This window comes from Abrus precatorius, unplaced genomic scaffold (genome assembly GCF_003935025.1).
Source record: "Abrus precatorius isolate BTA unplaced genomic scaffold, Abrus_2018 Scaffold9, whole genome shotgun sequence".
In the NCBI taxonomy this organism is placed as follows: Eukaryota; Viridiplantae; Streptophyta; class Magnoliopsida; order Fabales; family Fabaceae; genus Abrus; species Abrus precatorius.
This window is the reverse complement of record NW_020874439.1, coordinates 7,306,666-7,378,754: the sequence shown is the minus strand read 5'-3', so window position 1 is coordinate 7,378,754 and position 72,089 is coordinate 7,306,666. Positions and strand designations below refer to the sequence as shown.

The window sequence follows — 72,089 nt, the reverse complement described above, 5'->3', positions numbered from 1 at the left end:
CCAAGCTAAAGAGTGATTCCAAATACTACATTTGGGATGATCCATACTTATGAAAGATGTGCAATGATAAGATTATCTGACGATATGTGCCCAAACCTGAGTTACAGTCTGTGCTTAGATTTGCCATTCCTTGGCTTGTGGTGGACACTTTGGACCTCAACGTACAACCCAAAAGATCTTAGATTCTGGACTATATTGGCCTACCATGTTCCGGGATGCACACAACTTCTGTAAGACATGCGAGTGATGTCAAAGGATTAGGAACATCTCATGCCAGAATAACATGCCCCAACTACCTCTCATTTTCTGTGAGGTGTTTGATGTATGGGGCATAGATTTTATGGGTTCCTTTCCTATTTCATTTGGCTATACCTATATTTTGTTAGCAGTGGACTATGTCTCTAAGTGGGTGGAGGCAAAGGCCACTCGTACTGATGATGCTCGCGTTCTTGTAGATTTTGTGAAGTCACATGTTTTTTGGAGGTTTGGATTTCCCAGAGCATTAATCAGTGACCTAGGATCACACTTTTGCAATCGCACAATGACTATCTTACTTTAGAAGTTTGGGGTTATGAATAAAGTTTCCACACCATACTGCCCCTAGACTAATGGACAAGTGGAGATCTCCAATCAAAAAATAAAGTAAATTCTAGAGAAGACTATCTAACCCAACAGAAAGGATTAGAGTCTACGTTTAGAGGAGGTTACAGAATCGCCTACAAAACACCTATAGGAATGTCTCTTTATCAGGTTATTTTCGGCAAGACATGTCATCTACCAGTAAAAATGAAGCAAAGGGATTTTGGGCGATCAAATAATGTAATTTGGATATAGGGGCAGTTGGCTCACATAGAAAGTTTCAATTACAAGAGTTGGAGGAGATTCGTAGAGAAATATATAAGAACTCCAACATCTACAAGGAGCACACCAAGGCTTTTCATGATAAGCTAATAGGGAGTAAAAAGTTCCACATTGGTGACAAAGTCCTTTTATATAATTCTAGACTTAAGTTAATCCCTAGTAAATTGAGATCTAGGTGGGATGGTCCCTTTCTTGTTATTAATGTTTTTCCTATTTCTTGTGATCTTAGCTCATTTCAAGCTAAAGGTGTAAAACAATAAAATGACCTAACCTTAGAGGATACAAGAACTTTGAAATTATTTTAGGAATGATCATAGAAATAAGTGTGCGGGAGATTACCTTAGAAAATGCAAGAGAAAAGAAAAATCAGCTCCTTACAAAAAAAATGGAAGAAAAAAAAAAGAGAAACAAAGAAAAAGAAAAAGTAAGCAATAAAAAGGTAAATGAGCATTAGATGGCTAGCAACAGTAAAAGAGGATTGTGTTTGGATTGTATTACATTATATGTTTGTTTAGGGGATTTACTTTCGTGCTTACTTTCTTTGGGTTCATTCCCCATTGTTCTTTTATCCTCTTTGGTTTTAAATTAATTCTTGTAAATTTTCCACCTTTACCATGCCCCTTTATAACCTAGCAAAGTCCTCTTGATTTTTGTGTATATGTGTGAATTCTAGTGGAGAAGTAGGCAATGGACAAGCTTATGGATGATCATGCTTTATGTTATGCATTTTGAGTGACACATTTTACCTTATACACTTGAGTGATTGAGAGTATATCATATGAGGATTCTATCTCTTATGGTTCATTCACTTGATTTGATAAGTTCTTGAAGTGTGAGGATTGATTTCCATTCTAGCCATGATATTTGAGCTTGATGGGCTTTGTACATAGCCTAATTTGTTTTAGGTCCCCTACGGTTTGATTTTGTGATTCGCCCCGAAAGGCAAAATCTTAAGTGCAGGGGAATTTAATGTGACATATTTTAGGTTTCCATTTATAGTTTTATTTTGATTAATAAACACTTTTTATATGCTTTATTTCTATAATTTTTACCATTTTCTACTTATTTGAATAAATTGGACCTATTACAAATAAATGTTTTAATTTCGTATTTTCAGTTATTCTGATCTCTGATTATTTTTTTGGCCATAACTTTTTCTACAGATATCTTTTTTTTGCTGATTCCAGTTGCATTGGATTTTACATCCATGGCTTCAAAATGCATATATGGATCGCTGGATTTGGAGTTTTTTTTTTATATTATTATGATTTTTAGAAGTTAGGGCAGATTTGCTAAATATTTTTGCGAGATTGCATTTGGACCTTTGTTATGTAATAATTGTATTTGAGCTTTTAGATATTATTAAGGCCCAAATTTTGACCACTTAATTTATGCTAATCAGAATCTATTAATAGACTAACAAGGTTTTAAATTAAAAGAGGACGGAATTAGACACTTTGAGATTTTGAGACTTGGCTGAAATAAGAATATTTATTTTTACTTTCTCTCAAACTCTCTTGTTCTTTTTTCATTCTTACATGGGATAAGTGTTTCGATGGAAGGCTAAACCTTTCGTTCAATCCATGGAACCCAAACACCGTAATTCTGACTTAAGTTATGTGCTAAATTGCTCCAAGTTTGTTCTCTTTTCTCTCTAATCCAGAATTGTGTATTGTGATCGTAATTGACTTTTCTATTATTAGAATTCAAATTAGGACTCGATTGATATTTTGATTTGATAATTAATGCAGATTAGGTTAAATGATTATTTGATTTAATTCGTAACTCTATACTCTGATTTGATAATTAATACAGATTAAGTTAAATGATTATTTAATTTAATTCGTAACTCTATTCAATTAAGATATTCGATTGAATTAATAATTGAATTGGGTGATTGTTCAAACGCGGATTTAAATCTTTAGATACGGTGATAATCGGGAGTTACACGCAATTGGTATTTTATGGATTGATATTTCTTAATTCATTTTTACTCACTTTAATTCTATCCTTAATTTAATTTAATTAATTTGTAATTTTTAAAACTCCAAAAAACTTTATTTGCATTCTTTAAAATAAAACTTAAAATTAAATTTGACTGAAAATGTATGTTAGTGAATTAACTTAGGTTTGATCCTATACTACAAAACCTTTAGAAAACTTCGTTATTTTGATAGTGATCGTCTATCAATAAGAATTCAAATCATGTAAGTTGATCAAAATCAAACTTAGAAACTAAATAATAATAAATAAAAAAAACATATACACGCGCTTTTTGTTGACCTATTGATACTTTAATTGAATAAACTACGTGCGTCACTTTTGAAATTCATCTTGATAAATTATCTATTTTTCTTGAATATAAATGTCACCGTTTTTAATAATAAATTTAATTTTTAGTATATATTTTGAAGTTAGTAAAATAAAAATATAATCATTTATAATTAAAATAACATCATATAATGCTAACACTTAATAATACTTTCGATGAATAGGAAGATTGATCATAACCATTTTTTTCCCTTGTAACTTTGTAAAATTTCTAGGTACATTTTTCTTAATTGATAAAAGGATTTCAAATTTTTGAAAGAATGCTGACTGTTCACTTGTTCTTCATAATATATACGAAAATGTTTTCTAACTTACGATGCCAACGAAAAATTTATCATATTAATATCTTTAGTTATGAAACGAAACAAAAAGTATGTGTCAGATACTTTACTTAACACAATTTAACCCAAACAAGAAGATAATTTCTAACTATTTTAATAAAAGTTTTTTTTTTTCTTTATCATTTCAGATACATTTTTTAATTAGTTTCACTTATGTTGTGGTTAGTCATTGATGTCTCTAAAATATCTATGATTTTGGTAGTTCTTTTCACTTACTAACTGTAATACTAAATATTGCTATATAAACAATGCAAGCAATATAGAAATTTAAGCGTGGAAACAAAGATGGAATTAGTAGTGAATTCTAACACTCTTATGTATACATAGCTGAGTATGGACATCATTTGGAAGTGATTAAAATATGGAAGATTATGCTTTTTCCTTGGAAGTTTAAAATAATATTATATGCCACTAAGAAAGAAGCTACTCTTTAAGATAACAATAAAAATGACATTTGTATATGTTAATTGTTATGATTCCATATCTTGCAGCAGCATTAAACGTACTAGTAGACTGCATATGAATATAAAGTTGTTCAAATTCAAATTCAAAGACATGCAACCTATTGATTAACAACTGAGAAAACATAACTTCACAATCATCTTACCATGGAGCAGCACTAAAATGTCCAGAAGGATGAGTGCGACAATTACACCGTGTACTTTCTCTCTTCTTGTTCTTTACAATGCTTGAACTCAAAAGTTGCGCAAATAATCATGCACTTGTAATAGAAAACAACACTATAAATCGGTCATTGAGATACTATCGAATCATAAAAATAACATTTTATAAATTATAACTCCACCTTTCATAATTTATATTATTATCACATGAATAATGCTTGTCCTCTAACATACTTTATTCAAATTACAACTAAAACAAGCACAAACATATACAAATCAAGAGATTTGGTAGCTTACCTAATTGATATATTAAATAAAACGTTTTCTCCAACCACGAAATGCAGAAATAATCAATATGATTATTCAGTTAGTGTCTTCAATGATCGAATGTCCCACCAATTTTGTTGTTCATCATTTCTTCTTTCCTTTTGTTGCCGCTTCGCACTTGTTATCCTTTCTTCTGGAAACAAATTTTTTGTCATTGTCTTCAATGATTGAATGCCACACCTAGTTTTGCTGTTCACCATTTATTCTTTCCTCTCGCTGCTGCTTGCACGGGTTACTCTTTCTTTTTGAAACAGATTAGAGCTTTTAACTTAGGAGCAGCAGGTTGGTAAAAAAGGAAATTAAATAGGTTTAGGAGTAGTCCTTAACAACCCTTAAAATTGGAATGTAGTCCTTAAAAAGTTGGAGGGACACCCAAACCCCCTAAAAAGCAAGGGCACTAGAGATTTCAGCATAATTAATTTGTTTATAAAATTAAACAATACAAAACCAGGTGACAGAAAAGGGCATCAGTACCTTTATAATAATATCTCATCACGAAGGATAATCTGTGGGATGTGTGCGATCTGGCGACTAACAACACTTGTCTTTGTTCGGCATTCTTTAATTAAGAGGGAACAAAAGTTGACCTCAAAGATCTTTAAGTTGGAAAGACGTCTCATTCCATTGGGCAGCGATGCCAATTTTGGGCAATCGCTGATCTCGATATGCTGAAGCGATGGGAGTTTGCAAATCCAGTTTGGCAAAGCCTTTAGGTTTACACATACTGTTATGGATACTTTTTGCAGAGAGGGAAGGCAGTTGGTGTCGTCCTTAAACCCAGTTTCAAATTCCTCTAGTGTTTCACTCTGACTGCTTGCAATTAGAAGAGAATCGAGAGAAGTCAGATTTTGCATCCAACCCTTTGGCAACGCTTTTACGTTTACATCAGATGTGATCAATTTTTTGAGCGTGGAAAGAGGAGTAAAGGAGGAAGATGAGTCAGCTGAAAATGTTGATTGTGTGTTTAGTGTTGCTGTTAGTGGCTCCACACTGCATCGACAACATTCTAAAACTTTAACTTTTGGGAAAGTAGGCATGCAAGTCAATTCTGGACAGAAAGAGACATATAGTTCAGAAAGACGAGGAAACGAAAGAGAGGAGAGATGATGTGAATTCTTATAATCATTAATATCATCTCCCCGCCTCCGCCATCCCGTAAACTTGTCACAACTATTTAACGTGAGGCTCTCCAAAGAGGGGAAGAAGGTTGCTGCAAAACCATCTTCATGATGATGTATGTACTTCAATTCATGAAAAGAGTCCATCAGAAGTGACTTAAGGTACGGTAGACGTTCCATCGGTGGGAGACAGGGGCAATTATAAAGGCCACGAAGAGAGATGTGAACAACATTTGTGAGGCGAGAAAGCCAATCTGGGAAAAGCACCCCTGGATAACCAATCACTTCCAATCGCTTAAGATTATGGTGGGGTTGAAGGTTTTCTAACAATTGTAAGCTGTCACTTTTGAACGATTGTAAGTTGTCACTTCTGTGGATGTCTTCAAGCCACCAAGTTAGAGTCAAGGATTGAAGGAATTTTTTTTCTTTTAAATTTACGTCTTGTGATTCCAGAGCCACATCTCTCACACGATCGAGATAAGCAATTGTTAAGTCTCCCCTTAAGTTTAAGTCTTTCAATTCACTTAGTGTGCCATATTTTGTTTCTTGGCTATCCCCCACAATATAGGTTGGTAAGAACTGCAAAAAGCACAATTTTCCCAACCCAACTGTCATCCTGGAGTAATCATCAACATCAAGATATCTTAAATGCTTCAATTTTACAGAATCAAACAGTTTGCAAGAAGAAGAAGAAGATGACATCTTCAAGACTCGCAAGTATTTGAAATTTGCAACAGACAACTCCTCCTTGTCGTAAGACCACAGGATCAAAGTTCGCAGCCTGTTTGCATCCAATGAATCCAATAAATGAATGGCCCCAGATTCCAATGATACGTGCATGGGTCTACCTTCAACTTTTTCTGCCTTGCTATCCAAGTGACAATAATCACTGCCAGCTACCAGCATTGCAAGATCATGCATTAAATCATGCATTTTGAAACTATAGATCTCACCATATTCATCACTTTCTGCATCTTGAAAAAATGAGTTCATCAAAAACATCTTTACAAATTGATTACCCACATCCTCCATGTGTTGTTTTTCAGTTGAACATTTAAGGTAACCCTGTGCCATCCATAACTGAATCAACTCATCTTTTGGAATATCTGAATCCTTAGGATATAAAGAGCAATAAGCAAAACATTGTCTCATTTCAGGAAACAATTTTCGGTAGCTGAGTTTTAGAATTGGCATGATACTATCTTGCTCTTCACATAATTTCCACAGGTCACCACATAAAACATTCTCCCATTCACTTTCTTCATTCTGTCCTCGTAACAGGCCTCCCAGCGTTTTAACTGCTAGCGGAACCCCTTTACATTTTTTGGCTATTTTTTTCCCCATTGATTCTAGATTTTGATTCACTCTTTTGGAATCATCCTCAAATGCAATTTTCTTCAATAAACTCCAAGATTCTTCGTCAGTCAAACCTTTCAAAGGATAGGAAGTGCTAGCAGACATGGCTTTTGCTACATTTTCAGTTCGAGTTGTAACTAAAATCTTGCTATCTTGAGCGCCAAACATCAAGTACTTTCTCACTTCAACCCATTTGTCATGTTTCTCATTCCAAATGTCATCCAGGACCAACAAAATTTTTTTACCAATTATTTGTTCGTGAAGTTTTCTTTGCAAGTTGCCTAATGATAACTTGTCTTCAACTTGGTCACCTGTAATTGATTCTAATATTTTCTTCAGAATAGTTTTGACATCAAAGTTATCAGAGACACAAACCCACATTTGCATTTCAAAAAAAGTCTGCACTTCGAAGTCGTTATACACCAATTGTGCAAGAGTCGTCTTCCCCAAACCACCAAGGCCAACAATGGCAATCACAGAAATTTTTTGGTTTTCATTAGGGTGTTTCAACAGATTAATAATCTCCTTTTTACTCTCATCTCTTCCAATGATATCTGATTCTAACACAAAAGAACATGTTTCCCTCCATCCATTATCAGTTTGCTTAACCACCATCGATCTTGGGCATAAATTCAATTTATACATGTCTTCTACTACAGCATCAAAACTTTCTCGTGTTCTTTTAATTTCTTCAGCCATTTGAATGGGAAAATCAATTCGATTTGAAGATGAGAAAGGATAAAGTACCTTTGTCACTTCTGTTCCTCGTTCCTCGTCCAATTTGTTTCTCATAAATTCGATAGCAAGGTCATCTAAGAAGTCATCTGCAACATGAAGTACTTCCTTGAACCTTCTAATCCAAACTCGCACACGAGCCTGCTCTTGTTTATCGTCAGCATCAAGGAGCACATCATTGATGGATTCAATTGTGTTCTTGAGCTCTTCCAACTCTTCTATCACATCATACTTCTTTCCAAATTCAATAAAATCTGCGGAAGCCAACCTGTGAATGACATTTGAAGTAGATTTCTGTCAGCCATCATTAGAACCAGGCTTAAGTATGTTTGCGTTCTTAAAACACATAGCATTAATTTATACACATAACATTTTTATTGAGAAAAATAAATATCTTTGATTAAATAAAATTCCCGGTATAAAAAACACCATATGAAATTTAAATAAAAAATTTACTTTCTTATTTTTATATTTAAACAAAAAATTTGAGATAATAAAATTACAAGAAGGTATAAAATAAATTGAACATTATTTTTTTAATTTAATAAGCATAAATTGGTTTAATAAAATTTATCTTTTAAACCGCTTGTTTTGTCTCAGATGTTTAAAAATGTAAACACTGAAAAACAAAACCATCAAACAAACTTTATCATGTGCAAAAAAAGAAAAAGAAAATATAAACTTTTGTTAAAGAAAGAAGAAAAAATGAAGAATTTTTTTTATAAAAATTATTGACAGCAATAAAAGAGGAGGAAAAGAAAACAAGCAGACAAACTAAGAAAATAGGAAAATATGTGAAAATTAAAAAAAAAAAAGTAAAAGATGTGAAATTCTAAAACAAACAGACGAACTAAGTAAATAAGAAAAGAAAACCTAAACTATAAGCTAACATATTATGCAAGAATAAAAAAAATCCATAATTATTGTATAAATTCAAGAAAGGCTGCAACAACAAACCTGTGAATGAGATTAGACGCAACAGCAAATGGAATGTGTTCCGCCATCCTTAGAATGATTGATAACGACTAAAGATCTGATGAGGAGCAAAATAGATCTGCACTGCACTGTGTTATGTTTGAGATTGGCAATGGATGCAGGAAAACATTATTGCTCATATATCTGCCCAGGACAGGGACACATTTGTAATTAGCTATGTCACTCAAACCATCGTTTCTTAAGTCTTATTGGTTCAATGCTTTGATCTTATCTTTAATCTAGTATTATAAATATAAAGGGTAGCCTCTAACACGAGGTACCCAATAATTAGTGTAGCATGGGTGAGATTGTTTCTCCAGTTAGATATAATAATAATTTAATCAAAGGTTGAGATTAATTACTTTCACTTGTTGCTTCTGCTTATCTTTTGTGTGGAGTCGTCGAGTTAAACAATGGAAAATTTGAAAACTGGGAAGTAATTTGTTATCCATCAGGGAATGCAATTTGCAAACAGAGCAACAAGGTGCATGTCTACGTAGTAGGTGACTCATCTGTTAGTGATCATTTTATAACCATTAAATCTAGTTAAAATTTAAATAACGTTTATAATTTGTTACTAAAAATTAAATTTAAAATTATACATTAAGCTGAAATAACTTTTGTAAGGTGATTAACATGATTGATTTTATTTTATTAATTTTTTATTATTTATATAATTCTTATTTTATTTCCACTACTCTGATTTGTCTGCGTAGGATGCAAGCGGTCACATGAAATTGATTCGGAGTTAACTGCGTCACTCTTGAGCTATGTTGGAAAACTGATCTTGTAGTTTACGCAGAAACTACAGCATGCATTTTTCTGTTTGTTTAAGAAAATTTGAATTCGTTTAAGAGAAAATAAGCTGTCCCTCTCCCCTCTTTACCAATAGTTATATGGGTTTAAAAATTGAAGTAGCAATAGTTATATGGGTGTAACAACACACATTCCTTTGAGAAACAAAATTAGGATGAAGTTGGTGATTGTGTTTTGCATGATAGAACACAAGCTTTATCTAAGTATATGCATGTGTATGTCGTAAGTAATAACTTTCTCTTAATTACACATGTATGTGTACGAGATCTTGATATGCCCGTATTCAGCAACTCAAAAATTCTTGTACATAACAATAACTTCTGATATAGTCATTACTTTCACAATTTTGTATCTACTTTTACCAAAACTATTATTCACTGGATTCAAAGCTAGTGATTATTTTTACCGTTTCATTTTTACAGCATGTTATTAAGTACACTTCTGGCATGTGATTGTATGCTGTTTAATACGAGAACTAGACAAAACGCGTGTGTTGTACTTTTCGAAAAATTAAGAATGATGGTAAATTAAATTTTTGCTTTCTTAATTTTACTCATATTTGTCTTTCTTAGTATTTTCTTTTACTCAAAAGCAATGGAATGTAATGATTAACAGATGCATCTAATATAAAGATATTACTTTTGTGTTTTACTTTTTTGGTATTTCTCTAATTTATTGAAATTAATTGATGATCTTGAGTTCATGTGCTTTTAATTGATGTTTATTCTTAATTGAAATTAATTAGTTAATAATATGAAAAAGTTTACATTAACAATGCATTAAAATTAAAGCGGCCTTGAGAATCGAACTTACCATATAATCAACTCATAACTTCACAGACACCTATAGGACCCGTAGTCTGAAATGGGTCCAAGCTTGCCCTTCATGTTTTTGGTTGGTGCGGAAACATTCAGCATTTTCAATGATAGTGAGGATGGTTAGATTTACGTATTAGTTTTGATTTATTAGATTTTAATTTGTTCAAATTAATAATAATAAAAAAGTTGCTTGCAAGGAAATAAAATTTCAAAACCAAAAAGTGATTAAGAAAAAAAAAACTGTAATTTTTTAACGAACCTATTATTTCATGTCAAAGATGAAGAAATGCATGTCAAAAAGTTAAAAACAATGATTTCAAACCACTTCTCACATATGCAGGTGTGATTTTTTTTCATAATCATCGTTATGGATCCTTTGTCTTTTGTTATAAAAGCATTATTCCTGATTGCACAAGACAAACAAATAGATTATGTGAGAATGCCAATATATTCCAATAAAGGAAGAGCGTACGTGAATGTCAACTGGAGGGTAAAACACCTCTTTTGTCTTCCACCAGAGGCGGACAAACAAGCGTGTAGGCTGAGTCTTTCTCAGCATGGTTTGAAAATTGTTGTGGACTTAAAGATAGAGCATTTCATTGTTGAAAATGATTTTAAATATTTCTTTTCTTTGATTATTTGATGTTGTCTATTATCTCATTAGTGTTACAATCTGATCAACAGTATTCTTAGGGATAATAAGGGTTTCATCTTAAATCACATAATTTTAAGGAAGCTAATAGAACCATTGACCTCCTTTCCAATGATAATCATAATATTCTCATAGGATTGCATGTTTGGCAAGAGATTCCTCTTAAAGTTTCTAGGATCATTAGGGAAGATTTGGAGTGAATGTATTTCCTGTGTTTATTGAGGTTTTTCTTGTTGTATGACATGTTAAGCCTTACTTATGATCAATCAATACTTTACTTACTACAAAAGAAGACTATAGATGGTGGAAATGTACATGTGTCACATTCTCGTGCACTCTTTTTCTTCCAAAATTGTTTCATTAGTATTTTCTAAAAAAATTTGAATAGATTAATTTGAATTTGAAAAGAGGTAGGTAATTGTCATTTAAGTTATCGAGTTCTCTTCTTTTCCTTCCATCTAAGAAGACATAATTACACACCATGAAGTAGATGTAACAAGGCACTTGCACACATGAGCGAAGAGAGACCATGAATATTGATAAGCCCACATTTTGGTATATTTTTTGAGTAGGCATATGTACCTTTATTATTGATTTGAAGAGGTTTTTACACTGAAAACTTTGTTAATTGTTATAGACAAGCATGTATGGAGACTTATAAGAATTTTGGAGATTCTAGGCACAAATTGAAGGAAATTTAGTAATTAAGAAGCAAGCACGCCCAGTTCTTTCTCATCAGCATGCCCATGCCTTGTTATGATGCACAACTGTGCTAGTATAAAACACGGCCATGTCTACAATTTAAGCACACCCGTGCATCCAGACAGGACGGTCATGTTGACATGCGTAGCCCACTAATTTCACATGAGTTTAGAACTGATAAAGCTTACAAAAAAAGAGGGAAAAAGACCATTGGGGGACACTATTTTGGACGTTGGAGACTTGAGATTGGAGTTCAACAAAATTCTCTTGCATCTTCAGCACAAGATCACTAGCACATTCCTAAAGGGTTTAGATCTTCAAGTGACCGGATTTGGAGAACGAGATCCTTCTTCTAGTTTGTTTTCCATCTCACTTTATCATTGTGTTTATGGCTTTAATTATGAATGCCTAAATTCTCCTTTTGAGAATGAGTAACTAAACCCATAGCTAGCACTATGGGAACTCTTGTTCCTGACTTTATGAGAGTTTGATAATTAAATTTATATTTGATTCTCATTGTGATTAGTGCTTTTCCTACCGCTTTTAATTGTGTGCTGTGAATTGGCCACTCATAACATAATTCTAATTAATTACATCTTTAGGCGGCCGTACCTAGATTAATTAATAGATTTGTAGGATAAACGAGACAAAGGATTAGGTAGACCAAATCACTATTTTTTTTCCAATCATTATTCAATTAACAAGTTTGTAGGCTCTTTATGCTTCCTTTAATTAATATCTTGCATAACCATTGGAGATGTAAATTTTGAGGAAAGAATATTAATACTGCATGACCATTGGGTATTAGTAACCATTGCATGAATGATTGGTAATCACACATACATCAGATCTAGAATTAATTAGAAAACAAGTGTAAAGGATTGGATGAGTGAACCCATATGTCCTAGGTCTCATTCCTATAATTTTCCTTAAGGTGTGTGTTGTGGTTTCTATTAAGATCGAGAGATAAATATTTTGATGCTTTAATGACAATTTTGCAATTACGTATCCCTTACGTTCAAACAATTTAAGAAAAAAATTCTTAGTAATTGAAGGATAATCCTTGTGGGACGATAACTACATATATCATATTCCAAAGTACACTTGTCAACTGAACAAATATCATATTCCAAAGTAGGAAAAAAAAATATTTTAATATGAAAAAACAATTTTTCTTCTTCTCTTTCTCTTTCTCTTTATCTTATCCTTCAAACACTATACATTCTAAAGTTACGTACAATCTTTACTTCCATTCCTTTTTACTTCCATTCCTTGCTACTATTGTTGTGTTTAATTGTTTTTTCTTCTATAAAATTTTAAAAATATCTCTTTTTAAAATTAGTCTTTATAATTTTTTTATTTGATTTAGTTCTCAAATTTTTTTAAAATAGTCCCTAAACAAGCAGTGCTCCACATAATAACTATCATGTGACAATGCTAGCTTTACATGTGATACTTAAATAAGTAATTATTTCTTAACAAATACACCTTTCTGGAATTAGTCCAATTAATTTCTTTTGATGTTAGTTCTATAAAATTTTAAATAAAACAACTTTTTATCATTACATTCAATACAAAAGTATTTCACTATTAAAAATCTACTGACATGTAGTGTTTCAAAATTTTCTATTTTTGTTTTTACTTTTATTCCTATGAGGAATAAAGTCCATAGTCCTATTCTTCAATATGAATTTGGATACAATAAGAATAAGTCTTACTACATCACATACAATGGAGAACCTACCTATAATTTTAATTGGTGAAAAATAATGAAATAGGTTAAAGGGAACATACACTATGCCAGAACGGAGATTTGAGAGCAGTTTTGTTTTGAATTAGAGAACGTTTAGAACTGCTCTAAAATCTTGTGTCATCTGATGTGTTATATTTAAGAGAGCAGTTAAACAACTGCTCTGAAATGTTAAGATTGGAGAGCAGTTACACGTGGAACTGCTCTCCAAAGTATAGGTGTAAGATTAGAACCACTCTTCAAAGTATAAGTATAAGATTAGAGCATGGTTCTACGTGGAACTGCTCTCCAAAATATAGATGTAGACCACGACTCTAAAATTTGAAATTGATTTCTTTTTTAGTTTTCTGTTGCAAAGTAAAATTAATTTATTATTATTTAAATCAAAATTTGGAATTGATTTCTTTATGAGTTTTCTTCATTTTTATCACAAATCAAAATTGAATCTTGAGTTTATACATTTGGTGTTAACTAAACAGTTCACATCTGCATGAACTAAACATAAATAAGTAGAGAAAAAAGAGAACAAATTAGTAGGATGATTTTTAACGTTAATAGAGAGAAAAAGAAAGAAAGAGAGAATCAATGATTCATTATTAACAAAGAGAAGAAGAAAGAAAGAGAGAATGAAAAAGTACATACAAATATGAAAGAAAACCAATTTGTCAGCGTAGAAAAGATGAAGAGAGCAAGCTAACAGAGAATGAATGAAGAGGTACCTATAGATGTAAAAAAAAAAAAATCAAATAGTGCAGAGAAGATGAAGAGAGCAAGCTAACAAAGAATGAAGAGGTACCTACAAATGTAAAAAAAAAATAATTTGTTAGCAAGAGAAGACAAAGAGAGCACGCTAACAAAGAAGATGAAGAGTACATAAGAGAGCAGAGAAGACGAACAGAACTTACAATAAAAGAGACCAACTTTGTTAGCTAAGAAGAAGAAATGCTCTAAGCATATTTCATTTATAAACGACTCTAATGACTTTAGAGAGCAGTTCTTTATTAACTGCTTTTTAAGAATAAGCTTAGAGAGCATTCTTTATTAATCACTCTCCAATGTGTGACTTTAGAGAGCAGTTAATAGAGAACTATTCTCAGAAGTACATATCTGAGAATGGTTAATAGAGAATCACTCTCTAAGTATATAGTTACAAAGCAATTTTTATTAAACACTATCTAAGTTAGCGCTCTAAAAGATCATTTCTGGCATAGTCATAATGAAGTAAATATATTTTTCTTAATAACTAATTACTTATTTAAGTCATGTCACATTTGAAGCTAACATTATATGCAACGGGTATTATGTGGAACATTATTTGTTTAATCGTTACCTAATGACTATGAGTTAACGGTAAGGATTATTTAAAAAAAAATTATAACTAATTCCTAAAAAAGCATATTCTCAAGGATTATTTATTTATTTAAGTATTTATTTAAGTGTATATATATATATTTATTTATTTAAGTGTATATATATATATATATATAAACAAATTATTGTACAGGTTAAAATAGCTATTTGAATATAAAATATGTAACACTCTCAATTTTGCTGCCCTTGTATGAAAAATAAGAATTTTGATACAAGGTTTCTCGCTTAAGCGAGATGTGTCTCACTCAAGCGAGACAGAGTTTTCTAGGTTAACCATTCTGGAACATTCTTCCTCAAGTGAGACTGCTTTTCACTTAGGCAAGAATGTGTCTCGCTTAAGTGAAAATATAAGAAAATTGAATAAAATCATTTTGTGGATTTCTCGCCTAAGCAAGGAGGATCTCGCCCAAGTGAGAATCAAGCTCGCTTAAGCAAGAATTTTCATTTTAAAACCAAAAAACCTTCCCTCCTAGCTCCTAGCTTTTCTCTGTTCTCTCATTTTCCCTTCTTAGAGAAAAACTCTCTCGAATCTCGAACCTCTTCTAGATCCAAGCGCGAACGTTTATTCTATTCAAATCTAAATAAGTTTCTCAAAACATAGATCTCCACCTTTATCCCTTTTCTTCAATTTTCTCTTTCTCAATAGGTGTTGTCACGACCCCCTTCTTATAAAGGAGTGGTGAACATGTATTACTGCTCCTACAACTGATTTATTTATAAATAAAGTAATTATAAGGAAGAAAGTAAATTTTCGGAGATTTAATTTCAACATTCAACATAATGAACAAATCACGAGACTTTTTCCATACAATTCAAAAATTGTGTAAGCATATATATATATATATATATATATATATATATATATATATATATATATATATATTACAATAGTTGTTCTCCGTAGAGCTCAAAATACAAATCCATAAATTGTAATTACATTTCTGAAGATTGTAGCCAAATATTCTAGACCTATCACTAAGACCTAACTAACAAAATGACTAAATTTACAATCTTTCCTAAAAGAGATGCATGGTAACTTCAAAATTCCTTAGCCAGACCCTTTAGAATAAGAAGTGGATGTATTTCCTGTCACATCTACTCTCGTACCACTATATGATCATCGCAGCACACACACTAACACAACAAATGCAAGGGTGAGCTTACGTAATCATCATACATCACCATAAAACATGGAAATATTAGGAATACTTAAATAATCCAAACAATCCTCAACAAATCAGCACAACACTTTAGCCCATTCCAAGCTATCTAATGCAAATGCAACATTTCAGTCCCAACTGGTTTCACAGTCAAAGTATTCCCGAAGAAAATTTTTCAGTCTGGGAGTGACTCATCCTGGTATCTAGATCTAGACACAGCATAACTCAACATTTTTATTGTTACATGTCTAATCACCTAAATATGTAACTCAGTTCTAAAATGATGAAAATTAATATGATACAGCACAGCTAGATAGATTATCAACCCCAGCATTTCAAATATAATACACTTTTACCCAGACTCAGCAACATAGCCATATTTATTTTCATGATAAAAATAAATAACTCACAACACTAATCAAATAGTTCAACATATATTAACATTCTCGGCACATACATTACAACATTTCAACATGTTATACCCTACCACAACATTCCAAACACTTATCAACAATAAGGAAATCTACTCAACCATACATGATCTGAGTTCTAACCTAAGATTTACTCATACAATAGTTTATTCTCAGCTAAAACGGAGCTATCTATATAAACTTCTCAGCATCTATTGAGTGAACAACGTTAACTCAAATAAGCTCCCTTTACCTGAAGTGAGTTTTCCTCAGATCAAACTTCATGTGAGTCCCCAAGGAAAGAAACAAACACTCTTGGATTTAGATTTTCTCACAAGTAAGAATTAGAGACTTTAGAGAAAAGAAACACAAGAAATAAAACCTAGAGTTGGAAAATAAGATCTCGAGTTCTCACCTAGATCCACACTAAACAGAGGTTCCCACTTGGATTGGGGAGAAATTCAGCCTTGATAAGGTTTCCTTTAAGGTATATAGGCGAGGGAACAAAGAGAAAATCATAAAGGAGGACTGTCTGGTGAGAAATGAATGTTTCTTAGTGCTCGAGTTCCTTAAATACCTCTTCAGGCCCGCACATTCTTGCTTGTGCGAGCTAATCCTCGCTTGAGTAAGCCCTGCCCTCGCCTGGGCGTGCTTATCCTCATTTGGGTGAGAAAACCAAACAATGGAACTTCCTAAATTTCTGCTATTCTCGCTTGAGCGAGGAACGTCTCTCCTAAGTGAGCTGCATCTCGCTTGAGTGAGCAGCATTCACGCCTGAGTGAGATTGGGTCCAAAGAACTATCCATCATTCCTGCGACCCCTCACCTGAGTGAGGTCGCCTCTTGCTTGAGCGAGGTCCCTTCTCGTCTGGGTGAGGAGATAGTTGGGGTGATCCTATCTGTTCTTGCTTGAGCGAGAACGCTCTAGAATGCCCAATCCTGCACAACTTAGTTTCGCTTGAGCGAGACACCCTTCATCCAGAACTCCATGTCTCTCTCCCGAATGAGATTATATTAGTTCTCGATAATACTTCCTAACTATGTCATGCACAACACACTTAACAACCAATTTCTAACCCATCCTTTCTAATCATATTTAACAATATCATCGCACAGCAAATCAAATACGTTGCTCCTTATCTGGCGATTATACAACATTTACATTTACATTCCAATATATGAATAATTCATATAGTTTAGACATACACAATAATTTTTAATAAGAATAATAAATACATATAATTATATCGATTTGACAAGTGTTTACTTTGTAATACTTAGAGAGATCTTCATCTTTCAGACAAAACCTTCCATCGGAAGTGTTGTATCTCTCTTTGGGTTCTTAAGAAGAATTTGATCTTAGAGACTTGTTTCTAAGGTAAGGGGAGTAAACTTCAAACCCTAACTTTTAGTTACATATTTTGGGATTGAAAATACTAAGTTTTCCCATTAAAAGTATAAAATCTAGTGTTTCTTAAAATCTCAATGTTAAGAATGGAGATTTTAGATATGAAAAACCCATGATTATTTTTAGAACTATCTACACATAATTTTTAAAGTAAAGGCTTGGAACAAAATCATTTTAAGAAGTATTATGATTCTATTATTGGAAATTATTCATGTATAGTTGAAATTGCTATTTGATACCATAGATAATATACATGATGTGAATGTTAAATGATGCCAAACTTTAGGATAGGTAATTTTACTAAGACTGAAAAAGTGTGATCTCCAGTAATATATTTCTAAATGGTATGATTTGTTTGAGTTTGAAGGTGTCTGACCTTCAGAACATTGTATTGATTTGTATGATGAGGTGATTTATGATTTCATCAATATGTGCTTGAATGAAATCTTTGACTATTATGTAAAGTGGATGATGCATGATTGATTGATGTAAAATTATTAAAATATTTTACTTTAGTATATATGTGTTATGGACTAAATCTGTGTATGCCTTAATATAGACATGATTCATTAAATTGAAAGAGATGAAGGAAAAATGTATTAATAGTAAGGAGTGATGAATGAAATTGATGGCGTTTTATCTATGTTAGAATAACATATGGCAATGACTATGAATTTTTGTTTGGTAATTGATATATGGTGAATTTATGATAAAATGTTACATTAGTGAAAATTTTAATGAATAGAGGACTAATGTAAATGGTATGCATGAGAAATAAAATGTAAGGAAAAATGTAGAGAAATTGAATATTATGTGAAATGCTGAGAAAGTAGTGTCATTAGAAATGCTGAGACACTGTATTGATAGTTACAGAGATATATTGGGAATATAAAGTCCAAAGACGATTTGGGAAAATGAGGGTGTGAATGCTATTTGGGTACAAAATGATTTGCTAAAAGTAAAAATATTCGTAGGTCACACACTCATTTCTTAACGAGACTCCTGACTATACTTTCGCTAAAAAGAGCCAAGTCGTCACACATTGTATCCGTGTTACTACGGCTAACCAACAGCTATCTATACCTATGGAAGACCTCAAGAGATCCCAGGAGCAATGACTATGAATTTGTGAGATGTGTGTTTGTAATAGATGAATTATAACGGATTGATTAGTGTAATTATAATGCAGGTATTGTAATACATTGAGGGCTATAGTTATAATGCATGTATTATAATGCATTAATTAATATAGTTATAATGCGCATATTATGACACACTGTTGTAATATTTCTTAGGATGGATAATCTGTTGATTTGCTAATATTTGTTAATGTAATGTATGATTTGATATTATTTCAGTGTATATTGTATGATTTGAAGCATAAATAATATGATTGCTGCACTGTGATTTTGTTAATTTAGTATTGAAACCAATATTATTTACTATATTTGGCACAAATTTATGTTTCTTGCATTATTTTGGATGATTTATAAATAAATGAATTAATGGTGGCAGGAATATCCACCCACACAAATTATTTTTCAGGAAATTAATGACATTGAAGAATAAAGGAAGGGTGATCCGTTCTAAGATCATATGCTCAGTAAAGTTGTAGGATAGACTACTCTGATAGAATTTAATTATTCTAAAGATTGTAATATTTTTATCACCTTTAATTTGAAATTAATAAAAATATGTAAATATTTTGATACAAATTGTAAAATTTATAATACCCAGTAATCTTGTAATCATTGATTTGGAGTATTTGGAATATTGATAGTTAGCCATTTAATTTTACTTACATTAAATTTTAGATAGAAAATTTACTCTGTTGAAAGGCAGCATAGTTTATGTTTTGAATCTATATTTACATGTTTTGAATTAGATGAACCATTGAGACGTATATTCTAATTTCTATTTTCAATCTCAATATTTTGAAATTATCTCTTTTAAATTGTTAATTACCTTTGGATTTTTATAAGATAAGATAAAAAAATTTAAAAATTTTCCTTTTTATTGAATCTCTAAGCAAAAATATATACAAAATTTCATCTTAAAATTTTTCTATTTGCTATAAAATTTTATTTATTCTAATATAAATTAAGGACGCTACAAAATACATTTTTATACGAAGATTAAAAGGAAGTCTACATGCAAATACCTCAAGGTTTTGCAACGGCAAGTGACACTGAGAGTATGCAAGTTAAGAATGTCACTTTATGAGCTTTACCAAGCATCCAGGAATTGGCACGAAAAGTTTACTAATGCCTTAAATGAAGTTGTTTTTGGGTGATCGAGGGTCGTTCATTCAACGTTTTCACGAAAAGGGAAATGCATTCCTTGTTGCATTGATTTATGTCGATGAAATTATACTAGCAAAAAATAGCAAAGGAGGCATGTGGTGGGTGAAAATTTATTTGGACTAGAAATTTAGCGTCAAGAACTTAAATTGATTGAAATATTTTCTCAAAATTAAAGTAGCTAGATCACCTCAAGCAAATTTTGAATGGAGCAAAATTGTGATAAAAAGGGAGACAACAATGCTTCAACTATAGATGCCACGGGATATAGAAGATTAGTGAGACATTTGCTATATTTAACAGTGACGAGAGCATATCCCCTAACCAGGTACATATCGATGCTGCTGTTGAGAGAGTTTTAAGGTATTTGAAGTCGACACTGGGCCAAAGAATACTCCTTTGCTAGAAATAATAATTAAAAATAAAATGTTATATTAATAAATAATAATTAAAAATAAAATATTACATAAAATATAAAGATGAAAAGTTGTAAGTAAATGCATATTAATGTGAGTTAAAAATTATAATTTCTTTGATTAAGGGCAATTACTTTTTGTATATTTACGAAATAATTATTCTTGATTGTAAGTTAAAAGTCCTTATATCACTATTATAAATAGTAAATTAGTCTCATGTATTTTAATGACAAAATAATAAAATTCTCTTGTTGTTTCAATACTTTCCTTCCTACCTCTTAACATCCTTTCAAGTAGTGGTGGTGAACTCAAACTGCAAGGTTATTGCGATGGAAATTCAAGTGGGTGCCCACTCACTGGGAGATCATGCACGAGTTATCTTGTCAAGCTGGGAGGATCCATAATATGCTATTACGTGATCTGCTATATTAGTAAATAGAATAATAGGATGTACTATCATAGGAGATGCAATTTAGTTTAGTATGTGTTATAAGTGTAGGCAATCTGTATAATGAGAATCATGCACAACCAACGTAAGGCAAACTACAACATGTACAAATAATAAGTAGTTCCCATCCTCCAAACAATTTCCTTTCAAATTTAATCACACAATCTTGGATCCTATATAATCATGAAGTTGCAAGAATATCTTGGAACTACTATGCGTGATGAGGAGAAACAACGTGATAAAGAGAAGCGAAGAAGTTAGTTGTTAAAAATCTCACCTTTAGTGAAAATCCATATTTCATGGATCTCATAACTATCACCATTCTTTTCTTTTATATTTTTGTATTATTTTATTTTTTCTCTTTACTCACACGGATAACACTCTATCTTTGTATATATATGCACATATTGATTCTCAATATAGAAGCAAGCCATTTTATTCTGCTTCAATTATTATTCTCAATATGTATCAGAGCAAAGATCTATAGTTGTAATGGTTAGAAATAACCAAAGCACTCAAACCAACAACCAAGCCTTTGCAAGCACCAAAAATAAAGCTAATGACCCCTCACAAAATTCAGTCAGTCTTTATTTCATCCAGCTGAAAATACCATAGCCCTCACTATCAAAACAAACCTTGCCACATCAAACTACCACACATGGACTTGAGCCATTAGGAGGGCCCTAATTCCCAAAAATAAATACGACTTCCTCATAAGAATAATATCCTATTTCATTCATGGATTGCCAACATGGTCTCACCATCTATAGCAAAAAGCATTGATGCAAATGAGAATATAAGTGATGTCTAGAAGAATCTCCGTGAGAGGTTTGCGCAAGGAGATTTGATGCACATTACCAAGATTCAGCAGCAACTATTTGGGCTTCGACAAGGAACACTCTCTGTTAGTGAGCTTTCCATTAAATTGACAGGATTATGGGAGGAATTGGAACACTACAGGCCAATGGACTTGCCCAGCTACCAAAAACACACCGATTCACCGCGAATAAGACTATATTATCCGTTTTCAGAGGTCAAATTGACGACGACGTCGTCATTCTTGCAGAGCAAAACAGGGGATGGGGCATGGCCGTGGAGGTTCCCACCATCTCTCCAGGGGACGAGGTGTATGAAAATTTTGTACGTATTATGGAAAACATAGGTTTCCCTTAGGGGTTGAAGCCATGTGATGCCGAATCTGCCACGCATAACATCATCGGAGACGATCCTGAAGTGTACGGTGAATTTGAATCTCCTCAGATCCAAAACTCCATGCTCGTGATCACTCAAGACCAATATAATCGTCTAATAGCTTTACTCCAACAAACCGCGATGCAGGCATCTTTATTAACATCCGCTCCAGCAGCGGCATTCCCATATCGGTGTCAGTGTTGTTCCTAGCCAGGTTACACTTATCCACACACCAGACATTGACACGGGTAAGGGCCCATTAACTCTTTCCCTACAATGCAATCAGCCTAGTCCATATCACCAAACTCCTTAGATTTTGGACTCAAGAGCCACAAACCATGTTTATGTCTCCCTGGGCCAATTCTCTTCATATTTTAAAGTTTAAACCATTAACATTAAGTTGCCAAATGGTTCTCATGTTGTTGTTGTTACACAGTATCGAGGCACGGTCACAACACATCACTAACACTCATGAATGTCTTATATGTCCCTATTTTTGCTACAATTTAGTTTCTGTTTTCAGCTTATTCGTTCCTCTAAGTGATCACTTTTGTTTCTTCATAACTGTTGTCTCATACAGGATTAGAGGTCTCAAAAGACGATTGGTTCGGGTAGCTTGGACAATGACTTGTATTACATGAAAGTAGTTTCCTCAGGCTGCTGACCCATACTGACCCATACATTGTAATAATACCATATTCGATGCTTATTCACATACTGTTTCTAGTTATGAAATATGGCATTATTGTTTAGCTCATTTATTCCCTCACAGATCGATGATTTTAAATGAAAAGTTTCCTCAGTTAAAGATATAATTGCCTACTAATCCTAATTTTGATATCTGACACTTTGCCAAACAACGACAACTCCCATATAATCTTAGTGCAAAGCATGCAGCGCAGATTTTTGAATTAATCCACTTTGATATATAGGGGCCTTATTGTACTATATCAATTCATAATCATCAATATTTTTTAACTGTTTTAGGTGAATATAGTAGACAAACTTAGATTTATTTGATAAAATTGAAAATAGAGGTGTCTACCAAGGTTTATGATTTTATTACTTTTGCCAAAGTATATTTTAATTCTTGCATTAAATATTTTAATCTTACGGATTTCTACTTTTCTCATGGCATTATTCATCAACAGAGTTGTCGCAAAACTCCTTAAAAAAATGGTCCTGTCAAGCACAAGCATCAACACATCCTTAATGTTGCAAGGGTCCTTTTATTCCAATCACACCTACCAAAATGTTTTTTGTCCTATACAATTTTCCATGCAGTTTATTTGATCAATCACATACCCACTCCAGTTTTGAATAAATCCTCACCTTTGAATTTTTACATGACATGACACCGGCTTATGATGATTTAAAACCCTTTGGGTGCTTGTGTTATGCATCAACCCTTCATCATAGGAGACACAAATTTGATCCTAGAGTAGAAAAAGGCATTTTTCTAGGTTATAGGCAATGTTTTAAGAGTTTTCTTTTTACAATCTTTAATCTCTGGAGATTTATGGTACCCAAAATGCCATGTTCTCCGAACTCACCTTTCCCTATCCCATAAACACATATACAAGTGACCCTAGTCCACCCACACAACTTCGTGCCAACCATACGCCTAATCTGTTCCCTTTGGGCAAACCCAACACCTAGCCCCACCTCCATCTCTCCCTACTTCTTAACAGCTCGATCCGCATCCAACTCACAGCCCAGATCTGTCTTCCCTCTCCAACTCTGCTTTGGATCAACCTCTAAGCCCACGTTCACGACATCCACCTTGGCACCTAAGGACTATGTTTGCTACAATGCCACCATTCCACCTAGGCCTATCGCTTCTGATTTTTCAGTTCTTTGATTTCTCCCTCTTCCACGACTTACCCAATTTTTGCTTTTGTTTCTCATAACAATCTTTACCTTTCTTAGCGTCAATATTTTGTAGCACTCCTCACAGAAACTGAGCCAGACAACTTCACTAAGGCCATTAAGTTGGAATGTTGGCGCAACTTGAGTGGATCTTCCTCCTCATCTTACTCTAATTGGGTGCAAGTGGGTCTATAAAATCAAACTCCTTGCTGATGGGTCAAATGAGAGATACAAGGCTCACGTAGTAGCCAAGGGGTACACACAAACTAAAAAGTTGGATTACTTTGATACCTTCTCCCCTATCGCAAAAATAACAACCATTAGGCTACTACTTGCCTTGGCCTCCATCATGAATTGGCATCTCTACCAACTTGATGTCAATAATGCAATCTTACATGGAGATATGCATGAGGATGTTTACATGCAACCACCACCTGGAGGTCACCACCACAAGGCCTATTCAAGTTTGCAAATTGTTCAACTCCTTTTATTTACTCAAGTAAGCTAGTAGCCAATGATTTGAAAAGCTTTCTATTTTGCTTGTTAAACATGGATATGTGTAGTCCATTAATGACCATTCTCTGTTCATCAAATCAACTAAAAATTTTGTCACTATAATTCTGGTATACATTGATGACATTGTTCTTGTAGGAGATTCATTGAAGGAGTTCGATGACATCAAATTGATACTAAATAACAACTTTAGAATTAAGGACTGGGGTGCTCTCAAATATTTTTTGGGCCTCTTTGAGGCCCACTCCAAAATGGGAATATCAATCTGTTAGTGCCTTAATCTACTTCTAGAAAGTGGACTTTTGGGCTCAAAATTGGTGCACAGCATCATTAGATTGCAATGCCAGGTTGACCCACGAGGGAGATACGACCATTTCAGACCCAACTTTATATAAAAGACTAGTGGGTCATTTGCTATACCTAAATGTGACGAGACTAGATGTGTGTTTTACAATCCAGCAATTAAGTTAATATATGCAGACCCCACTCAGGTCCATCTTCGTGCAGCCCATAGCATATTACTGTACTTGAAAGGCACCATTCCAAAACTCCAATTCATGGGGTTTGCTAATAAAAATAAAAATAAAAATTATTAAAGTTTATAGTGAAAGTTTAAATTAAAACCTATAAAAATAAAAATTAATAATATAAATAATAATAAAATTATTATAATATTTTAAAAATTAAAAAGTAAACATAAATATAAAAAAGTAGTATTTAAAAATATTTTTTATATTTTAATTATAAGAATTAATAAAAAATATTAATGGTAAAATATAATTATAATAAAATTTTGTAAACTAATATAACAGAGAAATTTAATAAGTAAATATATAAGGTAATAGTTTCATACATATACATATGGATTTGTATAACTAAAAAAAATTTCAGTTTTAGAAAATAGATTTGGACACTAAACCACTTACACAAATACAGTTAATAAAAAAACTGGTTTAATATGAATCTAGATTTTTAAAACCAGTTTAATATTAGTTATGGATTGGATTTGTAAAACTGAATTTTTTGAGCACCCCTAGGCTTTAAGTATGAGGGAGTGGTTCCCAATCATATGATTGCTATTACATGTTCTTGAGTAAAGTACCTATGTTATTTTTTATGATAATTTGAAACTTTTTCCATCATGGAACCTAATTTTTTCACATAAAAGAGTATGTTAAGTAATTATTATTAGCACTATACTTTCATTTGGAAACTAATCATTAGCTAAGTTTCTTACTTTTATACTCTACATTAAACTTTAACCTACAAATGTGAGTTTTGATCCTTAAAAAGGATTTTTTATCTTAATTTAATTAATTGTATCCCTCTTTTCATTGTTTTGTGTGATTATGTCCTTAAGATTTGTGCTTTAGAACTTGACTTGTAACTTGATAAGTCTGTAATTAGACCCTATTTTACAGCCTATATATTTATATTTGACCTTTATTTTATTCGAGGTTCACACTAATTTATATATTAATTATGCAGTTTGGTATAAAGATGCTGCAAGTAGACTTTGGGTGAGTTTTTGGGCTCAAATTAATGGAAGATTAGAGCTTTGCAGCAGTTAGCACGCCTAGACCCTTTCAACAAGCACAAGAGTGCTTTGAGTCTATGCTTAAGCATTACCATGCTCATCTGCGGGAAACCTAATTGTGAAGAGTCTTTAGGGTTTTGAAACCCTATTAAAAGGAAACCTCAGGCATCGTAGTAGAGACGATTTTGACACTTTGGCTTTTGTTCTTTCACCTCATCTCTTTTCTAGGAGATCTTTGGCATATTCTTGGCGAGACTTGGAGCTTCGAGTGACCGTATTCAAAAACTGGGAACTCATCTCATTCTAGTTTTCTTTTCTCTGTGACTTTGTTTATTATTATTTTAGTTCTTTTCTTTAGCATGAGTAACTAAGTCCATAGTTAGGGCTATGAGAACTATCGTTCATGAATTTATGAGATTTTGATGTTTGAATCTAAATTTGATTTCTGTTTTACTATAGCACGAGGCAAGCAACCAGGATCGTTTCCCAAAGGATCACAAAGACGAATTAATCTATTTGGATAGTATGTTAGGATGGGGGGGATATAGAATCAATAAAATAGAGTCAAAGTTGAAAGGATTAAATCAATTGGAAAAACACCTAATTCAAGAATCAAGAAGGAATAAGCAAACATTCAATCACGAAATCCCAAAATACATATTATTCAAATTCGGTGGTTAAAGACTAGATTCAACTGAGACCTCAAATTAAATCAAGCGATCACACGAAAACCTTCATGCGTTTGATTAACATAAATTCAATTAAACTTAGAAACCTCTAAAAATCTAATCGAACATGTTAACTTTCTAAACCACTTAATTAACCTTAATTTCTGAAAATCAATTCATGCACTTCAAACGAAACAAAACAATGAATTGAGTTGCCTCTCAAAAATAAATCGAACAAAAACCTTTAGTTCATGATATTAATCAGAATGGAGAAACAAGAAACCAGGAAACCTGAATTCAAATATAAAATCTACAAACTAATTCTCATGAATGTTGCATTTCGTTGATCCTTGAACTAGATAAACGAAACTACTCCTCCATGGATGGAAGCTCACGAAAAGAAAATCTCTATTAAAAAAAACGAGTCCCTAAGTAAAATTAAAAACGCCCCTTAAAAACAAAACTCTCCAATCTTTTATTCAAATTTGACTTTTCAAATCTCCAACAACAAACCATAACTTCCTCCTTCAAATTCGCCCAGGAAGTGCATTTGTTATGATTTGTAATTGATATGTCATTCAATCCACGGATGTTAGCTTTCAAATACCACTGGAATGAGTCGAATTGGACATCTGTGGGCCGAGATATGACTCTAGTTTTGGTCCAATTCTGTTTCTGGATGCTACGATTCAGCCTTTAAATTTCCATGAGTGTTGTAGGCCCATCTCTGAGCTTTCAAATGCAATTGGAATCACTCAAATCTGATAACTATAGCCCGAGATATTACCTACACAATAAGCAAAGGTCAAAAGGCTCTAAAATTCAAAAATTAACAAAGTTTAACAATTAAGCCCAATAATATAAAACTCAGCCAAAGCAATACAATTAAGCACAATTCACAACTAATTAGGCCTATTACAAAGCTATCACAAGTGTATAAAAATTCATTGATCAGTAACTAAGTCCATAGCTAGGGCTATGGGAATTATCGTTCATAAATTTATGAGATTTTGATGTTTGAATCTAAATTTGATTTCCGTTTTGTGATTAGATTTTATCCTATTATGCTTCTCTCTTAATCCTAATAAATTAGATCGTCATGCAACTGTACCTTAGTTAATTAATAGATCTATAGGGTAAAACGAGACAAAGGGTTAAGTGGACCAAACCAATCTTTCTCTTCTAATCGTTATTAAGTTAACAAGTTCATAGGTTTCTTAAGCTTTCTTAAATTGATATCTTGCATGACCATTAGAGATGTTAGTTTAGAGAAAAGAATATTAATATTCCATGACCATTGGGCATTAATAATATTCGTATAAATGATTGGTAATCACAAAGAAATCAGATTTAGAGTTAAATAAAAAAATAACATAAAGGATTGAATGAGAAAACCCATATGCCCTAGGTTTCTCTCCAATAAGTGTAACCAAGACATGCATTGTATTCCTTGCTCTTAGTTTTATAATTGATTTTATAAATTCTTGTTTTAATTAATCTTGTATCTTTGAAGCTTAAACAATTGAATTAGGAAATTTTTAGTAATTGAAAATCATTCCTTGTGAGACGATATTTCAGAAATTTAATTTAAAAACCCTTTATTATTTCTCAATGGGTACACTTGCCCTCCGAACAAGTTTTTGGCACCATTAGCAGATTTTTTTAAAATTTTTGTTTATTATTTTATTTTATTTTATTTATTTTATAATTTCTTTTAATGTATGCTCACTCATTCTAAGTGTTCTACAACTTGTTTATTTGATCTATAGATTGAAAGAACAGTTAGTCGATAAAGAAAAGAAGTGAGAGAGCAAATAATGGCAGAGGCACCGCTGGAAGTATCGCAACTCCTAATGTGGAGGCCAACAATTTTGAACTTAAACCAGCACTCATAACCATGGTCTAGAACTCCATACAGTTTGGAGGTATGCCTAACGAAGACCCCAATCTCCATCTGACAAAGTTCTTCTGATTGATGGATACCATCAAATTCAATGGAGTCTCCAACGATGCTATTTGACTTCGTCTTTTCCCGTTCTCGGTATCTGAAAAGGTGAATGCTTGGTTCAGCTCACCCCCAGTCAACTCCATCACAATTTGGGAGAACCTCACTCAATAATTCTTGGGAAAATACTTTCTTCCATCAAGGTCCTCAAAACTTATGACAGAAATATGTTGCTTCCAATAATATGAAGCAGAATCCTTGTTCGAGGCATGAGAGCGGTTTGGAGAGCTTTTGAGGTGTCCTCATCATGATTTCCCGATATGGATACATTGGCCTATCAATCACCACTAAGGCTACAATTGATGTCACAGTAGGAGGGTCCATCATAAGAAAAGATCCAGATGATGCATACAAGCTAATAGATGAGATGACATCTTCCAGCTTTCAGTGGCACACTGCTGACTCTTACGATATCAAGAGGAAAGAGACCACCCTGATCTACCAAGCAGAGAGCAACAGCCAACTAATGAAGCAAATGACAGCCCTTGCAAAGCAACTAGAATCTTTAATGAAGGCTTAAGCCTAACCTATAAGAACTCCTATAAGCCCAAAATTTAAGCAAGAAAAGGCAAATTTCATGGGCAATCATAGTTTGGTTCGTAGAGTAATCCTCCTAACACTTGGGGGAATGGCTTTGGAAGCCAAAATTCAAGGGAAAGAAGCCCCTAGATCTCAGTCCAACTTTCAAGAACAAATGATGCAATATGCGCATTACTCTGATAAGAGGATGACTGATCTTGAATCCAAGTTGGACCAATATGTTGATAGAACTAATAAGAAGTTCACAGAAGTCAAAGCTAAAATACAGGCCAATTCTTCAAAGATGAGTGCACAATTAGAGCAAATTACAAGCGTTCTGAGTCAAAGAGTGATGGGAACACTACCATCTCAGCCTGAACCTAATCCAAGGGAGCAATGCAATGCCATCACCCTTAGAAGTAGAAAGAAATTATAGGAATCAAAAAATAGAGGCACATGCACGTCCAAGCTGATTCTACGGTTACACCTGTGCTAACTGATGAGCACGCCCCTGCTATAATAGAAACACGACCATGCTTATACAAGCACGCCCATGACAATGATCAAAGCGTGGCCATGCATCACTATAAGCAAGACCATGCTTCAAGTGAAGAGCCTGGAAAAGAAAAGAAGGAAGAGACCCTTGTTCAAACAAGGCCCTATAAGCTTAAAATACCTTTCCCACAGCGGCTGCAAAGTCACCTTTCTTATGATGAAGAATTTCACAAGTTCTTTGGGCAAAGTGCATAACAATATGCCTGTCACTGATGCTATCTCCAAAATGCCCAAATATGCTAAACTTTTAAAAGAGATTTTGACCAATAAGAGAAAGTTGAGAGCACATGAAACTGTGAGGCTTACCCAGGAGTGCTCAACTATAGTCCTTAACAGGCTTCCACCTAAGCTTAAGGACCTAGGGAGTTTTACTATTCCTTGCATGATTAGAAAAACTCATATTGATAATGCTTTATGTGATTTATGAGCAAGTATTAATCTTATGCCTTATTCTATTTTCAGGAAGCTTGGAATGTATAAACCTAAGCCGACCTCCATGTTACTTCAGCTGGCAGATAGATCGATCACATACCCAAAGGCATAATGGAGAATGTACTTGTAAAAGTTGGGGAGTTTATATTTCCCGTTGACTTTGTGGTACTTAACATGTAGAAGATGATGATGTTCCCGTCATACTAGGGAGACCGTTCTTGGCCACTACAAGGGCCATCATAGACGTACAAGAAGGAAAGCTCACACTGAGGCTAGATGATGAGGAAGTTGTATTTCAAGTTTTCAATTCTTTCAAGTACCCTTCTAGCCAAGAGTCCTATCACTTTGTGAGCATTGTGGATGTTGCTTCTCCTCCTCTAATTTATATGAAGCATGGAACTACAAGAAAAAGGCCAAGGAGGAAGTAATATAAGAAGAAGAAAAGACAAAAGCTTAAACTATTCATTAATAAGCCTCCTAATTTAGAGCTTAAATTTTCTTCTTTTTATTCTAATCCCCATCTTATGCTAAAATTTTCTGATATAATAGGTGTTGAGGAGGCAAAGCTGCTAGGGAGATAATTACATATCAAGGAAGCCACCTCTAAGACTCATGACTTCTTCCCACTATGATTTAACAGGAACGTAAGGCTCGTGACGTTAAACAAGCACTCCTAGGAGACAACCTGTGTCTTTTATTTTATTTAAATTTTATTTCTTTTTGTTTATTTTAATTTTGCTATTGTTATTTTATTTTTAGAATAAAGAATAAGCATATTGAAAGATTGCAAGAACTGAGTTGATTGTTCCTACACACACTTTTGAGCTGTGATTTGAAAGCAAGCCCGTGCTCAACCCATACACGGTCATGCATTTAGTCAGTTGTGAGAGAAAGCTTTACATTATCTTTCAATTTATAATTCTTTGTTATCAAAAATTTTTTTCAATGCAAAATAAAAGGTTGAAAATTTTAATATAAATATTTATGTTACTCAAATGTATGTTCTAGTTTTTTTTTTTTTTTGTATTGCTGGACCAAAGCAATATCTAAACATAAAAGATAAGTGTTTTTCCTCATTTAGAGAGTCTGATTCTGATGAAGAGGTAAAATAGACTCACTGCTAAGACCTAGGCTAACAAAAAATTAAAGCTACAAATCTCAAAAAAATTGTTCAACTCGGATCACTACTCAGCTAGACCCTACAGCATAAGAAGAAGACATGCCACCTATCACACCTGTTCACATACCACCGTATGATCATTGCATCACACATGCCAACACAGTTAGAATGTAAAGGTGAACTTACACAACAAATAACCATAGTTATAAAGTGTATAATATAAATATAATTAATTATTTAAAAAGCTTAGCACATCCACAGTTCTCAGCAAAGCAGTACATCAATTTCACTCATTTCCAGTCCATCTAATACAATAACTTAGTTCCATCTGGTTTCACAACTCAAATAATGTTGAAGAAACTTAAAATTTTTTAGTTTGGGAGTGTCATTCAGGCATCTGGACCTAGACACTATACAACTCAGCGTTTTCCTATCAGTACATGCCTAATCACCTAAAAAATGTATCTTGGCTCTAGGATGAGAAAATCAGCATAATGTAGAACAACCATATATATATATATATATATATATATATATATATATATATATATATGAGGCTTGTGGAGTATCAGGAACAGTAGTGAGCAAACTAGTAATTTTACTGAGTAGCTCATTCTGATTGTCATCTATGGCTTTGGCCTTTTCTTTCTATCTAAGTTCAAAGATTTTTTGTCTTAGATAAGGCTTCGCGTTGTGTCCCTAGACCTGCTCCTCAAATTGATAATATTTCTCAGGATAATTCTGGGAAAGTTGAAATAACCTTTGATAGGAGAAACTCCTTCTCTTCTAGAGTAAATGCTTACAGCGGTCGGTCTAGTTTTGTCTCTGCTAGAAGATCATTCTCCTACAGATCCCAAGCTTCAAGGTTTGAGGTTTCCAGATCTGTTAATCATGATCCCTCTATAAACCTACAGGGTTTAGATACTTCTTCTAGGATTCTTAGAAATGTCTACCAGACTTCTGAAAAAGAAGAAGAAAACCAAGAGTATCCAATCTCCAACTTCCTCTTCCCTAAATTCGTCTTATGATGTTATCTCATAAATTCATTATTGATAAGGAAACCCTTAGGAAAGATTTCTACTCTGAGGAATGGAAACCTCAAAGAGAGTGGTTCTTCCAGAATTATAGGGGAAAAAATAGGACCAATATCCAAGAGGAATTTTATCAATTTCTCAAAAAAGTCAAGCAAAACATCCCATTCTTTGATTGGTATCACGTTTATACCATTCATAACAATATTGATTATCCCTGGCAAGAGGATGTAATCAGCACTTCCTCTGCTAATGTCATAACCTGATAGATTAAAGATGGACAAATTGTTCAAAGTAAACTACCACCAACTACTCAATATCAGTTACCCAACCTGAAAGACAAAAGCGGTAATCATGTTACTGTTACTCCTTTCAAAACCAAAAATCCTGATGAGTCTATCACTCTCAACGATATCCAAGGCTTCATAGAACAAGCCAATTACACCAACAAATACCTTCAGGTTTTAGGAGAAAAAATCTCTGTTAATCCTGTTAAGCATAAGGTAGAAGATATTGCTTCCTCTTTTTCTCAATCTCAACTAGAAAAACCTCTGTTCAAACCTTTTAAGATTAGTGCCAAAGCTAAACAAAAAATCTTTGAACTTAGACAGAAAGAAAAGGCCAAAGCCATAGATGACAATCAGAATGAGCTACTCAGTAAAATTACTAGTTTGCTCACTACTGTTCCTGATACTCCACAAGCCTTTGAAGAGTCTAGCGCCAAACCTAGGACTAGATCTCTTGCCAAAACTGTTAATGCCATTTCTAAGGCTGATTCAGAACAATATTCTGAAACAGATTCCATTCTCGCTATCAACCCAGTAAATAACTGGAAGAACTCTTCCAAACTCTATTACAATAGAGCCATTGCTCCTGATCTCATTCTTGAGGATAAACAAGATTTTATCCAAAGTTTTAATTCTAATGATATTTATATTTGGAATATTGATGGATTATCTGAATATAATATCATTGACAAACTCTAGAAGATGTCTGTCGCTATGGGATATTTTATCAATCAAAATATGCCTGAAGACATAATTGTTTATATTCTAGTTGCAGGTTTTACTGGCCAACTCAAAGGTTGGTGGGATAATTATCTCACTGAAACTGATAGAGAAAACATCCTCTCTGCAGTAAAAATTGACGACAAAAGTAAAACCATTGTCAACGATAGTGAACACCTCCCTGATGCTGTATATACTTTGTTATACACCATCTCTCAACACTTTCTTGGAGACCCTTCTTTATGGAGAGAAAGGTCTGGAGAGCTCCTTTCCAACCTAAGGTGTAAATCCTTAGAACATTTTAAGTGGTATAAGGATACCTTCATGTCTAGGGTCTTAACCAGAGAAGATTGTAACCAAGCCTATTGGAAAGAAAAATATCTGGATGGGCTTCCAAAGTCTTTCGGAGATCTTATTAGAAGTAAACTTCAAGCCAATTCCCCTAGTGGAGAGATCAATTATGATAAGTATGACTATGGTCAACTTACTGCCATTATCATCCATAATGCCATTAAGGTTTGTCAAAAGGATAAACTTCAAAAACAGCTTGCCAAAGAGAGAGCCTTGAATAAGAAAGATTTAGGATCTTTCTGCGAGCAATTTGGTCTTCCATCTTGCTCCACCAAGAAAAAGAAACAGGCCCATAAGAAAGTGGCTGTAGAAACTTACAAGAAACCTTACAAAAGGAAGTACAATAGGAAACCTCCTTCCAAGAAACAAGGGGAAAGTGTTATCCCCACCAATATTTCCCAAAAAACCCAGAACAGGCGTAACATGTTACAACTGTGGTAAACTAGGCCATATCAGTAAGTACTGTAGGTTAAAAAAGAAAATTAACAGTCTCAACCTTGAGCCTTCTATAGAAGACCAGATCAACAATCTCCTTATTGAATCTTCCAAGGAAGACTCTGCCAAAGAATCTGGCGAAGATGTCAACCAAATCCAAAACGATGATCAAATTTCTTCTTCTGATAGTGATGATACTCTAGAAATCAATGTTTTGACAAAAGAACAAGATCTTCATATTGAAGCAATAAGCTCAATTTCTGATCTTTAAGAAATAAAAGAATTTTTAAATAAATTTAAAAGAGGTTTTAGAATCTAAACCTAAACCCAAAGAGTATTTTACTACGAATAAATTTGATATTACAAATATCTTCAAAAGGTTAGAAAAGAATTCTAATTTTAAACCAACCACTATCCAGAATCTCCAGATTGAGATTAATAATCTCAAGAAAAAGATTAGAGATATTAAAGAGCAACAACAAATTCATCAAGTTATTCTTTCCCAATTAGATGATGAATCTGATATTAAGAAAGAAGAACTTCTTGAAGATAATAATCCTGTAAAGGTCGATTCTGGTAATCTAGAAGAAACCTTTATGTGTTTGATCAACAAGGTCAAAATACAAAAATTTTACATTAACATCAGAATTATTATTGATGATTTTGTTCTTGATACTTTAGCCCTTTTTGATATAGGTGCTGATTCAAATTGTATTTTAGAAGGTTTAATACCTACAAAATATTTTGAGAAAACTTCTGAAAAACTCAGCACTGCTAGTGGTTCGAAGCTTAAAATTAATTATAAGCTTTCCAAAGCCATAATAGAAAATCAAGGGCTGAAGATTGAAACAAATTTTCTTCTTGTGAAAAATCTGAAAAATGAAGTTATTTTGGGAACACCTTTTATTAAAGCCCTCTTCCTATTGCAAATTTTGAAAGATGGAATTTCCACTTTTCATTTAGGAAAACAAATAACTTTCAGATTTTCCAGCAAACCTATAATTAAAAATATCAATTCCATCCAAAATAAAATTAATCAAATTAATTTTCTGAAAGAAGAAGTTTCTTTTGCCAACATTGAAAAACAATTACAAAGTCCTTCACTTCAGAAGAAAATCCAATCCCTTTTAGGAAATATACAATCTTCTATCTGTTCTGACCTGTCTAGCGCATTCTGGAATAGGAAGAAAGACATCGTTAGTCTTCCTTATGAGTCAGGTTTCAAAGACAGCCAAATACCCACCAAGGCTAGGCCAATTCAAATGAATGAAGAACTCCTCCAATATTGTCAGAAAGAGATCAAAGATCTCTTAGACAAGAATCTTATCAGGAAAAGTAAGAGCCCTTGGTCATGCTCTGCTTTCTATGTTAATAAACCAGCAGAAATTGAGATAGAGACTCCCAGGTTAGTTATTAACTACAAACCCCTCAATCAAGCTCTCCAATGGATTAGACGTCCTATACCCAACAAGAAAGATCTTCTTAACAGATTAAATTCTACTAAGATCTTTTCAAAATTTGATATGAAATCAGGATTCTGGCAAATCCAAATCTGCGAAAGTGATAGGTATAAAACTGCCTTCACTGTCCCTTTCGGGCATTACGAATGGAATGTTATGCCCTTCGGTTTAAAAAATGCCCCTTCAGAATTTCAAAAAATTATGAATGACATTTTCAATCCTTATTCAAAATTTGTCATTGTTTACATTGATGATATTTTAATCTTTTTCCATTCCATTGATCAACATTTCAAACACATAAATGTTTTTATCAATGTCATCAAGCACAATGGACTTGCTGTTTCCAAGTCTAAAATTAATCTCTTTCAAACCACTATTAGTTTCCTCGGTCATAATATTCACCAGGGAACCATCATACCAATCAGTAGATCCATTGAATTTGCTGATAAATTTCCTGATAGAATCTTAGACAAAACCTAGCTCCAAAGGTTTTTAGGATGTCTCAATTATGTAGGTGATTTCATTTCTCACCTCAACAATATTATTAAGCCTTTACATGATAGGCTTAAGAAGAATCCTCCTTCTTGGACTGATGTTCACACCAATGTCGTTAAAGAAATCAAAAACAGAGTCAGAAAGATAAATTGTCTTTATCTTCTTATTCCCCAAGCTTTCAAAATTGTTGAAACAGATGCCTATGACATAGGCTATGGGGGTATTCTCAAGCAAAGAATTAAGTCGCATGAGCATATCATTGCATATACTTCAAAACATTGGAATTCTGCACAACAGAATTACTCAACTATTAAAAAAGAAGTTTTAGCAATTGTTTTATGTGTCTCAAAATTCTAATCTAATTTATTAAATCAAAAATTTCTTATTAGAGTAGGCTGCAAGTCTGCCAAAGAAATCTTACAAAAAGATGTTAAAAATCTTGCCTCAAAACAAATCTTTGCAAGATGGCAAGCAATTTTAAGTGTTTTTAATTTTGACATTGAATATCTCAAAGGCACTTCAAATTCTCTACCTGATTATCTCACCCCGTGAATACTTACAGGAAAAGTAGAATGCCTAGAAAGGCAATAGGCCCCTCCAGGGGAGGATCATCAAGAGGTGGAAGAGTTAGGCTCGCTCTGACTCTTAACAAAACAAAATCAAAGTTTGTCACAACAGACTCTTGCTCTAATTCTTCGGAGTCATCCACTCCGACTGGGTCATCCACCCAGAAAGCCATCCAGATTGTAGAGTCATCCACTCAGCAATCTGTGATTCCCAAAAAAGACTCATCCAACAAGGCTGATTCTTTCCAATCCCAAACAAAAGGTGTTAAACAAACCAAAGCAGACTATGCTTTCCCTGTTAATACACTTTTAGCCATACAGCAGGGTAGCCTAAACAGCCTACCAAAAAAATCTTGGGCAGACATTGCCTCTGATGAAGACATGGAAATTGATTTAGCAAACCTAAATACCATTATCCAGTCTTTCAGTCAATCACAAAAAATAATAAGCCTTCCTGATAAGCCAGAGAAAGCTATTAGCCTTCAGAAGGATAAACAGAAAACCCCAATACAAACCATTACATAGCAAAAGGAAAATTTTCTTCTGTCATCCAAATGGAACCCGAATTTTGGGACAAAAACCCATACAAAGCCATTACCAAAGCTTCCCCTCCTGGTTTTCATTTCAGACCTTATGCCTTAAATAAAACCAGACAATTTTATGAGTTCATTCTAATAGATTCAGATTCTGTCTCTATTAAACATTATAAGGACCAAAAAGATCCCTCAATCATCACTCATTCCACAATACAAATATTAAAAATTCTGTCACCAAAGAATTTTGGAAAAGATCCAAATTCATTTAGAAAATTTTCTCAACCTTTTGATCCAGTAGGATACAATTACTGGAATTACATTGATGCCTGGACTAGGACTTTCTAGTTCCAAAATAAACTCAACCGACACTCTTGGTTGATTTACTTCAAGAAAAATTAGAATTACAATTTCCCAAACTGGTTCCTTCAATGGTGGGACTTCTTTGGACCTTTAGAGGCAATTCTCCCTTCTCCTGTAAAAGAAGGATTTGAAACATTCAAAAATAGATATGCTCCAAACAGGATCAGTGCAGATCTCAAATATTTCTCTGCCTTCGCTATGGCCTGGGAATTCTCATGGCAGTATAGGTATAGCAAGACTGAAGAAGATGACATTCTTCCCATGATTCACAGACATGTTTTTGTGAAATGGTGGAATCAATTTAATGCTGATCATGCAGGACCGCAAGGAGTTAATGAGTTTTTTGGAAACAGTCTCAAACTCTTGAAGCTTGCTGATCCAGCAACTTTTCAATTTCTGAATCAGAAAGCTAAAATTGCAGCCTTCCTATCAGGATGTGATTCCAAAGACAAAATGAAGAAAAATTTAAAAGAGGTACTTCTTCTTTTGAATCAAGAAGAAGCCGAAACTTCAACAAAACAAGACTCTAACAAAGATGACGACTTCTGTCAAAATGAAGATGATTGTTTTGGAATAGACATACAAGAATTATGACCTATTCTGTAGAAACAGTTCCAGTTACATACCGGAACTATACAAACAGTATCTTAATTTTTCTTTAAAAAGAGTTCTCGACCATGTTGTGAGGCACCCTTTTATTTAGTCACATAGATAGAAATTCTAGAGAGAGAAGCTCTGAGTGATAATATCCCTGTAATACTTTTTTAATATATATATATATTAAAAAATTTTAACATATTATATCATGGCATTTCAGACATTTGTCTCAGACATAAACAATTTGATACCATTGACAAAATACTAGAAAATCCCATAGGCTATACATACTTTGTGTTCTATCCTAAGATTTATTCATATATTAATCCATTCTCAGCTAAATCAAGGTTTATATAAAGTGTTTATATTATCCGAGTGAGTAATAATAGTAACTTAGGATAAGCTCCCCCTACCTGCAAATAGGTTTCTTAGATTACACTCCTCGTAAGTTTCAAGAGAGAGATATAATGTATAGATACAAAATATCATTTGAAGGACTCAGATCTCCTTAGAATGACAAGGTAGAAAACTCTTGAGAAAGAGAAAACAAAGGGTAAAGAGTAAAGTTAGAGACCTAAGCTCCAAAAACCTACTTGGATCTGAATGAAGTAAACTTTCATGCTTGGATTTGAAAAAGGTTCAGGATTCAATAAGTTTTCTCTGAGAAAAGAAGGTGAGAGAATAGAAAGAAAATGAGAATGAAAAGTTTTTTAGTGAGAAAATAAACGTTTTAGAGCTGGGATTTTGTATATATTCCTCCAAAATTACGCGTTTTCACGTGAGCAAGCCCTACTCTCACCTGGACGAGAAAACTTGATAATTATTTTACTCAATTTTCTGATATTCTCGTATGAGCGAAAAACGTTCTCGCCTAAGCGAGAGACATTCTTGCCTGAGCGAGAGGTATTCTCACCTCGGTGAGAATGGGTCCAGAGAGTTCCTCATTTTTCCGACGACATCGCCTGTGCAAGACTCCTTCTCGCCTTGGTAAGGTCACTTCTTTCGTGAGCGAGATCTCTTCTCGCTTGGGTTAGAGGATAGTTAAGGTAGTATTATCCTATCTCGCTTGATCAAGATCGCTCTAGAATGCCAAGTTCAGCACAACTTAGCCTCGCTTGAGTGGGAAACTTTGCACTAAAACTCCTATTTTTCCCAGAATTAAGGCAATACAAATGAGAGTTTTACCATAAGAGGTTCTGCTATGTTCCCTAACGTACACACATAGAATAATTAATAATTACTTATAAATCTCATTACTAATGTAACAAGTAAAGCAACCAAATTGCTCTGCAAACACACAACTTTCATCTGGTAATTGCACATCTCACACATTTTATATACTAACATTTATAAAAATTCATACAACTTAAGCAATTACAACCCAAATTAAAAGGGGTAATATGTATATATATATATATATATATATAGGTAACAGATCGTGTGTCTGTGAGATATAGCTTTCCATCAAACTTTTGTTGCATAATCCACCATTTTTCTTCAATTTCTCATGTGTCACTAGTAGAGTGCAAATAGTCTTACAACCATTCATCTTGAATTTCTTGAGTAGTGCTTCAACGTATTTCTTTTGTGAGATAAATATTAACGTATTTCTTTTGTGAGATAAATATTCCTTCTTTTTTTTGGTTTACCTCTATACCAGGGAAGTAGTTTATCAAGCCAATTAAGGTCGATCATTTTGAAGGTCTTCATCATATCTTCTTTGAACATAATTATCATCTTCACATTGTTCCCTATGCAGATAAGATCATCTGTATAAAAGGAGACTATGAGTATGTCATACTGACCTTGGAACTTGTTGTATAAAGTAACCTCACTTTTGATCCTCCTAAATCCTTAATCCATAAAGTATTGATCAATTTTATTGTACAATGCCTGTGGAGCTTGCTTCAATCTAGATAAAAGCCTTTTTTAGTCTTAGAACTTTGCCTTTGTTAATTTTGCTAATGATTCCTTGTGGTTGCTCTACCTAAATCTCTTCTTGAAGAGTGCCATTGAGAAAGGTTGATTTTACATCGATTTTTTAAATGTTCCATCCTTTTTATGTAGCAAGAGCAATAAGAGTTTTTATAGTATCCAAGCGGGCAACTAGAGAAAATGTGGACAAATGAGTATGAGGGTCTTCATGATCTAGCCCAACAAATTGGTGTATACTAATTAAATTTAGGAAGGCTAGCTCATCTCCATAGTTCTTTTAGTTAGGGCTACAATGGTGGAGAAATGTCTTGATTTTTTTTTTAATGGCATAATCTCCCAAAGTTCTCTGGAGTGGATTCGGACCTTGATCAACCATTGGTTTTAAGGTAGGAGGGTCTGTTACAAGTTGAGAGTGAGAGTGAGATGGACCCTCATGCTGCTTTCTTTGCTTTTCTGCTTAATTTTTTCTTCTAGTCTCACTCCTGTTCCTACTAGTTGTTCTTTCAATCTCAGGATCAAATATCAACTGCTCAGTTGGAGTTTTTCCTCACGTATAAAATAAAGTCTAAGCAAAGAAATTAGCACAAGAGTAAATAATTTATAAACTTTAACTATACAAAAACAAAGAATTTGAATTTTAATAAGGATAAAATGAAAATAAATATCTAACGCAATTCCTGACAACGGTGTTAGAAAACTTGTTAGGATTTTGGCAAGTGTACCAAACTTTCCTTTTAGTAAATGTATCCACAAGAATTGGAAGATATATTTCTATTATCCTAATTAAAACTTTATGCAAAAAGATGCATTAATGTTTGCCAAGTTGTTCATGAGTGAAATATTCAGAAATTCAAGGATTTAAATTGGCTAATATGTAGAAATATCATAATTCAAATTGAGATTGGATTTCATCATTCTTCCTCTTTCATATTTTGATGTATAAATATTTAGATATTGTTTTATAGAAGCAGATGCACTCTTTTCATATTTTCTTATATCAATTCCTCACAAATATAGGATTCCTAAGAGTATTCAATGAATAATGATTACTCAAATATCCACTAAGCCCTCCATCATTAAAAATAAAAGTTAATAAGCAACCAATATATTGAAACCTAGTTCTAATATTGCAATATACCGAGTGAGTTTCATTCAATCTAGTTCTAAGATTTTCTTTCTAACTAAACCTTGGATTCTGAATCAAAACAATATTATTTAACATAGAATCAAGCATGGAAAACAAATGAAACCACCAATCTCTAAAGAAATGAATAACTATATATAGATAATCAAAATATTTTAGAGTAAAAGATTACATTCAATTTTAAAAGAGTTTTACCATATTATAATACAAGAAAGAGAGAAAAGAGATGAGATGGAATGATGTCCAACGCTCCTTTTCCTAATTCTCCGTTCTTTGCTCTATTTTCTCACTCTTTGATCCCTTTTCACCTTAGCAGAAACCCAAGTCTGATACACACATTCTTGCACCATCAAACAAACTTTATTACGTGCAGGAAAAAAATAAAAGCTTATATTAAAAATGAAAAAAAAAACTATTTTATAAAAATTATTGAGCATAAATAAAAGAAATATTATTCAATATGAAAATTAAAAATAAAAAAATAAAAAGACGTCAAATTCTAAAACAAACAGACGAACTAAGAAAATAGGAAAAAAGTACCTAAACGGTAAGCTAAGCATATGATGCAAGAATAAAAAACTAAACTTCCTAGCATTAAATATATGGTTAATATATATTTGAACACAGACTCCGATATTATTTAAGAGTAGAAAATTAATTTTATTAGAATAATCTCTATTTAACTTTAAAACAAATGGACATTAAACCAAAACTAGTTCAAAGTAATTTATCAGTACTAAAGCAAATAGGCGCAATAATTATTGAGTTACACGATGTTTACACGACGTTGTAAATAATTGATTTGTTTTTTAAAATTAAACAATAGAAACCAGTTGATAGAAAATGGCATCAGCACCTTTACGTTGACTAATCACTCAGGATAATTTGTGGGATGTGTGCGATTTGGCGACTAACAGCACTTGTCTCTGTTCTGCATTCTTTTATTAAGAGGATACACTGGATGACCTCAAAGATCTTTAAGTTGGTAAGACGACTCATTCCTTCGGGCAGCGATGCCAATACTGGGCAATCTAAAATTCTGATATGCTGAAGCGACGAGAAGTTGCAAATCCAATCTGGCAAAGCCTTTAGGTTTCCACACGAATATATCTCGATTTTTCGCAGAGAAGGAAGGCAGTTGGTGTCGTCCTTAAACCCGGTCTCAAATTCCTCGAGTGTTTCGCTTTCACAGCATCCAATTTCAAGAGACTCGAGAGAAGTCAGATTTAGCGTCAAACCCTTTGGTAAATTCATAGGATCAAAAATCATCAATTGTTTGAGCATGTAAAGAGGAGAAGCGGCTGAGGAAGATGAGTCAGCTGAGCACGTTGACGCCGCTTTGTTTAGTGTTGCTTTTAATGGCTCCGCACTGCATTTAGACAATCCTAAAACCTGAACGTTTGGAAAGGTAGGCATGCAAGTCAACTTTGGACCGTCGATGACTTGTAGTCGAGAAAGACAAGGAAATGAAAGAGAGGAGGAGAGATGGTGTGAATTTTTAGAATCATGTACATCATCTCCCCGCTTCTCCCATCCCTCAAGCTTTGGACAATGTTTTAATGTGAGGCTCTCAAGAGAGGGGAAGGTTACCGCAAGACCATCTTCATGAAGATATATGTATTCCAATTCAAAAAGACAGTTTATCATGAGTGACTTAAGGGAGGGGAGACGTTCCAACGGTGGGAGGCAGCGACAATTACAAAGCCCAAAGAGATAGATGTCAACAACGTTTGTGAGAAGAGAAAGCCAGTTCGGGAAAAGCACGCCTGGATAATGGATGACATTCAATCGCTTAAGATTGTGATGGGGCTCAAGGTTTTTCAATAATTGTAAGCTGTCACTGTTACGGATGTCTTCACGCCACCAACTTAGAGTCAAGGATTGAAGGAATTTTTTTTCTTTTAAATTTACATCCTGTGATTCCAGAGTCACCTCTCCCACGTGATTGAGATTCTTAATGTGTAATTCTCCCCTTAGGTAGTTTAAGTCTTTCAATTCATTTAATGTGCCATATTTTGTTTCTTGGCTATCTCCCACAACAAAGATCTGTAAGAATTGCAATGACCGCAATTTTCCCAACCCAACTGCCATCCCATTCAAGAAGTCATTGTCAATAATATCAAGATATCTTAAATGCTTCAATTTTCCAATTGAATTGTAGAAGGAAGAAGATGACATCCTCAAGACGCGTAAGTATTTGAAATTTTCAATAACAGACAAATATTCCTCTTCATTGTCAGACCACACAATCAAACTTCGTAGCCTGCTTGCATTCAATGAATCCAATAAATGAATGGCCTTAGATTCCAAAGATACGTGCATGGGACTACCTTCAACTTTTTTCGCCTTACTATCCAAGTAACAGCAATCATTGCCAGCAACAAGCATTGCAAGATCATGCATTAAATCATGCATTTTGAATGTAATGATCTCACCATGTTCACCGCTGACTGCATCTTGAAAAAATGAATTCATTAAAAGAATCTTTACAAATTGGTCACCGACATCCTCCATGTGTTGTTTTTCAGTTGAACATTCAAGGTAACCCTGTGCTATCCATAACTGAATCAACTCATTCTTTAAAATTATTGAATCCTTGGGATATAAAGAGCAATAAGCAAAACATTGTCTCATCTTTGGGGAAAGGTTTTGGTAGCTGAGTTTTAGAATTGGCATGATATCTTCTTGTTCTTCACATAGTTCCCAAAAGTCACCACGTAAAACATCTCGCCATTCACTCTCTTCGTTTTGTCCTCGTAACAGGCCTCCTAGCGTTTTAACTGCTAGTGGAACCCCTTTACATTTTTTGGCTATTTCTTTCCCCATTGATTCTAGATTTTGATTCACTCCTTTGGAATCATCCTCAAATGCAATGTTCTTCAACAAACTCCAAGATTCCTCGTCAGTCAAACCTTTCAAAGTATAGGAAGTGCTACAATTCATTGTCTTTGCTACATTTTCACTTCTAGTTGTTACTAAAATCTTGCTATCTTGAGCGCCACACATCAAGTACTTTCTCAATTGAGCCCATTTGTCATGTCTCTCATTCCAAATATCATCCAGGACCAACAAATATTTCTTACCACTTAAATTTTTATGAAGCTCTTTTTGCAACTTCTCTAATGATTGGTCTTGTCTTTGGCCGTCAGCAATTGATTCTAACATTTTCTTCAGAATAGTTTTCACATCAAAGTTATCGGAGACACACACCCACATTTGCATTTCAAAAAAATTCTGCACTTCCAAGTCATTATACACCAATTGTGCAAGAGTTGTCTTCCCCAAGCCACCAAGGCCAACAATGGCAATCACAGGAACTTTTTGGTTTTCACGAGGTTGTCTCAACAGACTAATGATCTCTTTTTTGCTATCATCTCTTCCAATGATATCTGAGTCTAACACAAAAGAACATGTTTCCCTCCAGCCATTATCAGTTTGCTTAACCACCATCGATCTTGGGCATAAATTCAATTTATACATGTCTTCTACTACAGCATCAAAACTTTCTCGTGTTTTTTTAATTTCTTCAGCCATTTGAATGGGAAAATCAATTCGATTTGAAGATGAGAAGGGATAAAATACCTTTGTCACTTCTGTTCCTCGTTCCTCGTCCAATTTGTGTCTCAGAAATTCGATAGCAATGTCATCTAAGAAGTCATCTGCAACATGAAGAACTTCTTTGAACCTTCTAATCCAAACTCGCACACGAGCTTGTTCTTGTTTATCGTCAGCATCAAGGAGCACATCATTGATGGATTCAAGTGTGTTCTTGAGCTCTTCCAACTCTTCCGTCACATCATACTTCTTTCCAAATTCAATAAAATCTGAGGAAGCCAACCTGTGAATGATATTTGAAGCAACACCAAATGAAACTCACTCAGCCATCATTGAAATCAGGCTTAATTATGTTTTGTTCTTAAAAAACATAGCATTAATTTATACACAACATTTTTTTATTAACGTTGATAAATTACTTATTTACATCTGATAAAATTAAAACTGCATATAAAGTAATTTACTAAATTTGGTAAATAAAAACTATAAATATATGGAGTTTTTGAGTGCTAACTTTTACATACCTATATTAATGTCATTGTCTTTCTTTTTTTTTTTAAGCACGGTAGTCTCTTTCCTTTTTTTTTTTTTATGTTTTTTCATCTGTTTCGTTGTCTCTTCAATTAAAATTTATTTTATATTAAAAAATATGACTTAAAATATTTAATGTTCAAATTTATATGAAGAAAAATTTTATTTTTCTATATAATGATTTATTTATTAATAATTATCATTCATGTTAGTACCTATAATTGAGAAACATTAAAATTAAGTAATAGAATCACGTTAAGTGACACGTGTCAATCTATTCTAAATATAAAATGACTCATTTTAGAATATTTCAAAAATAGCTTATTTTTATCTTGACTTTTAATATTTTTGATCAATAAAATCCCTCGTTGTCTTCTACTTTACCTTCTTCCATGATGTCTTATTCCTTCTTTTGACCGTTGTTATAATGGTCTTCACATTGTAAAACTCTTTCATCTTGAGTTTTCTTACTCAATTCAATGAAGAGGTCTTATACATGGTAGAGTTGTCACCTTAGGACTTCATGATTCCCTTACTATCCCTAGAGATGCCACTTATGAAACTCTTATAACTTCTTACAATAATTCCTTTACGGTTCAAAACTTCTTTTGAGGTTAACAAAGGAGAGATTGTTGTAACTTTTTCCTCAAATATGTTAGAAATCTTAGTTTCATCATTTCTACACCTAACAATCTATTGAAGTGGTGGCCGGAGAAAGGTAACTTAGAAGAAGGCAAAACAAAAGATAAAAACAAGTTTTATTGCTCAAAAATATTAAAAGTCAAAAATAAAAATAAACTATTTTTTAAAGATTCTAAAACAACTTTGTTTTATGTCAAGAATGAACTACCATGTTATTTAACGAAATAAATCATCATTTTCTTACTTAATTTTAACATTTCTTAGAATGATATAAACTAATGTAATTGACGATTATTAATTATAAAAATTAAATTATCAAATTTAAAATTTTAAGGATTAACTATAGTTAAATTACATATTTTAAGGATTAAAGTTAGAATTTATCCATTAAAATTTTAAAATCTAAATATGATTTCTTTCGGAAAAAAAAAAAAAAAAAAAACAAGTCTAAGAAGTAACACTTAACATAAGACTAATTACCATTTGGTTTGCTAAGAAACCTTATTTTACATTATAATGTTTAATTACTAAATTGTTAGTATATAATATTTACATATTATCATGTAAACAAAATAATTCATATTATGATAATTCAACATTAATAAAATTACGGTTATTAAGGGTCATATCAATTACGATGGATTATATATTTACATATAACCGTAATTTTATTAATGTTGAATTATCATAATATGAATCATTTTGTTTCTTAATTATTTTATTTATATCAATATCTTAATTTCAAAGTATAAAATAATAATATTATTAGACAAAATCTATCTATTTATCCCCATAATATTCGTTGGCACAGAATCATGCCTTAATTATGAGTGACTTACTCCGCAGGTATCGTGCGTTTGATGGAGTCTATTAATGTTTGATTACTTTAATTTCTAACATATAATATGATAACATTAATATCAGTTTTTTTAACTTTAATTTTTAAAATTGAGTTTATACATATAAAAGGAATTTTGTTAATAAAGTATAGCATTATTATATATATATATATATATAATATAATATATTTCTATAAAAATATTATTTTAATTATTTATTTCAACTTTAAGAGTTGAAGTTAACCATTTTTCTATGAATATTAAAGCTTGCTTTAAAAAATCAATGATTTGTAAAGATCTAGCTGTAAATGAGTACATGTATTGATTGTTGCTATAACAATGATGACCATCTCAAACTCTCATTACACAAACATTTCGAATTGCTAAATAATGATAGTATTGATGATGCTGCAACGATGACATCTAAATTCTTGAACAACAGTTAGATATACATTATTTCTTATTCGACTCAATAGCATAATGTTATACTGATAGCATTACAGTTAAGACAATTAACTATACAGAATGTTTAATTAATTTAATTTAGGATTGTGTTTATCCCAGCTCTTTGAGCATAAGAAGTTAATAATAATAAAATTTTATTAAGAAAGTTTTTATTATACTTTTATTACTTTATTACAATTAATATATCTTTTCTATAAAACTATTCTATTTATAAATAATTAAACTCAATTTTAAACACTGAAATTAACAAAGTCTTATTTGCTGTAATGAAAAATTGACGTCTAATATTTAACTGATTATGCAAGATACACTATATTTGATTGTATTAAAATTTGTCAAATACTTGACTAATTACGTAAAAAATATACTTTAACTTAGTCAAATTATATATCCAATTATTTACTTTTGATATCATAATCTATTTGGGACAAAAAATACATATTCAATATTCATTTAAAAATGAATATTTTAATTTGATTCAACACAGTTTTTATTTTGATTAATTTATTAAAACATTAGAGTTACGATTGTTGAAAAGCAAATAAAAAATAATTCTTCAAGACGATAAATAAAATGATTGTTATATTGAAAAATAAAATACAACATTATTATTAGAATTATTCGATATTACATAATTTAAATTCGTTTTGATTTTATCGGAGACAAAAGGATTGATTCTAAAATTTTCGATAATATATTTGTGATTTACTGTTATTTATAGGTATTTAAGTATTTACTTTTTCTATTTTTTTAATACATTATATAATATGATTTGATATTTATAAAAAGAAAGTGGTTCTTTTAGTAAAGAAAATAGAAGGTATAAAATAATTTAAACCTTATTTTTGTATCATAATTATAATCTTAGATTTATATAATCTAAAATATTATTTATTTGTTAATTTATTTCGGCATTTTCAGAAGATAAAGAATTATTAAGAAAAAAATACCTTTGATTAAAAACAATTATGGTATAGAAAACACCGTGAAATTTAAATTAAAAAAATCAATTTCTTTGTTTTGATATTCAAACAAAAAATTTGAGATAATAAAATGAAAAGAAGATATAAAATAAATTGAACCATATTTTCGTAATTTAATAAGATTAAATTTTTTTTAATAAAAGTTATTTTTTAAACCGTTTGTTTTGTCTCAGATCTTTATTATGTAAACACTGAAAAACAAAACCATCAAACAAACTTTATTATGTGCAGGAAAAGAAAAAATAAAACCTTAGGTTAAAGAAAGAAGAAAAATGAAACAAGAACTAAGAAAATATGGCAAAAAACTAAAAGATGTGAAAATCTATATCAAACAGATGAACTAAGAAAATATGGCAAAAATACCAAAACTGTAAGCTAAGCATATTATGCAAGATTGAAAAAAAATCATATTGCTTAAATCGAAGAAAGGCTGCAAAAACCAACCAACCTGTGTATGAGATTGGAGGCAACAGCAAATGGGATTTGTTCCACCATCCTTAAAATGATTGAGAAATACTATAATATGATGAGAAGGAAAATAGATTTGCACTGTATTATGTTTGAGATTGACAATGGATGCAGATAACACATTATTGCTCATATATCTGCCCAGCAAAGGGACCCATTTGTAATTAGCTATGTCAGTCAAACCATCGTTTCTAAGTCTTATTGGTTCAATGCTTTGATCTTATCTTCAATCTAATACTATGAATATATAATAAAGGGTAGCCTCTAACACGAGGTAACCATTAATTAGTGTAGCAATGAGTGAGATTGTTTCTGCAGTTAGATATAATAATAAATTAATCCGATTGTTTGCTATGTAGTCGTCGAGTTAAATTGTGGAAAATTAGAAAATTAGAAAGTGATTTGTTATCTATCAAGGAATGCGATTCGCAAAGGGAGCAACAAGAAGCATGTATATGTCAGCAACTCAATAATTCTCGTACATGACAATAACTCACTGGATTCAAAGTTAACAATTTCAAGTTTTTGAACTTTCACAGTTTTATATGCACACTCAACGAGAGTTTACAAGTTGTAACATATTAAGTTTTTATGCTTGATTGTTTTTATTGGTATATGATTGTGTGTTGTTTAATATTGAGAACTAGATCAGACAGTGTGTTGTGTACTTTTGGAAAGATAAAGAATAATGGTAATTAATTTTACTTATATTTATCTTTCTTAGTATTTTCTTTTTTCTGAAAATCAATAAAGGTCATGTTTTGGGGATGTAATGGTTAACAAAGGCACCTAATATAAACATATTTTCTGTTTTACCTTTTTGGGATTTCTCTGATTTATTGAAATTAATTAAGGGTCTTGAGTTCCTATGCTTTTATTTAGTCTTCTACTAATCCACTCTTCTTCAGAAGTGTTCACATTAAGTTATATTTTCATAGCTTTGCCATGGGAAAGGGACTTTGCTCTGCTTTGATGGTATATACATTTGCAACACCGTTGAACTAGAAGGCCCTTGTATAACCACAATTGTTGCATGTTATGTGTGTTAAAAAACCACTTTTATCAACTATTAAAACTGGAAATAAAATTGCTACCAAAAGTTTAGTTTTCGGTACCAACCTTCATTATAATAGTGGGTAATATTAATTTGAGGGTACAAACATTTTTAACTATGTGTTCTTACATGAACTAACATGACTTGTTATTCTAAGTTGTAATAATTGTATGATCAATATCATAGGAACTAATATAATACGAAAATCGAATAAAGATAAAATACAATAACGAAAAAAAAAACATTTATTTTATAATATGTTTGATGTATATTAACATAATAAAACATATTAAATTATCTCATCCTATTTAATATTTTAAATAAAAATAATAATAAGAAGAAAACAATATGTAAAATATATTTAAATGATAAAATTACCCTTTGATCAAAATTAATATTATTTTTAAAATATTTTTTATTTAATTTTTTGACTTTTTAATAAAGAAATGCATTAAAAATTAAAAATACTTTTGAGTATATGTAATATTAAAATTTTGATATTAAATTGTAATTATTTTCTTCAACCCATTTACAATTTAAATTTATTTTTGATAATAAAATTTATTAAAACAAAAATAAATTATAAAATTGAAAATAATATTTTATAAATGAGTAAATTGTAAAAAATAAATTTTAAACATTTTTTATTAAAATATATATTCTATCATGATGTTTCTTAACCCGTCAATCTCTTAGGATAAGAATTTGAACTATAATTATACGAAAAGACAACTTAAAAATATAAAATATTATTTCTCATCCTCATATCATAATCATCAAACAAGCCTTTAATAGAATATTACAATCAAGTCTTATATTCATTTATCTTAACAATAAATAAAATAGTATGGATATTATTTGAAAAATAATGATTTAAATAATTAACTTAATTATTCGATTAGGAGAAAAAAAATACAAATGTCTTAGAAGACTGATTTTATATTCCTATTTTGATTAAATGTCTCAACTTTTGCCTTGATTAAGATAAGTGAAATAACTATTTTTTTTTTTTTGGTAAAGAGAGAAAAAAAAATGCAAACTACAAAATATATAAATTGTCTAGAACTAACATGACATATAAATACATGATAGAAATTAACATGAGTCAGTTTGTCAACTATTGAGTTAATCTCTCAAACAACATAACATATAAGTACATATAGAAACTTTGAATGAGATGATGAATATCAATATGTCATTCTCTATTTTTTGAAATGGTCACTTAGAAAGCGTAATAATATAACTATTTTTTAGAGGTAACTTTATAGAGTGATTAGAATATAATTACTCTTTAAAGACACTTTAGAAAGTAGTTGCGTTTTAATTGATCTCTAAAGTCACTTTTAGAGAGCGGTTATATGTCAACACTCTTACACATTAAAATTTTTGAAAACTCTAACAACTTTTAGTTTATAAACTAACTTAAAGATTAAGTATTGCTCAACTCACATCAGTTCCATGAAACTTTTTTTTTTTTAATTTTCTTTATCTTCTCTACACTAACAAAGTTAGTCCATTTCACAATTGTATGTAGGTATCTTTTTCACTGTCTCTCTTTATTCAATCCTCCTTTCTTTTTCTATCTCTATTAACAATAAAATCTCCTATTAGTTTAATTTTTTTCCTTCTACTTATTAGTGTTTCATTCATTTAGATGTGAACTATTTGGTTAATATAAAATATAAACTCGAGTTTCAACAAGACAGAATTAATTTTTGTTTGTGATAAAAAAAACTCAAATAAGAAATTTTGAATCTTATACATTCAAGTTCAAGTTTAAACATAACAATAAATTAATTTTAATTTGTAAAAAAAAAAAAAAACTCACAAGGGGAGAAGTTTTAAATTTTAAATGTGCGGTTCATACATTGGAGGACAGTTATAAAAACTACTTTCTAAGTGACACTTGGGGAGTAATTAGTCATGTTCTTAGAGTCCTATCTAACAGGTGTATTACGTAGTTATAGTAAGTAATAAAATTTATAATTTTAAGTTATGAGTATCAATTGCAGGGATTGATTCATTCAATTATGAATTCACAAGATCTAAAACTATTTGAGCTAATCAAAATTTGAGAAGTTTTGAACATTAGAGAATCTAAGCAATAAAGTGCAGAAAATAGAATGAAATAGCAAATGAAGTGAAGGTGTGAGAAATGATATGATTAATCCAATGAAGTTAAGGTTGATTTCATCAATATGTAAATTGCAAAACTAAATGTGATCTGAATTTCTAAGTTCCTTAGTTGATTGATAATCAATTTCACTAGGTTAATCAAAGTTTAATTCTTTGACTCAATGATTCTAATATTCAATTAACTATCCTAATTTCTTAGGTATAATTAATCAAATATTGCATTAAGTATTAGAAATTAAGAAATCACAAGATCATAAATGCTTATTCCTAAAATATCAATAACCTTGATATTTAATTCATATATGAAAAATTTACTCAACTTCCATTGATGTAAATTTTCTATGTTCAATTCAATTGAATAGCTAACTTAAGAATTACATCAAGAAAGAATTAAATGTTTAATACAATTAAGATCTTAAAATCCAGATCTACAATCAATTTATAATATCCAAATCGGATCCATTAATCCCTAACTAAAGAAAATTAGAACATGATGCTAAAGAAAAAAGAGAAAGACAAAGTATAAGAGAAGGTGTAGAAAATCTTCATAAATTCAAATCTCAAGCTTAATTCCTCAAGGATCAAGTTTTGAAATTTGTCCACAATAATCCTCACTAGCTTTCTAAAAGTGTAAAAAGACAAAATGATAAAAGATCCAAAAAAATCTGAGTTTCTGGCTATTTATAACTTTTATGCACTTTTGGCGTAACTACTTTTTGCACAAAAAGTTACTACACGTTAGGTCTTTCTCATGACAGCATTCTAGAGTGACTACTTTTTGCCTAAAAAGTAGCTACACGCAGATTCACACCTTCTGAAGTGGCCACTTTTGGTCCTAAAAGTGTCTACGTGCATAAGGAATTCCCTTTCCAAGTCTTTGAAGTGACTACTTTTAATGGTGAAAGTGCTTAAGCTCAACATACTTCACTCCCTAAGTCTTTAGAATGCTTACTTTTTACATAGAAAGTGGCTACGCCCATTCCTCAATTATTCTTTATGTAACATCTTAAAATCAAAAATTCGTACAATGTATATTTTATTCTTAATCATTTGAAATAAAACATCAATTTCTGAATATAATGAACTTATTATAGCAAATTACTAAAATTTTCTTTTAAGTTTTCGAATGTAGATGAAAATTTTAAATTTTGCAGTGCTAATATAACAACAATAATAAATACTGTAAAGAGTAAATAAATATCACAACTAAAATTTAATATTCTTCATAGGAAACCTGAATATACATTACATATCAACATAAAAATTACAACTGTTTGACAAAATATGTGAGACTTAAAACAATATTTACATAACCAAAATAATTACAAGATATAGGCAAGTTAAAGTCCCAGAGCAGTCTTCCCTATAACCAAATACTAAAAATCGGTCCTATTCATCACCAGCATCCCAACTCTCTATCTCAGCTAAATCTTCTGAATCCATATCCTCGTCTGATCCCAGGTAGCAATCTCTTGAATTAGTTGTAATCTCTGTGCCAGTGACGCGCTCAAAGATCCATCTGGACAGTCTTTTGAGGTATTTGTAGTCATGATAGGTGAATAGATAGGTGAGGGCTGCCAGAGTTCTAATAGTACCTCTATACATATATATATATAAAGTCTGATGTATTCTAGTCCTAGAAAAATCAAAAGGAATACTGCAAAAGAAATTCATCTCTAACATAACAAAAGTCCTAGGTTCATTTTCCACAAGAACAACAAATTTAAAATAACAGTCTTTGATATTCATTAAATACATAATTTAACATATTATGTATTGATCTATCTATTAATTTAACTTTTTTCTTAGGTTCCATCATCCTTGTTTCCAGAAAATATTAGTAAGGATGAGCGTTTATTCTACCATTTTTCAAACGTTTATCATAGAATCATAATTTATAACATAAATACAATACATTCAATCTCACAAATTCATATTACATACCATTCAACAATTTATTATTCATTCTCTTAATTCAATACGCACTCCCAGTATACTGTGATAACAGATATTAATGCTTCTAACATTTCTTAAGGTCTTACTCAACTAGGTAAATAGTCACTGGTTAGCCCATGCACACAGATATAACATGTACAATAATTAGGCCCCCTTGACAAACACATAGTCAGAAGTCTAGTCAGAAAATGAGTGTAGGCCATGTGACGCATTCGTTCTCAGAAAGAGTGTGTACAAATACGCGAATATCGCTCACCACCCTACGTTTCCCCCAGATTTTTATTGTCTCCGGACTCTATACCCCTAATGTATCTCTGTAACTATTCACACTAGATCCAATCCATATCCGACTCTTAAATCATTTTCAGAGTTATTCTCTTTCTCATTCATAAGATCGTGCTTAGTAAAGCACTTCCAAACTAATTTCATTCTAATCCATTCCACTCATACACTTATTGATATAATTACAACTGTTAAATCCTTTCAGATCAATATCATTTTCAGCATTTTATTTTACTTAGATATATTTCATAAAATCTCATAATAACCACTTAGCTAGTTCAATAACATTTCACATCAACTACTCATCATATGATGCGTAAACCAATCATTTAGTCTAAACAGCCAATCAATCCAAACAATCAAACAAACATCTTTTTATTCATTATTCACACAATAAATGTCTCAACTACATATTCTCATAAGAGGTTCATGTAACAGTGCTCTATAAGTACAAAATAAATACTGTAATATAATGATAAAATAGAGCCCTCCTTACCTGGAAGATAAGTTTATGGAAAGATGTTGAAAAGGACCAAAGAATTAACTATGGAACTTCTCCTTAATACCAAGAGATATCCATAGGAAACAAAAATAGAAAAAATGATCGGAGAAAATTAAGTTTAATCTGAAGAACCTTACTTGAAGTCATTTAGGTTCAACGTCCAAGCTCGGCTTTGAAGAGAAATCAAAGCTTTTATTTAGGTAAGAGGAAGAGAGAGTTCAGAGAAAATTGAGAGGAGTACATAAGTTTAGAATGAATTGAAATTTTCATGCTGAAAATCTCTTAAATACTCTTCAGCCATGCACGCTCTCACTTGAGTGACGATATCTCGCTTGAGCAACAGATCTGTTGCCCTGAGCAACATATGCAGACAGTGGTCTTGCCCACTATTTTTTGAAAAGCTCGCTTGAACGAGGTCCATCTGGCCTGAGCGAGATGGCATCCAGAAAGTATGACATTTCTCCTATAGATCCTCGCCTGAGTGACCCATCTCGCCTGCGTAAGATCTCAACTCGCCTGAGTGAGATTACTCTCGCTTGAGCGATGTGACAGTTGGGTTGCATTTGTCTTATCTTGCTTGAGCGAGATAGCCCTGCGACTTTGTATTCTTGCATGCTCAATCTCGCTTGGTTAAGATTTACCTCGCCTGAGCGAGATATCCTGCACCAAACTCCTTCCAAAAATCCTCTATACTCTTTTCTAAATGCACTCAAATATTGTTTAATATTAAACAAAACATAAATTACTGAAAAATGAAAAGAGGATGTTACACTCGAGACTTTTAAAATGATTACACTAGATCCATTTGACCTCTTAAAGCTTCCAATTCACATGCTTTTCCTATAATATCTTGCAAAATTAATTCAATCAACAAGAGTTACATAAAAATTCTATTCAATCCAAACAAATTGAATTACTAAACTAAAATTTGAATTACTTGAACAATTATAAATTTTTGTGATATTTTCATCTTCTAAACTATATTTTATTGTTAAAAATATTCTATAAGACTAACTAAAAACTAATCAAAATCTAAATTTATCACAATTCATATAACTACTCTCTAACTATATTCATTTTAGATTGCAGTTCTTGTTAGAATATTTAAACCACTCTTTAAAATGATGTGCAACTACTTTCTAATGTATTTTTATCCTAGTATATCTTGCAAAATTAAACACAATTCAAGAGAGACTAATCTTGATTTCTTCATAAAGTTCACTACTTCTAGGTAATCAAATTTCAAAATTACCATATGATAACTTTTATTTAATTAAATAAATTTTATTATTTCATTTAAGATGAATATTGCAATGCCCCTTCAAATCTCGGGGCACCATAACAATCACCCCTAAAAATATTTCTAAGGTTCTCCTGAAAAATACTTCCATATAAGAATAAAATTTCTCATTTAATAGATAGGGTAGATTAATAAAGAATTCATGCTTTTAATGATATTTATAAATTAAAATATAATTTCTTAAAAATACTTGAAATTATAAAATATCGATGTGATTAATTTAAATAAATTAAAATTTTACCCAAAAGAAAGTAACTCTTATTTTAAAAAATATGCAGAAGATTAATTTAAAAGTATACGCAAAAAAGATTCCACATAAAGAATATATGAACAACCGCGTAGGATCAATCAATAGGCAGCAAATACAAAGTCTACGCTTACAATAACCGAGTCTCAATCATCATTCCCTTGTCTTGTCTTGTGTCTAACAGTCTAACTCGTTCAACTCAGTGTGTTTCATTCAATGTCTTCTTCGTCATCCTCCGATCATCATTGGATATACGACGTGTTCCTAAGCTTTCGAGGAGAGGACACTCGAAAGAATATAATTTCTCATCTCTATTCTGCTCTCTCAAATGTTGGAGTCAACACTTTCTTTGATGATGACAGGCTTGGAAGGGGATTTGATTTAGGACCAGAACTATTGCTAGCAATAGAAGGGTCTCAGATAGCTATTGTTGTTTTCTCCAAATACTATGCCTTTTCTAGTTGGTGTCTCAATGAATTGGCCAAAATCATGGAATGCCACAAAACTTATGGCCAAGTGGTTTTGCCCATATTTTACGATGTTGATCCTTCTGATGTACGTCATCAGAGTGGTGAGTTTGGAGAAGCGTTGTATGAATCAGAAATTGTGTTGCCGAGTTGGGGGAGTTCACTCACCGATGCTGCAAATTTGACCGGCTGGGATCTCAGGAATTACAGGTAAATCAATTCAATACTTTTTCTTTTATCTTAATAGCATTGTTGGAATATATTAAAATTATCGAGTAATATCTTGATCGTATCTGAGAATATTTTAAACTATCTTCTACTGTATTTTATTTGCTTGTTGTCTCATTTCTTTTTGGAAAATGCTAACAAGTGTCCTGAGGGTACTGATTAATGAATTAAATATAAAATTTTTTTTGGAATATGTAAAAATACACTTCTATAGTTTTCACTGCATTCCAATGTGATTTCTAATAAAACTTTACTATTTATTGATTCCTTTCTTTATTTGGTTAGAATCATCACAAGTACATCTTATTGTAATACATCTTAGTAAATATCAAATTTGTAGTTTCACTTTTATTTCTCCTTCCCCATCTGAAGGCCTATAACCACATAATTCCAACATGAATGATGCATATCTTAATTTACGCTTATGATAAATCTTTTATAATTTATACTTATTCAATCTGTTTTGTAAATTATTGTTGTAGGAATGAAGCTGACATGGTGAAGAAAGTTGTTCAGGAAGTTTTGACAAAACTGGACAATTCATCCTTGTCTATTACGGATTTTCCAGTTGGATTAGAGTCCCGTGTGCAAGAGGTGATTGGGTTTATTGAAAATTGGTCAAGGAAAGTTTGTAAAGTAGGAATCTGGGGAATGGGTGGGTCAGGTAAGACAACTACTGCCAAAGCCATCTACAATCAAATTCATCGCAAATTTGCAGATAGATGTTTCATTGAAAATATTAGAGAAGTTTGTGAAAAGGATAGTAATGGGTATATTTTTTTACAGAAGCAAATTCTTTCAGATATCCTAAAAACAAAAGTTAAAATACTTAATACTGCATCTGGGACAACTACAATTGAGAAAAGACTTCATGGGAAAAGGGTACTCATTGTGCTCGATGATGTGAATAAGTTTGATCAATTAAAAGCCCTGTGTGGAAATTGTAAATGGATGGGCTCAGGAAGTGTATTAATTGTTACAACCAGAGATGTTCGCCTTCTTAAGTTGCTTAAAGTTGACCGTGTCTGCAAAATGAAAGAAATGGACAAAAATGAGTCCCTTGAGCTATTTAGTTGGCATGCTTTTAAAGAAGCAAGTCCAATAGAAGGCTTCCGTGGACTCTCACAACACATAGTTCTTTACTGTGGAGGATTACCACTTGCTCTTGAAGTCCTTGGATCTTACTTATGTGACAGGACAAAAAGAGAATGGCAAAGTGTACTGTCAAAACTAAAGAAAATTCCCAATGATCAAGTACAAGAAAAATTGAGAATAAGCTTTGATGGTTTAGCGGATGATAGTGAAAAGGATATATTTCTTGACATATGCTGTTTCTTTATTGGTAAGGACAGAGCATATGTTACAGATATACTGAATGGCTGTGGACTTCATGCTGAAATTGGAATAACAGTCCTGGTTGAAAGAAGCCTGATAAAAATTGAAAAGAATAACAAGCTTGCAATGCATGATTTGATACGGGACATGGGAAGAGAAGTGATTCGTCAAAGTTCACTAATGGAACCTGAGAAGCGTACTCGATTGTGGGTTCACGAAGATGTACTTGGTGTATTGACAGAACATACTGTAAGAACTACTTTTATTTTGATGCTTCTGGTATTCTTCCATGATCACAAAACTACTTATTTTGTTCCTTCTAAGTTTCAGCTAAAAGTATTAATGAGTAGGAGGGTATTTGTCTATTAATGTACTAATGTTCACAAAAAGTATGACTGGGTTGCATCTTTATGTGTTGCTTATTTGCAGTCTAGTGAGAAACTGTGAGAAACCCACAAAGGTTTTATTTTTTAAAATTTTTATTCTTTTTAATTATAGGGAACAAAAGCTACCGAGGGTTTGGCCTTCAAGTTGCAAACAACTACTGAAGTTTGTTTCAGTACCAAAGCTTTTGAGAAAATGATGAGATTGAGACTTTTGCAACTTGATAATGTGAAGTTAGCTGGAGATTATGAGTATCTTCCCAAACACTTGAGATTGGTCTATTGGCAACGATTTCCTTTGAAATGCATACCTGATAACTTTCACCAGGGAAATGTAGTTGCTATTGACATGAAACGTAGTAATCTTAGACAAGTGTGGAAGAACCCCCAGGTATTTTTTACAATATTTTTTTATGACTAAAGTCATTGTTTTCCCCATTTGCTTCTCTAATTTTTCGCTTAAATTTTTTCTTGCAGTTGTTGGAATGGCTAAAAATCCTCAATCTTAGTCATTCTTGGCACTTAACAAACACCCCTGATTTTTCAAAACTACCTAATCTTGAAAAACTTATTCTTAAAGATTGTCAAAGCTTGTTTGAGGTACACCAATCCATTGGACATCTAAGTAATCTTCTTCTTATAAATTTGAAGGACTGTACAAGCCTTAGCAATCTCCCAAGGGTGATCTATAAATTGAAATCTGTAAAAACTCTCATCCTTTCTGGTTGTTCAAAGATTGATAAGTTAGAAGAAGACATAGTGCAGATGGAATCCTTGACAACTCTAATTGCAAATAATACAGGTGTAAAACAAGTGCCCTTTTCAATAATACAATCCAAAAATATTGGATATATATCCCTATGTGGATATGAAGGATTGGCACGTGATGTGTTTCCTTCTCTTATATGGTCTTGGATGTCACCAACAACAAATCTTGTATCTTCTAATCAAATTTTTGGGAGCATGTCAACGTCTCTAATGTCCATGGATATACAGGATAACAATTTGGGTGATCTCTTGCCAATGCTTAGTGAACTTCCAAAACTTCAAAGTGTTTTGGTGCAATGCGACTCAGAGTTTCAACTAACTAAAGAATTAAGAACAATTCTGGATGACTTACGTGATGTAAATCTTTCTAAATTGGAAGTGGCATCATATGCATCACAAATTTCAGAGACTTCCACGAAATCTATTTTGATTGGATTGGGAAGTTACCGCCAAGTCATCAATTCGCTTAGCAAGAGTATAACAGAGGTTCTTTCTGCATTCCCTATGTTTTGTTTGCCTTTAATATTTTCTTTACAAGTAATTGAAAGAACATGACATAATCTTTTTCTGGTGAAAATGTCTATTGGTATTATGATTGTTGAAATCCCAGATTGTCTATAGATATGACTAAGTAAGAGTTTGTAAAGGCTAAAGTAATTCTCATCTTGTGAGCTAACTTTTGGTGCTTAGTTAGGCTTATAGCTTAAATTCAACACGGAGTCAGAACCTATCATAGATCCGATATTGGGTCACCCTTGACTAAAAAAAATATCTGGCCCCATGAATTTCCCAATGCAATTAACTTGGTCCACTAGATTTCCCAATGCAACTTACTTGGTCCTGTGACTTTCCTAGTGCTACCTACTTGGTTCCACAACTTATCGCTCAAGATGCCCAATCTTGAGTGTGAAGGGTTGTGTTGAAGTCCCACATCAACTATAGATATGGCTAAATAAGAGCTTATAAAGAATAAAACAATCCTCACCTTATGAGCTTGCTTTTAGGGTTGAGTTAGGCTTAAAGTTCAAATTCAACAATGATAAGTATATAAGGAGCATGATGATTGTCTGAACCAAGTGAAAATATATTAGTTCCAATTTCTTAATACGAGCATGATAAATAGGTAACACTATTAAAATAAGTTATGAGCAACACCAGATTAAAGAAAAAACAATACTCATTTTTTAATACTCATTTTTGTGGCTTCACTGATTGAGTAGGTAAGAGCAGATCTTGAGACTAAGAATAATTGTGACATGCAAAAAAATTGTTAAAGCCTGTGTTAGAGAGGTGAGTACTGAGTAGGATCAAGAGGCTTGAGTACAAAGATGAAGACCATATCCAACAATGCTGGCTACAAAACAGAGAATAAATTCTAAAGCCTGAAAATGAGGATCGAATGCTTTAATATGGCTCAAAACTAGCAGGTGCTGTTGACAACATAAGAGAAATAAATATGTGTGGTGGTGAGATATTGAAGAGCACCTGCCAGCTAACAAGAGTAGGATTGTCTTAGTGAATATCCCCTTTCTGAAAGGATTTGGATCTAGTAAAGAAAGTAGATACTAGGAGTGAAACTTGTTGATATGATGGAGAGAATAAAATTATTTAGGGATACATCATACATCTGTATAAATATTTAATAAAATATCATCTGTGTAGAGCGATAAGATCATAGAACTGTGATAGGAGTTGTAGATGAACATATAATTGGCAGGGTTGTTACTATGCAATGTTTGATTTTTATGATGCTCGAGGAGCTTAATTGAAACCATAATGTACTTATATAGCTAACAAATATGAAAAGAAAACTGAACTATCACAAAACCTTGTTAAAACAAACACAAAAATATATTAATGTCAACGAGAAATTGATATAATTGGATTAGAAATAGTGAAACACCCAGTCTTTTCCACATGGAAAATGCCCTCTAACTGGTATTAATGTGATACAAGTTAAGGACCAAGAGTATTCAATAGAAATATGTCTCCTATCTATATTCCATATATTTGAGAATGTCTTCTTTCCTTTACATTCTCTGCTGCTATTTATATCAAGCAAACTAATTGACTAACAACAATTTTGCTACTAACAAGTCCTGCTCTTAACTAACAACACCTACCAAACAGAGGTTGGCCCCACTTGGCTCACTGGGCACTTTTACTATTATTTCTCACAAGTTCCCAGGTTCATCATAATCCTAGGGATTTAGCTCACCAAACCTATCATCATTGCAATTTTTTGAATATTCCTGGCTGGGAGCTCTATTTTTACATAAAGTGACCTGACATTTAGTGATATTACTCATGACTTGAGCTGGTATCAACACCTTCTAACTGATGAGCATCAGATCTAGCTTGATAAGTAGAAAGAATAAATTGGAAAGAAGACAGAAATGGTTTTCATTTTTTATATTAGCATGCAAATCTTCCAACCATGGTTTCTTCAAGCTTTCATGTCTACTTTATATATCATATAAAGGGATAGAAACATCAACAAAGCTGTATTATTGATCAAGAACTCATGCCCCAAATCAATGCCAAGGCGATACAGATTCAGAACTCAGCGCCAGCAAACACAAGAATCAGAAAATGTCACTCCCTGGGTGTTTGAGAGACCCAGTCCTCTCCTAAATGATTTCCTCCAAACTATCTAACTAACTCTCCAATATTTTAACCTCGTCTATTTTTTCTCCCTTTTCCTGCCAATTTCTTTTAACAACTAGTAACTAACTAAGATAGGTTGTTACAGCTAATTAGGGAATTAATCCTCTGTTACACGTCTATATTTTCTGCTATACACTTCTTTAATAGGAGCTCAAGTCCTATCAAAATCTCTTAGGTGTTATTGCCAGCTTTCTGGTTTCAATTAGTTTCATTATCTATGTATTTCTTTATGCACTACACTTACTATCTTGACCACTCACCTTTTGGAATTTGGAATGACAAAATAATGGCACAAAGTGTCCATTTAAATTGCAAAATTACATAAATTACTAAGCTTTTTTTCATGATACAGGGATTGACAATCAATGGTTCTAATGATTTTTTCCTTCCGGGTAACAATTATCCTCATTGGTTAGCCTATAGAGGCAAAGAACATTCAGTACCTTTTCAAGTGCCTGAGGATTGTGATTGTCACATGACGGGAATGATTTTGTGTGTTGTTTATTCGTCATCCCTTGAAAACATGGCAGCTGAATGTCTTACTGGTGTTTTGATCATTAATTACACAAAATGCACGATCCATGTATACAAGGGAAACGCAACAATGTCCTTTAATGATGAAGATTGGCAGCACATAGTATCAAATCTTGGACCAGGTGACAATGTAGAGATTTTTGCTGCTTTTGGACATGGAATAACTGTTAAGAAGACAGCTGTCTATCTAACATATGGTCATTCAATTGCTGAGAAAACGGAGACATCAATTAACATGGAAACAGAGACATTACCCAAAGTGAACCTGGAACCTTCTCCTAATATGACAACGGAGCCATCATCTAATGTGAAAAGGGATCTGTCACCTAATGTGAAAATGGAGCCATCCCCAGAGCCAAAGAAAAATATCTATACAAGACTTACAAAAAGATTAGGAGAATGTTTATGCTTGAACCAGAATAGAGGTTGAGAATGTGCATACTGATCATGCTTTGAATGGGGATAGCTATTGCAAACGAAGACCAAAACACTCAAGTCAAGGTTCAGCTCCTGTAATATTCAAATGTTTTTATCCACGTTTTGTATGGTTATCCCATAATATTGCATTTTTCAGTCAAAATTTGAGCTCTCTTGGCAAATGTGCTTGGGTTAGAAATGGATAAGGGTGTGTGCCTCTCTTGCATTATTAAACTACATAGCATACAGCAATTTTCCTGGTAAGGCATGCTTGTGTTTTTCTACACTCTTCTTGTGTGACACTAGGAAGTTGTTTGATTGTTATTAAATATTTTTCATATAGTTTAATATTTTATAGCAATTTATTTATGAAGTTATTCAGTACTGAATTCGAAATTGGTTATCAAAGCATTCCCTTCTTGTAGTGTTAATCAGTAGAGAGGACAAAATAAAATTACAAGAAAAATGTAAAGTTGGGGAGACTTCATTAGAAAGGTGCTTTCATTGGATCTTATAGTGCGTGCTTAGAATAAAGTGCTGCAGGCTTTCCGTACAAGAATATATTCCATCAACTTCTTGTCTTATCTAGATTTATATTTTCCGAGAGCATCTGAACATTTCCTGAATATATGTTAGCAGAAGCAAGATGAAAGATAAGGCCCAAAAAACATATAAAACGTGAAACTTCAATAATTTTGTACCTGTTGTACACAAAAAACTCAACACAAACACTAGCCTTCTAAGTAAGTATTACTGATTCATTCAGTTAGTTCCTGTTCTTTTATGCATAGAAATGATTATAGATATGGCCAAACCCAAATTCAAGAAGTGGCAACTCTTACAGCACACTGTCGCTACCATTTGGCGGCCAATTAGGTAACAAATGACAATATGACATGCAATCTTTGGCATAAATGTGTTATAATTAATGGTGACTCGATTTGAAGTTTTTTTTTTATCAAGATTGTTGTATTACGTACATCATAAAATCCTGCTAAAATTTTGGTATCTCCCCTTGTTTCAATATATCTGTAATAGAAATTTGACCTCGGTGACTTGAGATAACGTTAAATGCAGATATTTTATCAAGGTGAAACTCTGACTTTAAATGAAAAATAGCTAGTACTTTAGGCACTGCGCCTAAATTTGTTCAATGCTTAACTGGTGCAGGCTAACTTGAATAGCTTTAGTTTTGGCATTTTGACCTAGCTTTCATGTTAGTAATTATTAAGCTTTACCTTTTTGATTGTTCATAACTTTTTTAGTGATCGAGATGCTTTTGTTCATTGAGACTTTATTTGGTTAAATATAATATTTTTGGTTTATAAAAGTTAGAAAAATACAAAAGAAAAATCAATTCAAATTGGTTCTCTACCATTGGTTTTTGTTGGAGCACTCAATTGATCGGTTCCAACACCCAATTTTGTTAAACAGATAGGACCGTAAGTTAGTTCATCAGCTGATTTCTGAACACCACAATTAACATGAACCAAATTTTTATAGACCTAAAATTTAGCTAGTTCATAATAGCAACTTCAAAATTAGTTACGTATCTGTATCGTACTGGTTTATTATACTGTTTCCTCTATATGAGATCTTAAAAGTATTTATTCTTAGTGCTTATATATGTTTCTTTTCTTTTCTTTTTTTTTTGGGGGATAGAGATGGAATTTATCATAAAGAATTACTACATTTTTATTTGAATTTGGCTGCAATAATACTTCTTCAATAAATTTGCAAAAGATTAAAGACAATTAATAATACGATAATGATGATAAAACAATATAAAAATACCACTAAGCATGTAAATTAACTCACACATGTTATACCTTAACTAGTGATACTAAATTTGAGTTCTGGATATGCAGTTGCATTAAATACCTGTCATGTCCAAAAAATGATTTAAATATCAACTATATATAATAAAAAAAATATAAATATAATTATATTTTACTTAATATATTATTATATTCATATCTTAATCTTTTGAAAAATGATCATATTAGCATATATATCATATCATACCGAATAGTATCTATTACCCATTCAGCAGAATAATATATAGGTTAAAATAATGCTTTAGTCATCAAAATCTGGGATTTATTCATTTGGCCCTTAATTTCATTTTACAAATAAGTAAAAAAAAAATTATTCTCATATGGATCCTCTGTCAGTGACTCGTTAGTTTTCATAAAATTTTATTTGGAAATATCAACGGTATATTGTCTTTAATAACACATCTTGTCTGTGTCTTGTCTTAGTCAAATTATGTGAGCTAGGTTGAAACTTATGCAAGGATATATATGTAACGGATTAAGTTAACATATTACTATCATAATAACCAGATGACAATGCAAAATGATTTTGAGAAAACTAGATTCAAAGAAGTTAGAAAGGATGGACCAAATAGAATAATCACAAATTTTCTTCAGAGAATTAAAACCTTATTTAAACTTAGCTAGTATAAATATAAAAGAAGATATCCACCCAGCAAAAACTAGTTTCAAATTAACACCGTTGGAGTGTGTGAACTGAACACGCTGAACTAAGTTGCTTCTGTTTTTAAGAGGGCAGATACAATGCAAGTCATTTTGATCTCTATATTTGTATTTTGCATTTTCGATTATTTTTAAATTAATACTGAGACCACAGATGAGCTTATTACATTTTTTGAAGCGCTGCTAGATAAACACAGAAAGGACTCAAAAGATTGATTCAAATGCTCTTAGCTTTTCTTGCTCCTTCCATTTTTATTTATCAGGGAGAAGAAAATATACTGATAAGGAAATCTAATCATTTTGTTGTAATTATTCGGTAACTTTTTAATGTATCCTTTGTTAATTAGTTTCTCTTTGACCTTTAGGTTAATAACTAATGCAAATTCTTTATTTGTTGTATTTAAAATTATTACACGGGCAAAGATTATTAATAAAAAAAATTAAAAAATTAGATGACATCTTTTAATTAAAAAATTAATTATTTATTGTATCTAAGATAATTGATATAATTTTATTTAATTAGATGACATCTTTTACTTGTTACCTGCACAACAGGCAAACGGCGTATTCTATGAAACAGCGTAATTGAAAAGTTAAAAATTCTACGCTATAATTGCCAACATGTTATGAAGGATGATGGAAGTTTCCATTACCAAATTTTGTTCCAAAATTGCTGCCACAAGCATTTTCGTCAGTCTTTGCACAGCGACTTTTCTTTCTCTCAGTAAGAAAAAGAAGATGAGTTGGACCACAATACAATTTCACATAGACAAATTATATTTATACAAAAACAATATATAAGAAAAAAGTTAAAACTGTGAGGTAAAATAAGTAATACCATGAAACGATCAAGAGAAAAAAAAGAATATCGTATAAATTGTTGTATAATTTTATGGCAGATTTGGATTCTCTCCCTTTTGGGTGGTAAAAGTCGGTGACTTTAGGTGAATTTATGATATGAATATGACATCTCTTTTGGATAACTAAACACTAGCCGGTGAAAATTTCAAGGGTCTTAATCATTGTTTTAACAACACTTGTTAAAGAATTGAAAGTAGAAACTTTTTATTAAAAATTATGTTAGAAAATATTAAAAATCACGAGGAAAGTAAATTAATATCATTTTATGACAAAATCTTTCCACTTTCAATTCATTAATCAGTGTCCTTGGGATAGAGTGATATACAGTGTCATATACAGGGTCAATTTTTAACCGACAAAACAACAGAACAGTCAAGCAAATGATACTAAAATAACGAGATTACCAGCTATATTAGTTGTGCTGTTGATTGTGGACCAGTTTTCAGATTGGTGGATGGTACCATTGCTTGCAAAGTTGGGGATTGACCAAGATAAAAAAAACACAATTGATGGCACCATTTACCAAATATTTAAGCAGAAAAAGCAGAACAGTATAACCAGTTTGATACCTCAACTCTGTTTTTAGCATTTTTGCTGTGTCCTCTAATTCAATTCTCTCATCCACCAATGTCTTCTTCTCCATCTTCAAATCCTCAACGGATATACAATGTGTTCCTCAACTTCAGAGGGGAAGATACACGTAAAACTATCGTTTCTCATCTCTATAGTGCCCTCTCAAATGCTGGAGTCAACACTTTCATGGACGATCACGAGCTTCCAAGGGGAGCAGCGATGCAGCCAGAACTATTGCAAGCAATAAAAGGATCTCAAATATCTATTGTTGTTCTCTCCAAAACTTATGTACACTGCATGGTGTCTTGTTGAGCTCGAACAAATCATGGAATGTCATAGAATGAATGGCCAGGTGGTTTTGCCTATATTTTACGACGTTGATCCATCGGATATTCGTCACCAGAACGGTGATTTAGGAGAATCTTTGAAAGCAGTTGCACAAAAATGGCTATCAGGGGAAGGCTTTATTCAATTTGTGTTGTCTGGATGGAGGAGTGCACTCACCCAAGTTGCAAATTTGTCTGGTTGGGATTTAAGAAATTACAGGTAAATGAATACTTTCTAGATTATTCTTTCTTGCTTCTTTCTTTGACTTCTTTTGTTTAAATATGTCCAATATGTATATTACTTTGCCATCATCAGTGTATTATTATTGATCTTTAACATTATAATATATATAAGCTCATTCATTCATTCTGTTTGATAATTTATATTGAAGGAGCGAAGGCGACCTAGTGAAGGAAATTGTTAAGGAGGTTTTGAAAAAACTAGACAATGCATTAATGTCTATAACGGAATTTCCAGTTGGACTAGCAGCCCGTGCTAAACAAGTGATTGGGTTTATTGAAAATCAAGCAAGCAAAGTTTGTATGGTAGGTATCTGGGGAATGGGAGGATCCGGTAAAACAACCACGGCTAAAGCTCTGTACAATGAAATTCATAGGAATTTTGTGGATAGAAGTTTCATTGAAAATATTAGGGAAGTCTCTGTAAAAGATGGTGGAGGTCATATTCATTTACAAGAACAACTTCTTTATGATGTCCTGAAAACAAAGATGAAGATACATAGCACTGCCATAGGTACAACTATGATTGAGCAAAGACTTCACGGAAAAAGGTTACTTCTTGTACTTGATGATGTGACTGAGTTTGAGCAATTAACAGCCCTATGTGGAAGCCGTAAATGGATTGGTGAAGGGAGTATAATAATCATTACCACTAGAGATGTACGGTTGCTGAAGGTATTTCAAGTTGACTGTGTTTATGAAATGGAGGAAATGGACAAAAACGAGTCCCTCGAGCTTTTTAGTTGGCATGCTTTTAAGGAAGCAACTCCAAGAGAAGACTTTGCCGAACTCTCAAGAAATGTTGTTGCTTATTGTGGAGGACTACCACTTGCTCTTGAAGTCCTTGGTGCTTATTTATACCAGAGGATAGAAAAAGAGTGGAAAAGTGTTTTGTCAAAACTAGAAATAATACCCAATGATCGAGTTCAAGAGAAATTAAAAATAAGCTTTGATGGATTAAGCGATCAGATGGAAAAGGACATATTTCTTGACATATGTTGTTTCTTTATTGGTAAAGACAGATCCTATGTTACAGAGATACTAAATGGCTGTGGATTTCATGCTGATATTGGAATAACAATTCTAATAGAGCGTAGCCTTATAAAAGTTGAAAAGAACAACAAACTGGGAGTGCATGATTTGATACGAAACATGGGAAGGGAGATTATCCGTGGAAGTTCAACAAGGGAACCTGGGAAACGCAGTCGATTGTGGTTTCATGAGGATGTATTTGATGTCTTGACTAAGAACACAGTAAGAACATTCCTTACATACAGTCTTGACCAAGTATTTTCCTTTTCATGAATAGTTAGGTTGAACTTTATTAAGCACTTTCTAGTGAGCAAACAAGAGATTTCCCAATATAATTTTCTCTTCTATTTTCATCACAGGGGACAGAAATTGTTGAAGGATTGTCCTTGAAGTTGCAGCTAACCAGCGAAGATTGCTTTGAAGCTAATGCTTTTGAGGAAATGAAGAGATTGAGATTGTTGCAACTTCATCATGTACAACTCACCGGAGATTATGGGCATCTTTCTGAGCAATTGAGATGGATCTATTGGCAAGGATTTCCTTTAAAACACATACCTAACAACTTAAATATGAGAAGTGTAATTGCCATTGATTTAAGGCACAGTTATCTGAAAATAGTCTGGAAAGAACCACAGGTATATCTCACATGCCATTTTCTTTGGAAACTCAGGTTAATTAATATACTAATTGTTACCACTTACAACTATTTCATTTTCCATTTTATTCACTAATTTCTTTTCATTCAAAAACTATTTTCTTGTAGTTTCTGAAGTGGCTAAAATATCTCAATCTTAGCCATTCCAAGCACTTGACAGAAACCCCTGACTTTTCAAAACTACCGAATCTTGAAAAGCTCATTCTCAAAGATTGTCCAAGTTTGTGCAGGGTACACCAATCCATTGGAGATCTCCCCAATCTTCTACTAATAAATTTGAAGAACTGTACAAGGCTAAGAAATCTCCCCAGCGCGACATATAAGTTGAAATCTGTGAGAACTCTCATCCTTTCTGGTTGTGCAAAGATTGACAGAATAGACGAAGATATTGAGCAAATGGAATCCTTGACAACTTTAATTGCAGAAAATACTGCTGTTAAACGTGTGCCATTTTCCATTGTAAGATCAAAAAGCATTGGATATATATCCCTATGTGGATTTGAAGGATTATCACGCAATGTCTTTCCTTCTATCATTTGGTCTTGGATGTCTCCAACAATGAATCCCCTAACTCATATTCGTTCATTTCATGGCTTATCATCATCTCTAGTTTCCATGGATGTGCAGAATAATAATTTTGGTGATCTAGCACCAATTCTAAGTAGCCTTTCAAATCTTCGAAGTGTTTTGGTGCTATGTGACACGGAGTTTCAATTGTCTAAACAATTAAGAAGGATTCTGGATGATGAATATGGTGAAAATTTTACTGAATTAGAAGTAACATCACAAGCATCACAAATTCCAGAGCATTCCTTGAGGTCTTATTTAATTGGAATTGGTAGTTATCAAGAAGTCTTCAATACTCTCAGCAAGAGCATATCAGAGGTTCCTTCTTTTGATATTTATCTACTTACCTTTAATATTCAATTTTGCTATTAATTAAGAGAACATGCAATAATCGTAATGAAATAGCTAAAAGTAACGTCAATAGTTTCCTTCTTTTCGAAACTTTCCTTTTATAATTACACGACTTCATTTAAAATTACAATTTTAATAATAAACAAACCAAGTAGTCATGCTCATATTAAGAACTGGGAAATTGGTTTCCTCTTTGTTCTTGCTACGCTTGCTTCAAGTTAGTTATATGTTATATTGCCTTTGATCAGCAAAAAAAAAATAAAAAAATATTGAAATATAAGTTGAAAGAGATGTATGAGTATGAAAAGAAATGCACCTTAAAATTCTGCAGTTGATGGATGTGCTACCAAACTATTATCCAAATTTGTTTCAGTTAATTACCATAACCATGTTTTCTTTATGCAGTGAATTGTTGTTTTCTCTAAACTGGTCATTTTGTAATTTGGAATGACAAAATAATGACTGAAGAAGTTCATTTGAATAGCATAATTAAATAAATGACTAAGCCTTTTTGCTCATGGTACAGGGATTGGCAACCAACGAGTCTTGTGATGTTTTTCTTCCAGGTGACAATCATCCTTATTGGTTGACCCAAACTGGTGAGGGACATTCAGTGCATTTCAGCGTGCCGAAGGATTGCAACTTAAAGGGAATGACATTGTGTGTCATTTATTCATCAACCCCTGAAAACACAGCATCTGAATATCTTGTTAGTGTCTTAATGGTTAATTACACAAAGTGCACCATCCAGATATTCAAGCGAGACACAGTAACTTCCTTTAATGATGAAGATTGGCATGGCTTGATATCACATTTAGAGTCTGGTGACAAAGTGGAGATTTTTGTGACTTTTGGGCAAGGATTGGTGGTAAAGAAGACAGCTGTCTATCTAATGTATGATGAATCAATTGGCATGGAAATGGAGCCTTCTCCTAAGCCAAAGAAAGAGTCAAGGGAAAATGCCTTTGCAAAATTCATAAAGAAAATTGTAATGTGCAAAATTCAACTTGAGTAGAGGTTTCAACCAACTTTGACTTGCCATGTCAAAGTCATAGTCTATGATTTCCATACCATTTTCTTGGACAGAGGGGAGACTATCCTATGCAACACAAATACAAAAGAAGAAAACATTAATATGGTTCGTAAAATCTTGTTAAAAGATCTTTTCCCATTGTGCTATACCTCATGGTTTCTACTTTCTAGACAAGGCATTATGCAATAGAATTGTAGGGAAGTATTCTAACTACAGTTTTAATCAACCAAATTTCGGTATTCATGTGGTTAGAATTTCTTAAATCATTTTCATCCTCGGCCTTTGATAAATGCAGATTTTACTAGGTTTTTATGTAGTTTTCTAGGTTGTTTTTAATAGAAAATGTAATTTGGAAAGTGAAAACCGCACAAAAATATATAAATGTTCAATAAAGTAATTTGTTGTCTTTAGTAATTCAAATTATGTGAATTTAATAGAATTCTGATGTAATTTTGTTAGTTTTACAGGAGATTCTAAGCTAAAAGTTTTGAGGATAAGGATTGAAGAAGAAAAAGTAGAAGAAAGTAGCAATTTTGGAGACAAAGAGCAAAGAATAATGAAGCTAAGTATTGGGCGTTATCACTATTTCTAAGGAAAGTGATCATTCCAGAGCTTAAGTTCAGAAGTTAACTTGTGCGTTAACACTTTTTTCAATAATAGTAATCACGCCCATGAAGAGAGATTCTGCGTTATCACTATTTCTAATAATAGTGATTGTTCCAGCGCTGGAGTGAGAAGAACAACTTGCACATGATCACTATTTTTCAGTAAAGTGAACAGGCGCAAGTCTAAAAAGAAGCAACAAGCTGCGCGTGATCACTATTTTTTAAAAAAGTGATCACGCGCATGAGTAAAGAGCAAAATAAGCTGCGTGTTGCTACTTTTATCAACAAAAGTGATCGTTTTAGAGAGTATCTCAACAAAATAAGTTGCACGTTGTTACTTTTGTCA

The 72,089-nt window shown here is 32.4% G+C and overlaps 3 protein-coding genes, 1 non-coding gene and 1 pseudogene across 4 annotated transcripts; 2 read left to right on the top strand and 3 right to left on the bottom strand.

Moving 5' to 3' along the window:
* Positions 1–4,959: 4,959 nt before the first annotated feature.
* On the bottom strand, positions 4,960–8,793 carry LOC113850711 (putative disease resistance protein RGA1). The gene is made up of 2 exons (XM_027481270.1): positions 8,650–8,793; positions 4,960–7,960 (listed from the first exon to the last, which is right to left on the bottom strand). Exons 1-2 carry the CDS (start codon positions 8,694–8,696, stop codon positions 4,960–4,962), a joined length of 3,048 nt encoding a protein of 1,015 aa, XP_027337071.1. The 5' UTR covers positions 8,697–8,793.
* Positions 8,794–28,850: 20,057 nt separating this feature from the next.
* Positions 28,851–28,954, bottom strand: LOC113851694. Its single transcript, XR_003502265.1, has one exon. It is a non-coding gene; the product is annotated as a small nucleolar RNA R71 (small nucleolar RNA).
* A 13,156-nt stretch (positions 28,955–42,110) lies between these two features.
* On the bottom strand, positions 42,111–48,826 carry LOC113850710 (putative disease resistance protein RGA3). Its single transcript, XM_027481269.1, has 3 exons — positions 48,707–48,826; positions 44,788–45,081; positions 42,111–44,667 (listed from the first exon to the last, which is right to left on the bottom strand). Exons 1-3 carry the CDS (start codon positions 48,751–48,753, stop codon positions 42,111–42,113), a joined length of 2,898 nt encoding a protein of 965 aa, XP_027337070.1. The 5' UTR covers positions 48,754–48,826.
* Positions 48,827–56,419: 7,593 nt separating this feature from the next.
* Positions 56,420–70,126, top strand: LOC113850709 (annotated as a pseudogene).
* A 496-nt stretch (positions 70,127–70,622) lies between these two features.
* Positions 70,623–71,120, top strand: LOC113850708. The gene has a single exon (XM_027481268.1). The coding sequence runs from the start codon at positions 70,623–70,625 to the stop codon at positions 71,118–71,120; it is 498 nt and encodes a 165-aa protein (XP_027337069.1).
* Positions 71,121–72,089: the final 969 nt, after the last annotated feature.

Bases quoted from the DNA above. Each gene is read 5' to 3' on its own strand.
- LOC113850710 (XM_027481269.1), bottom strand. From the start codon at position 48,753: ATGGTGGAACAAATCCCATTTGCTGTTGCCTCCAATCTCATACACAG. The intron at 45,082-48,706 runs GTTGGTTGGTTT...TATCATTCACAG, and splicing joins GCCTCCAATCTCATACACAG to GTTGGCTTCCTCAGATTTTA. The intron at 44,668-44,787 runs TCCCATTCAAAT...AACTGATAATGG, and splicing joins TCTTCAAATCGAATTGATTT to CTGGAGGGAAACATGTTCTT.
- LOC113850711 (XM_027481270.1), bottom strand. From the start codon at position 8,696: ATGGCGGAACACATTCCATTTGCTGTTGCGTCTAATCTCATTCACAG. The intron at 7,961-8,649 runs GTTTGTTGTTGC...TGTCATTCACAG, and splicing joins GCGTCTAATCTCATTCACAG to GTTGGCTTCCGCAGATTTTA.
- LOC113850708 (XM_027481268.1), top strand. From the start codon at position 70,623: ATGGTACAGGGATTGGCAACCAACGAGTCTTGTGATGTTTTTCTTCCA.